The sequence below is a fragment of the Vigna umbellata genome, chromosome 1 (assembly GCF_029865625.1).
Source record: "Vigna umbellata cultivar VRB3 chromosome 1, Vumbellata_1.0, whole genome shotgun sequence".
NCBI lineage: Eukaryota > Viridiplantae > Streptophyta > Magnoliopsida > Fabales > Fabaceae > Vigna > Vigna umbellata.
Window position 1 is genome coordinate 18,451,716 of NC_142165.1, and position 71,773 is coordinate 18,523,488.

The 71,773-nt window shown below is 36.4% G+C and overlaps 6 protein-coding genes across 9 annotated transcripts in view; 2 read left to right on the plus strand and 4 right to left on the minus strand.

Annotated features, from left to right (window-relative positions):
- The window catches only part of LOC124848955 (putative nucleobase-ascorbate transporter 10), a 3,413-nt gene extending 1,392 nt beyond the window's left edge, over positions 1–2,021 (plus strand). Inside the window, exons 7-14 of the mRNA XM_047326781.2 lie at positions 1–152; positions 407–503; positions 621–707; positions 808–866; positions 948–1,039; positions 1,216–1,293; positions 1,392–1,543; positions 1,627–2,021. The exon at positions 1–152 is cut by the window's left edge and continues 33 nt beyond it. Coding sequence (XP_047182737.2) covers positions 1–152; positions 407–503; positions 621–707; positions 808–866; positions 948–1,039; positions 1,216–1,293; positions 1,392–1,543; positions 1,627–1,845 — 936 coding nt within the window. The 3' untranslated portion in view covers positions 1,846–2,021. The remainder of the gene's footprint in view (positions 153–406; positions 504–620; positions 708–807; positions 867–947; positions 1,040–1,215; positions 1,294–1,391; positions 1,544–1,626) is intronic.
- A 17,780-nt stretch (positions 2,022–19,801) lies between these two features.
- On the plus strand, positions 19,802–21,313 carry LOC148204850 (protein SOB FIVE-LIKE 5-like). Its single transcript, XM_088107272.1, has 4 exons — positions 19,802–20,457; positions 20,543–20,623; positions 20,748–20,823; positions 20,920–21,313. The coding sequence occupies exons 1-4, from the start codon at positions 20,089–20,091 to the stop codon at positions 20,943–20,945; spliced, it is 552 nt and encodes a 183-aa protein (XP_087963398.1). The 5' UTR covers positions 19,802–20,088; the 3' UTR covers positions 20,946–21,313.
- Positions 21,314–22,462: 1,149 nt separating this feature from the next.
- LOC124839795 (WD repeat-containing protein PCN-like) lies at positions 22,463–28,983 on the minus strand. Its single transcript, XM_088099177.1, has 11 exons — positions 28,691–28,983; positions 28,455–28,589; positions 27,851–28,151; positions 27,695–27,758; positions 27,398–27,511; positions 27,084–27,246; positions 25,843–25,996; positions 24,988–25,580; positions 24,108–24,289; positions 23,466–23,747; positions 22,463–23,001 (listed from the first exon to the last, which is right to left on the minus strand). Exons 1-11 carry the CDS (start codon positions 28,850–28,852, stop codon positions 22,695–22,697), a joined length of 2,457 nt encoding a protein of 818 aa, XP_087955303.1. The 5' UTR covers positions 28,853–28,983; the 3' UTR covers positions 22,463–22,694.
- A 3,018-nt stretch (positions 28,984–32,001) lies between these two features.
- Positions 32,002–41,416, minus strand: LOC124839796 (peptidyl-prolyl cis-trans isomerase FKBP62-like). Of its 4 annotated transcripts, none has more exons than XM_088099185.1 (13): positions 41,134–41,416; positions 40,728–41,060; positions 40,100–40,180; positions 39,913–39,993; positions 39,250–39,444; positions 38,617–38,706; positions 35,445–35,620; positions 35,091–35,213; positions 34,855–35,001; positions 33,819–33,920; positions 33,137–33,264; positions 32,910–33,030; positions 32,002–32,245 (listed from the first exon to the last, which is right to left on the minus strand). In XM_088099185.1, the coding sequence occupies exons 1-13, from the start codon at positions 41,300–41,302 to the stop codon at positions 32,159–32,161; spliced, it is 1,833 nt and encodes a 610-aa protein (XP_087955311.1). In that variant the 5' UTR covers positions 41,303–41,416; the 3' UTR covers positions 32,002–32,158. The 4 variants fall into 4 exon arrangements, with proteins under 4 accessions (XP_087955311.1, XP_087955307.1, XP_087955315.1 ...); XM_088099181.1 differs by having other exon boundaries at positions 33,819–33,929; XM_088099189.1 differs by lacking the exon at positions 33,819–33,920.
- A 6,785-nt stretch (positions 41,417–48,201) lies between these two features.
- LOC148204851 (uncharacterized) lies at positions 48,202–52,128 on the minus strand. The gene has a single exon (XM_088092331.1). It carries the CDS (start codon positions 52,126–52,128, stop codon positions 48,202–48,204), a length of 3,927 nt encoding a protein of 1,308 aa, XP_087948457.1.
- A 10,547-nt stretch (positions 52,129–62,675) lies between these two features.
- Positions 62,676–63,316, minus strand: LOC124839797 (uncharacterized). The gene has a single exon (XM_047315723.2). The coding sequence runs from the start codon at positions 63,237–63,239 to the stop codon at positions 62,793–62,795; it is 447 nt and encodes a 148-aa protein (XP_047171679.1). The 5' UTR covers positions 63,240–63,316; the 3' UTR covers positions 62,676–62,792.
- Between the last annotated feature and the right edge of the window lie 8,457 nt (positions 63,317–71,773).

Here is a 71,773-nt window from a genome sequence, read left to right on the forward strand (position 1 = left end):
ATATGTGACCGATATTCGGTGCTCTTCACTGTTACAATTGCATGGTTATTCGCACTGTTTCTAACTTCATGCACTGTGTATAACAACAAGTCAGAAAGTACACAGAATAATTGCCGCACTGATCGTGCTGGACTTATTACAGCCGCTCCATGGTAAGAGATTGAGTGCAGACATGTTTTCTCAATCAGTGATCAGTTATATAAACGAAAATTGTAGAAATGATGAGATTGAAAATGAGAAGATACTGCTACATAACAGCAACTCATGAGATAGGAGACACACGTGTTGTATGTATGAAAACTTAGTTCTTCAAAAATGCTTAATAATGTTTGAACATGTGAAATGTTTGAGTTACACCAGTTTCAGCCTTTTTAAGATGAGGTAAAAGTTTAGAATTTATACACAGGGTGTATTTTCCGGGTTTCTTCCAATGGGGGCCTCCTACATTCAATGCTGGGGAGGCTTTAGCAATGATCGCTGCTTCCTTCGTTTCTTTTTTTGAGGTAGTCACTTTACCCCTTAATTCATTCAGCGCTGAAAAATCATCTAATGTTCATCTTCTACTAACCATTTGTTTGCCTTGAAACTTCAATTTTTTTATATTCACCACTTGTATGCAGTATACAGGTACATGCTATGCTGCAGCAAGATATGGAAGTGCCACACCAGTGCCACCATCTGTTATCAGCCGTGGAGCTGGTTGGGTGGTAGGATTCACTAAATTTTGCAGTTTTCTCCCTTGACTACAGTTCATAAAACTTGTGGTGTGACCCATAGTAGTTTGTGTCATTGTTATTGTGATTTTAGGGAGTAAGTGCTTTGCTGAGTGGCGTGTTTGGTTCTATAACAGGGTCTACGGCATCAGTGTAAGGGTTGTAAACTTGTTATCTTACCTGGGGCCCCTTTTCCTCCTGTATTTTTCAGATTGTGCTTTACTTGTATTTCAGAGAAAATGCTGGTTTGTTAGCGTTGACAAAAGCAGGAAGCAGAAGAGTGGTTCAAATATCATCTGCTTTTATGATTTTCTTCTCTATATTCGGTATGGTAATCATGATTTCAGAGTCTTGGAGAAGATGTGGGACACTAGTATTTGAGATCCAAAATTGAATACTAACATAGCCAAAACTATAATTTTCTTTTATTGGCTATGTTTTCCTTAGTTTGTTATTCTCTTGGTTAAAGTATGATAACTCATGCTGTTTTCTCTTGAACTAGGAAAATTGGGAGCCTTTTTTGCTTCAGTACCCATGCCAATTATAGCAGCATTATACTGTGTGTTATTCGGCTACGTTTGTAAGTTATCTCTGATTAGTATTCATTCATTGTGGTGTTATGGTTGGTTTGCAAAAGGGAATTGGCAGTGTTAAATAGCATTTTGGAATATTACGCAGCTTCTGGGGGGCTTGGTTTTCTCCAATTCTGTAACCTGAACAATTTCAGAACGAAATTTGTGTTGGGATTCTCGTTCTTCCTGGGCCTCTCCATACCACAATATTTCACAGAATACTATCACGTGAAGGAGCATGGGGGAATTCCCTTATGGGTGAAATCTCTTTAACCGAAACCCCATCATTGAAATTTGTGATGATTCATTGATTTGATTTGATTTGAATGAATGTGGTGCAGTTGAATGATGTTGTGAGTGTCATATTCATGTCCCACACAACAGTTGCAGCTTTGGTTGGTTTCGTTTTGGATGTTACACTGTCTCGTGAAGATGATTCTGCACGTAAAGACATCAGTTTGCAGTGGTGGGAGAGGTTCAGCTTGTACAGCGCAGATGTTAAGAGTGATGAGTTCTACTCTTTACCATGCAGACTTGACAAGCTTTTTCCACCCTCTTAGCACCGCCGCCACCGCCGCCTCCACCACCACCACCACCACCACTTTATTTCCGTCCTTACTGCAAATGGGGTTCCTCATTTTTTTTCAACTTCCTGTCAAAACTGTGGTTTCACTGTCTTATGTTTCGATGACACACTTGTTCCAATGTTGTTCATCTCATTTACTTCATGTTCCAATCTTTGCTACTATTCAGTCAGTCAGTGTTATTGAAGGAAAATATCTCTTTAATAATTTTTTTTTATACTAGTTTTAATTGATCCATTTCAAATAGATTAATAAAATAGTCACGTTATGAAAAAATTGTTAAAATATTATGATCCATTCCTAAATTACATTCAACAATATCTCATACACACTTTTCATTCAATATGTTATCCTTTAATCTCTTTTTTCCTTTACAACTATAGAAAATAACTTTTTTTAATAGCTAAAATACCCTAAAAAGTGGATTGGTAAGTGGTGCATTGTCAGAAAATTATTTGTGTTACTAGTAATAGACTAACTGCCACACTTTTTTAGCTATTTTTGTTTAGGAAAAATATTCTTTAACACAAAAACACATTCATTTTACATTAATTAATTATAAGAGCAAAATAATAATCTAAAAAATAAATTATTGTATTTATAATGTTAAATGAGTCTAAAAATTTATTCTGTCATATTATAAATGTCCGTTTGTTTTAGAAGTGTTTTGGAAACACTGCCATATTAACCAAAATTAATTTCTCGATTAATAATTGATTGGGGTTTTTGTTTTTTTTTTTCTCTATTTCATAATCTTTTAAAAGTTTATATAAAATTAAAAATAAATGAGAAATTACAGAAAAATTTCACGATGCTCATTTGGGAGAATTAAAGTGTTGTGCAATTGGTTATCAAATTAAATGTATGATCAGATTGAGATTTCCTTTTTCATAGAAGTTATATATAATTTTATATCAATTGTTATGATGAAATATTTTTTTTCCTACGTTACATATATAAAAATTCATGTTAATAAAATTGTTTTGATATTTTTGTTTATATATAATAAAATAGGTATAATGCATTCTTCAAAATATATTAAAACAAATTTTATTATTGTTGCTTAATTTTGATAAGTTTTGACAGAAAAGATTACGAAATATATAAAAAAAGGTACAAGTAATAATAATTATAGAAACAGTGGCGAGACGAAATGGTAGTGAAAATTACCATTGACTGGCAGAACATAATTTTTATTGCCTTAAAATACAAATTATATATTTTAAAGATGACTTATGATTGAATTCATTTTTGTTAATAGGACATAATAGTCTACTGTGTCATTCGTAACATAATTATCCAGTTACCGTGAACAATTTTTATTTATTAACTAATTTTGTAAAAATAAGTTAATTTATTATTAGAAAATTAAATGTAAGTCTAAAATGTAACACTAAGAAAAAATAAACATATAGTATAAGAATAAAGACCAATAAAATTGTTGTTTGAAGTTTTGAATTAAAATTAATTTCAGTATTTTTTTATATTAGACTAATATTTACTTTTTTTCTTGGAAAGATTTATAATTTAACTTAAATTATAATCGAGAAATAAAATAATAGTTGGAAAATAAAAAAGATAATGAATAAATATATAAATTTTGTATGAACCGGAAAACATGGGCAGTGGAAACTGGATCTTCGTTTGAGAGTGAGATGCAGTGGAAGCAGGTAGTGCATGCTCTTCGTTGTGTTGCTATTGCTATTGTGATTGCTTTCTCTGATACAGCTACACCATTCTTAATTTATCTCTAACTCTCTGGCTATTACTCTTCTTTCATTTTCATAATAATGTAACTTTTTTTTTTCCAATAGTCATATAAATCATAATTTCAAACCCCTTTTTCCTGCTACAGCTGGCCCTACTAACTTCTTCCACCCTTTTTTCTGCACTCTCATTTTTCTTTATTGTTACATACATCAATTCAATTTTTATGCTTTCATCATCTAAACATGTCTCAAAATATATATACAAATACAATGCAACATTATCATTATTACTATTATTTATCATAAAATTGTCAACTAATAACAATCTTATTGATGATATTTTTTTAGGGAAGGAAAATCACCTTTAATTCAAAACATAGAGATATTAAGTTTATAAGTTATTTATCTTATGATATATAATTTAATTATCTTTATTTGATGTGTTGACATAGAACTTAGATTCACATTTAGTTTTTTCTAAGAGTTTATTAAGGAAGAAATTATATATATATATATATATATATATATATATATATATATATATATATATATATATATATATATATATATATATAAAAGGGTTTATTAACTTGTGTACGCCTGTTTTTCAGTTGCTATATTTTAACAATGTATACATTTTAATAACTTTCATTCTCAAAACTAAAAAAAAAACTCCAAACCTTTGCTCACATCTCTCATTCTTCTCAACCCTTTCTCTTCCATCTCTCTCACTCCAACATTTTCTCTATCATCTCTACGCTAGTCCCAATTGAAAAAAATCAGAAACACTCTACATTAGGATCTACCTTCCTGACTTATCCAATTTATTTCTCTCTCATCTCCATACTTTTCCTCACTCACACACAACAACCCGCGACACCGCAATTTGTTGCTCCCTCTCTGTTCGTTCATTTGTTTTCCAGTTTAATAACAAAATAATTTATGATGTTGATGTTGATTTTTGATTAGAAAACTGTGCTATATATTTTCCCTTCTGATTATTATTAAATTTCTTTTTTAAATTTTAGAATTTTGTTGTGTTACAAACTCCCCCTCTGCAGGCACACCATATATATATGGGGTTTGCTAACGCGCGTACGCCTGTTTTTCAGTTGATACATTTTAGCAATGTGTACCGGGTTTTAGTAGACAAAAATATCCTTATATACCATGGATTCTAAGTTTTAAGGTTAAGGGTATTTTAATAATTTTCATTCTCAAAACTAAAAAAAAAGAACCCTGAAACCCTTACTCACCTCTCTCATTCCCTTACTCACCTCTCTCATTCCTCTCAACCCTTTCTCTTTCATCTTTCTCACTCCAATCTTTTCTCTGTCATCCCTACTGTATCCCCAATTGAAAAAATCAGAAACACCCTACTCTAACCCCAATTGAAAAAATCAGAAACACTTGCCGTTAAACAATCTTACAAAAAAATGATTTTGTAATGAGTTTTGATCTTATAATTTTTGTCTTATCTAATTTTATCCAATTTTCACAAGCATAAAGGAATTGGTAATTGACCTGGAAAAAAATCAAAAATACTTGTTGTTAAACAATTTCTTACAAAAAATGATTTTATAATGAGTTTTTATTTTATAATTTTTGTCTTATCTAATTTTATCTAATTTTCATAAGCATAATGACATCAAAGGAATTGGTAATTGGCCTGAAAAAAATCAATCAGAAACACTCGTTGTTAAACAATTTCTTACAAAAAAAATGACTTTATAATGAATTTTCATTTTATAATTTTTGTCTTATATAATTTTATCTAATTTTCACAAGCATAATGACATCCGAAAGAATTGGTAATTGGCCTGGAGGGTTTTTTTAGAGATGATGATTCAACATATGCAGATGATGAAATTAGAAAAATTAGGAAAGATGGTGAAATTGAAGAGATCTTGAATGAACTTTTGCCTGAAGGTGAATATGTCAATGACTCAACTCTTTACAAAGGCAAATTGTTTAAAGGCAAGTGTTTCTGATTTTTTCAATTGGAACTGTTGGAGTGAGAGAGATGAAAGAGAAAGGATTGAGAGAAATGAGAGAGGTCTACTAAAATCCGGTATACATTGCTAAAATGTACCAACTGAAAAACAGGCGTACGCGCTAGCAAACCCCTATATATATATATATATATATATATGACTTTGAGTTTTATTTCACATCATCATTTAATATTATTTTTAACTCAAAATCTAAAAATATTGGATTTATAGATCTTTCACATATAATGTATAACTTTTTCATCTTTATCTTAGGTGAGACTCACACTTGTATTATTCTTAATACTTATATAAAATAGTTGAAATTTTTAAGGTATGGGTTACATATATAAAATTAAAAAAAAATTGAAATGTGTATGTAAGTTGACTAAATTATAAAAAAAAAATTAACATTATATAAAAGAACTCAGATTTTTTTTGCTTTGAATTAAAAATGGAATGAATCTCTTATATGAGTAAAATTCATGTTTTATTGATATTATATTTTTTCAATAATTTTAAAAAATTCATCAATAATATCAAAATTGAGGATTTTGCTCAATAAGGTATGGTTCTTGTATCAAATTCTTCAACTAATTAAACTTTCATAAATATAAAAATTAAAATTTCTTAACTATAAAAATTAAACTTTCTTAATGTATGGAATGTGAAACTTACTTTTAATTCATGGTTAAATTCTTAGAAGAAGTTTTATACAAAATTTATGTAAGTATTTACAGAATTTTATGATATTGTCATGTATAAGTCGTCATTGATTGGCACCTGACTGAAACGTCTATTTTCCCATTCTGTTGACAAGTGCGACACATTAATTTGGAATTTTTTTGGTTGTTGTTTCTGATTGTGATGTTTTCACAACAGCAAAATTGCTGTTCTTTTATTCTAATATAATTAAAAGTTAATATGAATGTACTTCATCCTTTGAAATGAACTTATATTTTAGGGGTGCATAATCCAAAGTTATACTATTGGCCTTTGACCATTATTCAACGTCTACAATAATTAAATGTGATGATAGAAAATTTTAAAACATCAAATAAACATTAAAGTAAATTACGAAGTTTATGGATAGGATCGACAAGCTTTTGGACATGTTAGTATGAAAACCTATTTTTATATAGCAGAACAACAATATTAGACCTAATGTTGCGCATTCTACTCATTTTTTGAGAATTTTTACCTTTGTGTTGTTATTGTTATTTCCTTTTAGTTATTAACGTGTATTATGAAGTTTGTGATAATTGTATCGTATGATGGATCGGTTATTTATTGACTATCTGGTCAATGTTTTTAAAAGAATGTTGAAAAGTTATTTTTCAATCTTAAGTTTTTATAATTTGGATGACTTCTTGTTAAGCTGATAAGTTACTTTACCCAATTTATAATTAAAAATAGGTAAAACACATTTATGAGTGATGCTCCCTCCACCACCTCATCTTCTTTCAACACCTTTCCAATTTTTTTAAAATTCTAAATTTATCCTTTTTACCTTTTACTTTTACTAATTTTACTTTTTATTTTTTAAAACTCTAATCTCAATCTCCTCTCACTTTCATTTTCCCTTTCACTCTCACAACGAGCTCCCACTCTCCCTCCACTGTCACTTTCTCTCTTTCTCTTAATTACCACTTTCGTTAATACAACATTTTCCATTTCCTTTCAAATTTCGCAAGATTCACTAAACACCCAGTGATCATCGAAGAGAAGTTCTGCTCATGCGGCCTAAACAGTTTGGTTTACAATGACAAGGGTTATCTCCTGGTGGTTCAGAGTTTCAAATTTAAGCATACATTTTCAAGTTTGGTTATTAAAAGACAAGGAAGTGGGGAAGAAATTTTTAGCATATTATATTATGGAATCATGATACTTCAAAACTCATCAGAAGTTATAAATGTTTTAAATTTATACCATGCATAATTTGCTTTTTCTGTCAAATTTTGTGTTAACGGAAGTGAAAATTAAGAGAAAGAGAGAAAGTGACAATAGGGGGTGGGGGCTTGCTAGTAAGAGTGAAAGGAAAAGTGAAAGTGAGAGGGGATTGGGATTAGGATTTTAAAAAATAAAAAGTAAAATTGGTAAAAATAAAAAGTAAAAAGGGTAAATTTAGAATTTAAAAAAAATTGGGGAGGTGGAAGGAGAAGATGGGGTGGTGGAGGGAGCATCACTCCATATTTATCTACTTTTGGGCCGTGATTAGGTCAGTAATAATTAAAAGCCCACTTTGATACCTATAAATATAGAGGTAAGGTAAAGAGTGTTTTGAGAGGTATCCACCCTAAGATAAATTAAGCTCCTGTTCACTTGAACGGATTTGAGGGAGAGTGATTGAATGAATTTGAGAGGATTTGAAGTTAAATTTTTTGTTGTTTATTTGAGTGAATTTTGGAAGTAAGTGAGAATGAATTTGGAAGTAAAGTTTGTGAAAATTAGTGTAGAATTTGATTGATGTGACAAATTAAAAAAATTTACTTCTAAATCCACTCTGACTTACCTCCAAAATCCACTCAAATAAACAACAAAAAATTTATCTTCAATTCCTCTCAAATTCATTCAATCACTCTTCACCAAATCCATTCAAGTGAACAAGGACTAAAAGATTGATAGAAAAGTATGAAGAAGTAGTTTTGGACCCTACATCCAAAACAATAATAATTATGAATATTTATAATTTTTTTTATGTTTAAAACGCTATCAATATATTTTGTATGTTTAATTATGTAAGATCTTTGTTTATTTTTTATAGATATAATATTTTTTTTTATTTTAATTATATTAATTAGATTTTAGATTTTCAAGATTTCAAAATGAACACACATTTGATGGAGTTATTTTGTTTATATCTTTCTATATTTATTTTATTTTATTTTAAATTGAGGTATATTTTGATAAAATTTTATATTTCTTTGTGATTTTTAACTATAATAGTGTCCAACGGTCCTTAATTGACATCTAGCGTCATGAATTACTATAGTGTTCTAATTTCAATTTTTAACATATTGTTTGGTGATTTTGAGGTACTGCTCAACGTCATACCAATACTCAAACCCTGATTAACTACAACATGCTACCTAATTTTCTCATCTAGACAGTTCTATCTCTTCTTTAGTTCCAAATATTGAGGTTAAGTTCAAATTAAACCTTAGATAGAGCAATTTGGACAATCCTGTTATAATTAATCAATTCAGCATATACCAATTTCCATTCAATCATAACAATCAATAATATCAATTCAATTCAGCATACCAACATACATATTAGAACATTATCACTTTCTCATCACAATTCATTCATTAAGTAGAATTCAAAGTATAATCAAACTAGTTTCCCTGGTTAGGTAAACTTAAATGGAATAAAATTAAATGTATTAGTTATTGTGGGTAGTTAATGTGTTAGCAGTTGGAGTCTTATAGGTAGTTAATGTATTAGTTGTTTTTGTCTATTTTGAGTACAACAGTAAAAAACATGCCAGTCTATAAATTGTAGCATTGGTTGCATGAATGGAACAACAACACATAAACATGAATCAAATTATTCATCAAAAGCTTTTATTTTTTGCAAACAAAGTGATATAAAAAACCAGTTAGCTCGAGTTTGAATGAGAAAGAGAAAGTGAAAGATGGTCAGTCTTACATGTGTCCCTATCCAAGTTGACAAAGTCGGTCAATTATGCCAATTGGAGTCTAAAAAAAGACTCTTCTTAGCTCCCATGAAAATTGTGAGGTGGTGGAAAATGGTTAAGGGAAGAAACTAAGAAATGTTACCACTAGACGAGTTATTGGAAAGATTCTAAGGTCGTTGATTGACAACGTTGAGAATGTAGTGTGTGCAATTGAGGAGTCCAAGGACTTGTCAACACTCTTGATTGAAGATCTTGTCGGATCTCTTGAGGTGCAGAAGCAATGAAAGAAGAAGAAGTGGAATCCATTTGAAAAATTACTCCAAATGAAAGGAGAGGATCAGAACACTCAAGGCAAAAGATGATACTTATTAGGTATAGGAAGCAGTTTTGGTGGTGGAAACCAAGGATAAGAAGAAGAAAAATAACAATCTGGTAAACAAAATTGGCTCGAAAGAGAACGAGATTCATGGAGAGGAGTTCAGTTGAGCAACTCAAATGTTGAGTGCTTTAAGTGTGGCAAGTATATGATAATGTTAATTTTTACCATTATATGAGTCTTATTCTATTGACAAAATTAGTTATTATATAGCTTATAACTTGCTTAAATCCTCAAAATTATCTTGCTTTTGCAAATATCTACATTTTGTGCACTTATGTATTTATATTTCTAATCCACTCTTTTTGTAGCTAATTTTGTGTTAGGAAGACCTTCTACCAAAGCAAAGAATCTTGGGAACCCAAAGAAGCAAGAAGAACATAAAAAAGATGAGTTCTTAAAGTCTAGGTGGTGTTAGGCACTACCTTCTTGATGTTGGGTGAGCTCATTCAAGAGCACCCATATCGAGCGCCCAAACTCCACCGATAAGCGAGCACTTTCCAGAGAGCAACTTTGGTGTTTATGAACACCTGAACTAAGCAGCAGGCCCTATGAGCTGAGTGGCTTGTGTGTTGATGTGGCAAGTGAAGCCTTATTTCTTTTTGAAACTCGAAAAGAATTGAGTCTTTGGTGGTTTGGAGGCACGACTTCACTACACGAGCTCATGGAGGCTGCTTAGGGCTTGTGGGAAGAACTTCTTCTTCCTCCTTGTGTTTTCTTCTTTTTCCATCTTCTATTTTGTAAGCTTGAGGCTCTCAATGGAAATGAAGAGTCAAACCCATCTTGTTAGGGTTATTTTGTAACCTTTGAACTTTTGTGTACCTTTAAATGTTTTAATTATATATATGCCTCTTCCTTTGAATGCTAGTTTCTTATTTTTATGCTTAATGATTGCTTGAAATGGAGACATGGATAGCTTGATTCGTGTGGTTCATTAGGTTTTAGGAAGAATCTTGTAAAACCTAGACAAGAAACAAGAGATCTAGTGGAGCTTGTATCTAGGAATGGAACTTAACCCATTAGTTGTCTTAAACTCTAGATCTTAATGCAGATTTGTTTGTTAAGTGATCAAGGGATTGCCGCTTAGTAAGGAAACCTAGGCTCTTTCACCTAATAGATTAGGGTTCGAGTGTTTTTGTGGGTTGACTTTAGTGTTTGATGGAGAGAAGATGATTTTGTGTGTGCATGAGAGTGAAGTTGGTGAAATCTACCCTTAGCAATGTCTTTTCATACCTTTTCTGATCTTTTTCCACTCCTAAGTGTCTCCAACTACCAAAGTCTACCCTCTATTCTTTGTAAATTTATCTTCTTGCACATAATGTAGATTCATGTTCTATTCTTTAGTCTCGATGAGTTATTAATAATACAATTATCTAGTATTACACAAGTCTTTTGGGAAACGATACTTGGTCTTACCATGTTTTATTACTTGAATGATCTGTACGCTTGCCAATGACTTAACAATATAGTCATTATGCAAAGGAGTGCTACTTATATAAGTGCTTCAATTGTGGTAAGGTCGAACATTTTGCTAAAAATTGTCAATATGATGGAAAAAGAAGAGATGAACAACCTCACAGAAGAAGTTGAAGAAGAAATGACGTTATTATGGTGGCACATAACATAGATTGAATAACTCAACAAGATAACCTTGTAGCCTAGAGAACTTGATATACAACCAAGTAGCATGGAGATTTCAGCATTACAACTGAAGAACTCAACAAAATAGTCGACTAGTATGGATAGGTAAGCAAGACAACCCAGTAGGTTAGAGAGGTCAATAAGATATGAAAATAGCCCAAACAATATAGTGGAGCGTGTAGATAGCCTGAATAGCTCAATAGGGTGCCTATATAGCTTAAAGAGTGCAATAGAAAGTGTGGAAAGCTCGGATAGTCTAGAAGGGGACATGAAGAGCACAAATAGCTTGGTATAGCATGTGGAGAGCTTGGTAGAACATGCAGAAAGCTTGATAGAGCATGTAGATAGCTCAATGAAGCAAGTGAACATCTCAGATAACTATGTAGGAAGTCTAGACAACTCGGTAGGGAATCCAAATAGTTTGATACCATAGTGGAACAAGTGGGCAATTCAAAAGGATCTCGATCTATTGTATGAAGTAGGTATGAGAATTTATTGGTGTGAAGTAGGTGTGAGAATTGTTTGATCTCTCAAAAAGAGGTCAATCTATTGACAATAATTCGACTATGAACACTTAGAATGCAAAGAACAAGTTGGCCACAATGAAATCAAAATACAAATCAGCAAAAGCATAGTACAAGTCAATCATAGACAAAGATAAGAGCAAGTTGGCTATGAAGATAGTGAAGAACCCAACTATTAATGGAAGGAGTAAGCACAACGTGCATTGCACATGACAAAGTTGGGATAAGGATAGAAGAATTGAGATGATGAAACACTTAAGTTTAAGAAGGAGTTTTATTAAATAAACTTAAATGGAATAAAAATTAAATGTATTTGTCATTGTGGGTAGTTAATGTGTTAGTTGTTGTGGTTAGTTAATGTATTAGACGTTGTGGGTAGTTAGTGTATTAGTTGTTGTGGGTAATCAATATATTAGTTGTTGAAGTCTTATGTGTAGTCGTTTTTAGCCATTTTTATCTATTTTGAATATAACGGTCAGAATTATGAGTCTATGTAAACAACATAAAAATGTGAATCAAATTATTCAATCAAAGCTTGTTTTGCTAACATCATTTACCTAAAAAGAGAAGTCATCTCTCACAAAGACTTCACATAAGACAATCCTCACAAGTAACTCAAACTACAAAAAAAAAACTCAGATTAATCATTTGAACACTCTGTTGTGACCACATAAGAGTAGATAATCAAATTGAGCTACCTAAAGTCACATGCAAACCTCTTAGAAAACACATACAAAAGGATTAAAATTGACTCAATAAAAAAGCAAAAAAAAGTATCTATTCTGATCACAAAACTGATTGGATATATGCATTGCTCTTAATATCAAGAGTCTTAATATAAGCTTAAATCTTCAAAAAGATGAGAGACGAAATCATAATCTTAGATAAATAATAAAGGTTTAGAGAGATAATTTTTTTTTATAAAATAAAACTCGTTTTAATAAAATCCTATGTATAGTTTAGTTTTTTTAATAATAAAATATTTGAATATTATTTATAAAATCATTTCTATGCTTTAAATAATTTTCTGAATCTAATGACACTAGGTTAATAAGATGAGTAGGTATAAATTGAATGTTATGATGAATATAAAAAATATTGTTATATGTTGTCATTAATTAACTAGGTGAGAAAGCTATCACAAATCAAAAAGTGAATAATAAATAATCTAAGAGGTATCATATGTAATTTTTATTCACAATTTTGTAACCTTTTTATTCTACTTGATTTTATAAAACTTTGTAGTTATTAAATAATCATAATAAACTTCACTATTTCTATCTTTTTCATATTACAACTAAAAACCTCTACAGCTTTAAAAGATGTTTAAATCTTTTTTATATTAAATCATAAAATTTTAATTTAAAATTAAAATAATAGAAGAAAATAAATCATAAAAAATATTATTATTAACAAGGATTATTTAAATTTCATTACAATAATTGAATAAAAATCCAATCATGTGAATTAGTTATTAATAAGAACATAATATTTTTTTAATTAATTCTTAAAAATTAGTTTAACTGTTTTATTGTTTCTTATTTATTATTTATGTGATTATGTTTTCATTAAATTCCATGTAACAAAAATTAAAATATGGAATGATAATTTAGTTTCTTATTTATTGTTAGAGTATAATTTTATTCTAAAACTTTCTTCATGTATATTATATTCATTTAAGATCTCAAATAATGTTAATAATTACTTTTGGCAAACGTGTTTATAATGGTTAAAAAGTTTACATAAAAAATTAAGAAGACTGAGTCCAATATCATGAGTTGTCAATCCATTAACAGAGAAAGTACTTACATGTTGTTACTATTGAAAGTTGTGAAATTACAGCATGGCAAAACAACAGTGAAACTATAATTAGGTTAAGTCCTTCGAAAAAGACAAACAAAATTCAAAGTTCACCTTTCCAAAAGTTAAATTTAGAGGGAGAGAAAAGTACCGTGATGGTGTTCAAAAATCAAATTCATCACTCAATACAAAACTTATTTATTTTCTGTTACTATATTGATTGCATATATTAAATTTCTTATATGGATTGATTCTATTCATTCTGATAAAATATCACTTTAACAAAGTTTATTAAGTATTTTTATTTAAAAATAATCTAAACTTTTAGGAATAATATTCATATATTATGATTAATATCATCAGTTTAATATTATAGTTATTATTTATAATAAAATATCAAGTATTATGTTATTATATATTTTAAATAAGTATTATTTCTAATTATAACATATGTTCATATTATAAATTAATCTTATAAATATAATTAATATTTTTTAAGTAATACTTATCTAATAATTACTTATATTCATTATATCTAATATCTTTTATAGATTTGAGTTCTAAAAAGTTTTTTACAAGTAAGTCTCTTAGCTCTAATAAAACTTTAATTTACAAAAAAGATAATACTTCAAACATACATATGATTAATCCTCATTAGAGCTATCAAAATGGATCATAACTAGCAGGCCAACTCGGTCCACCACGGGTTTAAGTTGGATTGGATTTGAAAAAATTATATTTTTTTTATGTGGGTCAGATTTCAACCCGGCTCATGCGGGTTAAACCCGTGGTGGGCCGAGTTGGCCCACCAACCTAATTTTATTTTATTAAAATTTAATTTTAATTTTATAAAAAATATTTATTATTTTGTTTTTGTTTGAAAAAATTATTTGAGTTCTTTATTTTCAAAATTAATTAAATACTCATGTTAGGAGTGAAATTTGCGAATGAAGTTTGTTTAGATTTGAATTATAGAAAGTTTGTAATTTTTTTATTTTAAAAAAATTGTAATTAAGTGAGTCAACCCGTTTACCCACCAACCTGTGGTGGGTCGAGCCGGATTCAAATTTTTCTGGCTCATTAATAAAGGAGTCGGATTGGATTGACTCACTAAGTGACCAATCCGTAGTGGTCCGGATCGAGTGACCCGTTTTGACAACTCTAATCCTAATAATATCATTACACAAACTTAGAATTAAAATAAATTTATGATTGCATTTATCTATAGTAATAATTCTTTACTATAAAGGTTAGAAGAGGACAAAATTATTGCTCATTTCATTCTCTACATTTTCCTTTTTACATATGTACATGAAAAGAATAAAATTAAGACTATATAAGGTACTTAGATATAATGCTCAAAAAATTATCCACGATAACCCAATAATTTAGGAAATTAAATGATAGAGAACAGGTCATAGAATGTAAGATTAGAGTTTATTAAAATGTGTAAAAAAGAAAAAGATCTAAGAAAAAGAGAGAAGTGATATGAAAATTGTAAATAGGTTGAAATGTTTAAGAGGAATGATTGAGATGATTAGGGTCGTTGGTGGTCCTGAGATAGCTGACAAGTACGTGTGTGAGTTTACCCCTTTCAGCCTTCCTTTCCATTTTACCGTCATCACTGTCATGCTTCAGAATTCAGATTCACTCAACTTTTTCTGTCACTTTCTCTCTCACTCACTCATTCATTCATTCATTCATTCATTAATGCAATAATTAATAATTAATAAATTAATCACCCACATGTTTTAGACTCTTCTTAATCATCTCAATAATTGAAGTGATTATGCAGATGTGAGAGACTGGTTATCACTTTTGGGTCATCCACAGGTTGAAGAATTCATCAGCTTATTATGACCCTTTTGCTTAGATTGGTGGAAAATGAAGCTTAATATTTGACTTTGATGGTTTGTGATTTGTACTATTGATGGGTGTGAAAGGGAAAGAAAGGTTGATAGTGGAAAAAGGGAGCAAGACTTTGAATTTGAAGACACTGTTGCAATAACCAATCTTTGACTTTGCCATATGAAAGGGGACCAAACTTCCTAAACTTTGTGCTGCTGGAAAAATCCCCATACTCATACTCTGTCATATTATGCTCTACTTGCATTTCCATATCAAAATCAAAACCTATCATCTACCTTTTCTCATCACTCTCATGTCTATTATATTATATTTTCTGACCCAGAAAATTTATCAGAATTCTCTCAAAATTTTAAACTTTTAAAAATATTTTTTTAATTTTATAAAATCAATTCGTACAATAAAATTTATATTTATTTATATATTACAAATTTTAGTACCGTCAAAATGGATTAGAACTCACATGTTAATCTGACCCACCACGAGTTTGGGTCGGGTTGGGTTGGGTTTGAAAAAAATATAATTTTTTTTTACATATTTATTTTCAACTAAACTTACTTAGAACTATTGTGATCCAAGTTTACTCACCAACCCACTTAATTTAATTATTAATACTTCAAGAGAGCAAAATATTATAAATTTATCTATTCAAGACTCTGATCGTTTAAATGGATAAGTGAGACAAAAATTATCAATATTAGAAACTTATTTGTTCGCTTTTTATGCTTGTTTTTAGATTATATTTTTGGATTGTATGATACTTTTTTAATTTTAAAATGTCTTTAGAGTTTAATATTATTTTAGAATAAAATTTATTTAAATTTAGATTACAAAAATTTTCTATTTTTTTATTTAAAAAAAGTTATAATTAAATAAGTCAGTAAATCAATTCATTTAACCCACGGTGGATCATATTGGATTTGAATTTTTTCAGTTTGTTAATGACTCACTAAATGACCAACCAATGATAATCAAGTCGAGTCGGATCAGGTTATCCATTTTGACACTACTTGATAAATTTATTTTAATTTTAATTTATATAAGATTTTTAACCATTGTAAATTATTTATAAATATTATTTTTCAGATTATTCATATTGTAAATACGAGTATGTTCTCTTTATCAACTTCAATCGAATTTTGCAGACATGTCATGAGTATTATTATTTTAGTGTCTTTTTCTATCTTTTCAATTTCTCTTTCTTTTGGTTGATAGTATATCACTATAACAGTAGAAATAACGTATGAGTCATACATCATGATTTGAACTGCTCGTATGTACGTGGACAGTATCTCATTGGTCACCCTTTATTATATCTTTTTCCAAATTTTGATGTTTTCGTTTTCATCTTTAATTATATCTCCATCAAAAACATTTTCGTTATTAAATATTTCTTTCATCAATTTATTTCTTATTCAATCATCTAAATATTATGAAAATATCATTTAGTATTCTGTTTTTAGAGCCTAATTAAGAAATTGGTAATGTTCAAGAAAGATTAGTCAAAAAACTCCAAAACATTTAGAAGTTGTTACCTGATTTATTGACATTTTGGTTTTGTTTAGATTTATTATACACTTTCTTTTTTTATCTCTTTTCTTATCACATCACATAACTTATAAACCTATTATTTTTATTATGGTATTAATGTACCTTTTTCATGTCCATAAATCACTATTCATCTATAAATATCACTACTCATCTATAAACTTTTTCCTTTGAGCAAATTTGGTTAAAACATTTTTTTTTATGTTTATATGCACACCGTTTAGGAAGACTAATGAGAAACTATATACATATTTAGAACAACTTAATAAATTTCCATAATACATAAAGATTGAAAGAAATATGTATCGGAATTAGAAAGGCTAAGTAAAAAACGAAAACTATACAGAATACCTATTTAGTGAAAAATATTGTTTTAAATAATAGAAATCAAATGCAGAAAATTGAAGATTTGGAAGACGAAATCCTCAATTAAAGCTTACAATATTGTCACTCGATTTTCAGATGGAACATGAGACTTTTCCAAAATAAGTACTTCGATTTGTAATCATTATTTTAGATTTGGTCTGTGGTATGTTTTATTGCAGCAATTTATGTTGATGTTTTTGTAACAACACATAGTAAGGTAGGGAGTAAGTAAAAATTAAATATCACAGATTTGGACAAAAAAGCACTGTACTTTTAGTTCTTACTTACACATCATGCTTGCTTTTGATTTAATTCCTACACTTTATAGTACACAGTCTTGTAATATTAACAAACATTCGGGACAAACTAGAAATGATTGCATAAGTAGAGAGCAAGTGAAGTTTAATTTTTTTGTATACCCAAATTAAAAATTAGTGGTCTCAAATGATAGACTTCAAACTTTGAACAGAAAGATTTGGAATTGAGTGTGTGAAGCAGTGAAACAGTAGATCTGTGATTGGTGAGAATGAAAGAAAAAAAAAGGTTTACTGCATCAAATTGCAGAATAAAAAAAAGGGCAGAAAAGAGCATTTAGATTTAGTGCATGATGATGTTTTGGTTGGTTGTGATTACATGAACATTTGGGTCCTAAGTCCTAAATTCCATGATGTTTTTGTTTGTTTATTTAAGATGGATTAGAGAGATGATTGAGATGGATAAGCGCAGTGGTTAACAGAGCAGAATGCATTAGAAAGCTGCAAAGGGACACATTGTATTAAAAGAGAGGGACCAATTGGAGTCAGACCAGAATCATGTAGTGGCCCTATGATCTTTACATAAAGTCACATTTCATTGTCAATCCACACAACAAAAAATAAAAAAGATACAGAGAGGTTCAATGGCTTATTGAAAAGTGGTAGGGTCACTCACTAATTTTCTTTAATTCATCAATTCTATATAGTAAATGGGCATGAAACCAGTGTAGGAAAGCAAGGTTTATTGATTGATTGATTCTAAACCACTGTTTGTTTGTTTTTTACTGTTGAATGGTTTGAATGATTTGAAGCCTTGCATTGCATAGTAGCAGTACATACAATAAGCTACATACATACACATCAGATTTGAAGGCTAATGTTACCCAAATGTGACAATATTTTCTCTACTGAGTGGGGTATAGTGTTGTCCTAAGTACTATATGGATTTTCTACCATTTGGACGAGGTGAGTTTTTGTCACTAAGAGCAAATTGTACCTGTGTGCCATTTCTGAATCTGAATTGTACTCCATCAACTCCCTTGCATCCTCATGCTTTATCTTTTCTACACTGTCCTCTCAACCCTTGAGTGGTTCACTTTCTGCATTAAATTTCACTCTCACGTAACTTTCAATTATCTTTATTGGGGAAACTCTGATACCACACGGGTAACATTATTTTTGCACTTCAATGTGTTTTTAGATCAAGGGTAATGATATCCTAATGTCACTAAAATGTTTGTTTAGTGAACAATGTTTTCTTTCCTTGACAAGTAGGGGTCAAAAGTGAGTATAGTATGGAACTATTCCTACAAAACATGACAAGGTAAAAGGTATTGTGACTAAAGAGAGAAAATAAGCATTAAGAGAAGACAGAATTCAAGTGAGCTGCTATATTTTATTGTAAGCACAGATGCTTGTCATTAGTGGCACATTCAAATCAGGTGGTCATTAGTGGTTTCTTTCAATGAAACGTGGGTCTGTCTAGCTCTATGAGGAGACTTACATTTATGGAAGTTGTAGTACGAGAGAAGAAACAGCTACTGAAGATGGTAATTTATGTCAAAATGAATAACCAAACTCAACTAAACAATCACTTGAGATAGTTCCAGAATGGCAATTATGCACATTAAAACTGTGAAATTGTAAAGCCTCGAACTTTATAGTGTGGCATGTCATGTTCTGGGTACTTTCTGAGCTCCCCAATTTCAGCTGGAAAAAGGGAAAGTTCAAAACTGCTGAACTTCACTTGAGAGTTAAATATTGATTGGTGGGTGACAGTCATATAAATGAAGTGAGAAACTGTAGTTTGTTGGTTGTTGCAAAGCAAGCAAGCACAATATTTGAGGGTGTGGAAGAAGATAAGCAAAGCCTAAGGAGAGGGAGCAGAGTGCATTTATTGTGGAGTCAAATTACAAGAGTAGTAACCATTAATAGAAACAAAAATCTAATCATTAAAGTATCATTAGTTGTGACTTGGCCAAATTAAGATTAACTTTTGTCCTGAAAGGACAGCACTATGTTTTTATGGGAGCAATGCAATGCAATGCAATGCTGCCATAAATCATAATCTCTCGCCTTATCACATTCTCTCACTCTTTCACTACCAGACACTCTCGTACACACACGTTCACAAGGCCAACTGGCAATATTGATTCATTCGCATAAAGATAAAATAAGAAGGCGAAAGGATTGTGCAAAAGGACAGAACCAGTTTACAATTCTTAGACAATTCCTCTCTCTTTCTACCTCTTTCTTATTTTATTTTTTTTATATCAATTCTCCTTTTACTCCTTTTCTTACTTGTGCTTAGAAGAAGAACTACATAAGAAGCACAAGGGGTAAGAGACACAGGGAAATCAAAGCAGCTGCTACCTCTAGCTCCTCTACCACTATATGATCTTTCATTTCATCCTTCGCCTTTTACTTGATCATATTTCATATCAGACATATTGAAAATCTATTAAAACAACACCAACCTTGGTGCCTGAAGAAAGAAGGGTCGAATGGATTATCAAATATCTTCTGCTTCACAATACAGTAATGGTAGTGAATCCGGTTGGACCCATTATTTGGACCAATCTTCTCTTTCTGAAAATTACTTCCGGAGGAGAAGTGGGGTGGTGGAGGATGAAGGAAAGGGAGCAAGAATGGAGGAGTCTGAGGAAGATTTATCCATGGTATCTGATGCTTCTTCTGGACCTCCACATTATGATAACGAATACTGTTGTCAGAATTGGTATCCTTGCCTTTCTTCTACAACCAAAGAATCCCAAAAGAAGAAGGTCAAAGAATATGGCAGAAGTCAACAGTCTTCACCTCTCGATGACACTGCAAGCTCTCCGTTTTTCAACTATCCCGTGGAGAGTCACAAGGTTAATCTCACTCACAAAAATATGTTTATGCTTAGCAGCCAAAAAGAAAAAATGCTAATGGGTTGGTTCTTTTGTTCTTGAGCAGAAGCAAGACAGTTTCCCCGGGAATGGAGAAGTTGAGAGTGCATTGGATTTTTCTCAATGCGTATCTGCGACAAGAATAAAGGTAAAACTCAAGTTCTAGTGCTTGATTATTTCATCAAATTTTTCTGTTATGTTATAAGTAAAAGCATTAAGCCTTTGCATGGAGAATTTTCATTGCGTTGAGCTAAATTTATTGATCTGTGCAGAAAAAGACAAAATTCAAGAAGCACTTGAGTTTCTTGGAGAGGTCTATAGCTGGAAAGCTTGCCACAGAGGAAGAAGGTGAAGATCCATTTGGGTTGAAAATTTAGTTTTATTACTGAGAGAAGAGTGATGGGAAAATATGCTAACAAGGGTTTTGTTATGTGTTCTGATCAGGTGGTTTTGATGAAGAAGGGAAATGAGTTATTTTGCTGTAGACCTTGTCACTGTTGTTGCTGCATTGCTGTGGAAAGAGAGACCAGAAGAATGGAGGTCAAAGGAGAGAAGCTACTCAATGTCTGGCAAAAGGAACTCCTTTTTCTTTTTCTTTTTCTTTTTTATTTTTTCAAAATATTTTAAAAAAGAAAAGCTCTTATGTTGTAATTTTACCTTTTTTTTTTTTTTTAATCTACTCGTATGCTACTGCCTATGGTATTGGGAGCAACCTAAGAGAATATAGGAAACTGAATAAGGTTTGTGTCCTCCATTTTCTTTTGTTGTCATTAGTGGCAGGCATCTCTGGGACCTCCCAGGTCGTGTTCTTTTGATACTATTCACAAACTCTTCCTCATATGGTATTCACTATTCCTCCTTTTTCTCCAGTAATAATAAACACAAAAGAAAACCGAATTAACTAATTCACCACTGAACACAGCTAGCTAGCAAGAGAGCCAGAGAAAAAGGAAAAGTCATTTCACCACTCACCAGCATGAAGCATATATCAAATCCAAAGGCCTAGTAATGAGTAGTGACCCACTTTAATAAGTTGAGGCAGTGCCAGCCTAGCTCACAACCACTTTGGGTGGGTAAATGTGGCAAGGTAACTTAGCTTCACACCCAAAATGGACAATGTATCCAAATCAAACCAAAAGCCAACCTTCATTTTAGGAGCAACCCCACCACCTTGTGAAAACTATTCCACTTCAATTCTCATCCATTCATAACACTCCCTACAATTATTGAACTTTTGTTTTGGTAGGATATATATCAAACAAAATCTTTTATTCGTAGTTTTTATATCCTCAGACTCCAACCAACTGCATGGATCTACTACAAAATAACTCAGATATTTGGAAACGGACAAACTCATTATTATTTCACCTGTCATTCTTACTTTATTGTGTACTATTTAATTAATATTTGTAATTGGAAATTACAGTGTTACAACTCCTCCAATGCCAACCATGGAACACGCGAGATTTAGAATGGAAGACTCGCGTAGCTTTCCAACATATACACCGAATTAGAAAACGCTTAATAAATAAAATTAAGTTGCTTCCAGATTCTCCCAAATACATTCCTACGCAATTTAAATATATTCTTTGATAGATGTAAACATTAAAATCATTCTTCTAACTTTAAGATGTGATAAACGAGAGGTTTAAATCAGACTGAGCGCTTGCTGCAACTATTGCATTGAAAGCTTTGGATACACGCTCTCTCCTTCCAATCAACGCCTCAACTTGAGTTTTCGGAAAATAGTTTCAGTTTACTCTATTTATTTACTCCATCCGATCAATACACTAGGCATGTGTAACAGTCTTTGTGCAATTTCCAAAATACTTCAGAGAAAATCAAGGAAAAGAAAATAACTTTCAAATTAAAAGGAAATAAATACAACTAAATCGCCAAAAATCTTGTTATGAAACGAACTGCTTTTATATGAAATTTTAATTACATATTAATCATGTAGTATGAGAAGTGTCAAGATTATAATACATAAAAGCAGCCAAAATTAATCTGGGGATTTGATTAAGAGTAAAAGTACAGAACTTGTGTAAATAAAAAAATGTAAATTGAAGCTATTACTAATGGAACAAAATTGATTATGATAACACAATACATGATTCTAGATCCTCCCAACCATGACGAGACAAAAAAGAAAAACAAGGGACTTTTATCCCCATCATATCCCCTCAAAGCTGAGAACAATTCTCTAAGCTGCTTAAAGCTCATGTCCCATATATATGTCTGTGGACTGGTGGGGCTTCTAAACTCTTGACCACTTGCAACCAGGGTTTGTCTACTATAAATAACGAATTTTTTGATGTATGAGCTAAAAATAAAACAGGATTCTCTAATGGTAGAACTTGAAAGTTCCTCCTAACAGGTTTATCTATTGGTAAAACTTCAAACTTCCTCTTAGTCCCCTTCTTAACACTAAAATATTGTAAATTCCCAGACCTTGAATCTTGTGTGTTAAGCATATCACCTTCATCTTGCTCCACAGGCAACCCAAAGTCAATCAAGCACATTGCCCTGAACATTGAATAATTTTCAAACATGAGAAAATGATTAAAAAATAAATAAATAGAAAAACAAAAATTATTTCGTAGTTCTAGTTTGAATCACAATTCTGAAACCAACTGACTTAAGGGTTAACTTTCCATGTATCATGTGTCTTAAAACAACAGGCATAGATATCACATTACTGTCTGATTGTTGAAGATACCAGGAAAAACAGAGAAAAACCTAGAAGCAAATCTTTCTTTCGATATTCTAAAAAACTATCACAGAAATATTAAGCTTCACAACAACAAAATTTAAAGAATACCTAAAACATTAAGGGGGCACGAGTAATAAAGTAATAGGGAGCTTATTATCACATGTATAAAAATACTATTTTTCATAAAACATGCTCATTTCATATTTGATTTTTATCATTCCACAAATGGAAGTTGTCAACTTCGTATTAACAAGGAAAAAGAAAAGGGCATATTTACCTAGAGCTGTAAACAACAACCGAAGATGATATTGCCGTTGGAGAAGATGAAGCTTCTGCTGGAGGGAATGAAAGCCCAATAACTTCACCAGGAAATTCCTGGTATCTCCTAGGAAGGGCAAAAGTATGTCGTTTGGACCATTCTCCTAACTGCTTGGCCTCTACGTCAAGTGCATACACTTGATTTGAGGATGTTGTAACTATCAGAACGTTGTCATTTTGGGGTGGAAATCCACCAGCTGTAACAGAGGCGCCATCTAATCTTGAAATGAACCAGTGCTGGCTGCAACACAAGCAAGTTTATTATATAAAATACAACAAAATATCAACATCAAATAATTCATGCAATCAATGCCAGCTTGTAAAGAAAAGCACACCATACAAAAGAGGGGAAAGAATAACACCCTTTGCTATTTTACAACACCTAATCAGAATACAACGTTATACTACAGAACTACCACGGCAAAAGCAACAAACATCCAATCAAAGCTCTATCAAGATTGTCCAACAACTATTTGTCTCCCCAAAAGTTTATTTTATTTTCAAATTTCTTATCAAAAACAAAATGACCAACTATCTTCAGAGAAGCAGTAATGGGTATCCAGAATTAAAAAGGAAAGATTAAGCAAATTAGAAATCTCACCTTTGTATCTCCAGGTTAAATACATATATATCCCCAAAACAGTTCACAGCTGCCAACCATTGCCCATCAGAACTAGAAAACAATCTCGTTATCGGTGGCTCAGTTGGAGGCAAATCCTCATCCTGAGACTCACAACGTGGTGTAAAAGTATGCACTAATTCAGACTTCCCAACATCCACAACCTACAGCATTTAAAACCATTATGTTTCAACAAATCAAACAGATTTTTACAGCCTAAGATCATATAATTTAAACAATTTGGAAATCACTGAAACAAATCAAACAATAGATAAACTTAGAAGTTAACTGAACAAACCAATATAGATTAGAAAACCTGATAGCAAACAAGAACAAGTGCTCATGCATTTGCAAGTGGAGAGGACACTGTTCAAAAGATAAAAGTATCAACAAAACATACATTTTTACAACTTAAGATCACAGTATTTTAACATATAATTTGGAAATTACTGATAAGTAATCAATAAATAAACTACATGCTATAAAAACCAGTGTACAGTAAAGAATAACGCTATTCAATAATTGATCATGCATTTGCAGGCAGGATGGAAACTGTTCAATAAATCACTAATAATAAAGAGTTCTGTAGATTTTTCTAGGAGGATGTGGCAGATTCACAGTTGGTTAGACTACAGATCCTATCTGTAGAGCAATAACAAACAAAGTACATTCCCTAAAAACAGTCTTCAGGTTTAGGTGCAAAAAGTAACCAGGGCCAACCAAAGAAGGGACCAGAATACAGAGCACAATCATCACAATAATAACAACCATATTGACAAGTTCAGGAATTCTGACAAGCAGAAAGAACTTCCATTATTAAAACAATTAACTATAACAGATTTGAAGCATGTCACTGGCTTACATATATCCTTCTGTCGCAACCTGCTACTATCAACTTGGAAGAGTCATGAGAAAAAACCATAGAGTGGGCAAATGGTAACCTTTGAGGAAGCTCCCTTCTATCAACATTCCATGTGATTTTGCCCATTTCACACCTTCTCAGTTCCAAAAGACTAGGCCTTTTATGATCAGAGTATGCAAAGAGCGCCCCTGAATTAGAAATGGTGCTGCAAATTATCTTACGAGATGCCTTACTCTTGACTCGAGCAACTATTTCGGTCTTCGTTAGGGCCCCAGGGGTGGAACCATTTTTAAGCGGTAGCAAATGAACATCTATGTGCTTTGATGATTGGACTAAAAGCATTTTAGATTGATTAAAAATAGAATTGAGTACTAGTTGAATGGGTGTCCTTTGGGGTGCAGGACAGATGTCATGAGGAGGGAACTGGGTGAATTCTTTGACTGGGTAGGCAAAAAGTTTTGTGTCATCCCCTGCTGATATAAGCATGGGAACCCCCAAATGAGCCCACTTATGGTAACTAAAATCAGCAGGCTTCCTTGCACCTCGACTGCTCTTAATCCTCTTCCCTGGGTTAATTTCAGGGTTAATGTCACCTACACAAAAAAGCACAGATAAGTAACAGAAAATGGAAAATATATAAACAAAAACTAAAGATACTGCTTATTTGGATAAACTTTTCAACAGCATAAAAACTTGTTTTTGGTATTCAAAAGAACTTCTGGTTGTACTGAAAGATTCACATTAAGAAAATAGAAGAAAAACAACGTTAATTTTTCTCATTAGAACAAAAAACTTAACAAGCTCATCCAAACAAGCTAATAAATACTTGAAGAATAAATAACAAAATATATAGACCTTCAGGACTTATCGGTACAGCAACAGAAAGGGCCCTGATGTCGTGTGTATGAGACCTTACATGGTGAATATAGATCCATCTCTTCGTCATAGCAGAATAGTTGATATCATCAGCTGATGCTACCTTACTATCAGAAAGCTTGTAAAGAATAACCTGCAAACAAAAATAAACTAAACCAACATTATTATACTTCACACCAGTAACAGACAAAATACAGGATAACACTAACTGAATCAAAAATTAATGAACAAACAATAACAGAACCATATGATATTACACATTACTCTTGAGAATATACAAAATTCAGTCAATAAATGAGACACCGTAAAAAATGACCAACAGTGGACCTTGACTACGAACAATTTGAGAAACAGCTACACATGCATTAGAAGATGCAGCAAATGTAACACATAACCAAACACCTATATATTTAGCAATTATATGACAGGAATATATAATAATTTGCCTGTAAAGTAATGACTTGCTTTTGAATAAAAATAGAAATACAAGACTAAGCTAAAGCTGTACGCTATTTTAACATGCTTATTTAATCTTCCTTTTAAACTGTCAAACTAAATCATGCTTATGTAATCTCCAAGAATAAATCCAATGCACGCAGTGCACATGACAAAAGTATACTAAAGGCTTGTAACGGTCATATCAAAAACCAAATGACTATAAATATCAGTGTTTTCAAAACATCATTGTTTTTTTAACTTCTATTGAGGAAAATACACAGCTACACATTAACCCAAAAAGGTCATGGCTATCATCTTCAATCCTTGGCAAGAAGTTCATCACTTCAAGTGCCAAACATCCTACACAACAAAAATGGAACTACCTCTCTAGTGGTTCAACTTCTGATTTTTGGTTTTCATTTATTCTTAATGACTATACTATTTAAACCATTTAACTCTACTATTATTTGCATTATGGCATTTGTGTATGCCGACAATGCCAACAACAAAACATCATATGCATTTCCATGTGGCAACACCACATATTAATGGACAAGATAAAAAGTGCAGAGGAAAATATACAGTCACTACTTGAATTTGACCTCATCAATGACAAGACAACAGTGAAAAATAACATAGTATAAATCTTGTGAAGAAAATAATGCGTGAGGTCAAAAATAAATTTCCAAATAAAATCAAATGCAAACATAAGCAGCGAATTTCAATTTCAAAGATGAATAACTATGGCTGCACAAGAATTGACAAATCATAAAACGCAGTACCTGACCATCAGAACCAGCAGAAAACACCCTATTGTGATTAGGAGCTGCTGCCAGAGCAAATACATGTCCCTTATGTAAAGAATGTGCTTGCAAGAGAGTTCCATGCTGGCTGTCCCAAAACTGAACACTACCACTGCTGTCCGCACTGACAAGTGTACCATTCCTAGAAAATGACTATCTAATGAGCGACAAGAGTTTGCAAATTGAAAGAAATCTACCATCAAAATTATAACAAGATGGTGTACGTGGATTGCAGATGTATGCATATTAGTCAAATTCAAAGACAATGCAACAAAGCATGTTTCCACTATCACCTTAGAGACAGTAATGACCATATGCAAAGTTCTTGCCCACTGCCCAACCCTCCAAGTCCAGCTGTAATCCTGTAGACTTCATTGCCCAATGTAGCATTCCAGCAACGTATCAAACTGTTAAGAATCAGACAAGAAAAATAAATAAGGGTACTCTCGGACACTACTATTGAAATGTAGATTATGTTGCTAGACAGATCTAGTGTTTTTTTTTAGAAAATGGAGCATACAATTTGGCTTTTATAAAGGGAAAATAAACGGTGCTAAGATTCAAGCAACATTAGCAGCACACATACATACCCATCACTGCTTCCTGAATATATGTAGTTAGCATCTGCACTCCAAGTCACACTTAAAACTCGTCCTGTAAAACGCAATAATAACAAACACTTAATGGCCATAACACATAACCAACGAGAAACTGTTACACGACAAATAACTCGAGGAAAATCTCACCTGTGACAGGGGGAAAAGATTTTACAAGAATAAATTCATCAGAGTCAGAGATTTCATAGACTTTCAATCGTCCATCATTAAAACCAATCGCCACGCGTGGAAGCTCCCTATATGATCGCTCAAGAGGACCAGGCGAATGAGAATCATCATCACTATCACTGTTCTCATGATCATCAAAATCATGGAAACCGTTCCCATTTTGGGTCACCATAGGTCCATCCTTACTTTCATCTTTTACCTGGTCATCAATAGGAAACCTCATTGCCATTTGCCATATTGAGACTTCAGATTTCAGCACCGTCTGCAAGCACCAAGTGTGCAATTGGTAAACCAAAACAACAAACTCAAATAATAATAAAAAACTAAGAAAACCAACCAACCATTCTTAACACCATAAACATTACCCAGACAAAGCCAAGAACATATTCACTAAAACAACCAAGAACCACACCTATACTAATCCTCTGAGGACTAGGACTGTCTATTAATTGGTGTTTCAGTTAGTAATGGTCCTCATTCTACAGCAAAAAAAAAAACACAGTAAAAAATGTTCCCACTTCGATCATATAATTGCCAAATAAAATAACTCCATTATATGTTATACCTCCTGCTTCAAGTTGAAAAGATCCCACCTAGAGACCGTGCCATCGACATTGGAGGAAAACAAACGACTTCCGTCGACACCGCCAGGGCACCAAATAAGCGATGTCACTCTTCCCTCAGGGCTTCCGTGAATAGTCTATAATTGCCAAACCAATGCATCAGAACTCATTCAAACACTCACAAGGAAGAGAATCGAGATAAAAAAGGATCGCCGTAAGTTATGAGTTAGGTAGTTACCAGCTGACAGTGCCAGCCGATGGCGCCGGGAGAAACGAGCCAGATTTCAAGAGAGCCATCTTGGCGAGCGGCGGCAACTCGTGCGCCATCGATGGTGGTGGCAAGCGCCAACACCGGCGAAGGTCTCCAATCGATGGACCTTACCCTGTAGGTTTCGACCATGGAGCCTCACCCCCCAAAACGGTGCGCAACACGCAATTTGGAGAGTGGTTGGTTAGTGAGAGAAGAAGAGGAAGCCAAAGAGAATGAGAAAGAGAAAGAAAAAGAGGTTTAGGGTAGAAGAGAAACCCAAGGCGGCCATAGTTATTAGTTAGGTTTTGTTTTGAGGTTTAAGCGCGGACTTGGATTGGATTGGACTGATCCGTATATGTTCCGGGTTTGGTATCTCAGGCCCATCAAGCTTCTCTCACTCTTTTTTTTGTTTCATCTTTTTATTTTTAAAGTTCAAATAATAAGATATACCTTGTTTCTTATATTTAAAGAGTAAATTACTTTTTTATGATAATTGTTGTGATTTAAGAGAGATTTTCTCAATTATTTGTCTAACAAAATTGTGCATTAAAAATATAGTTAATGATTATGATAATTTGTTAATAATTTGTTTGATAGCAATGAAATGATAAAATAAAATAATTATTAGATTATTGTTGTAGAATTATTATCATATTTGTCTTCTGATAGGATTAGTTTGTTTTATCTTATCTTTCTAAAGAAATTTAGTTAAATAACAAGATGATATAATCTTTTTGTATATATGATATTTATAACAGATAATATATTACATAATATGTAATCATTTTGACACTTAACATTTAAGTTTAATTTTATTTAATATGTTTTGAATTAATATGTTCAATATAATATCAAAACGTTCGGATAGTGTCCGTGTTTGATATTAGAAGAAAACATCTGTGATTATATTATACTTATATTATACTTGCCTTAGAATAAAAAATTTTAAAGCATTTGAAAATCATGTTCTTACAAAAATGATTAATATTTAATAATGCAAAATTAATTATAAAGTTTATTAGTTTCTTTCTGAACGGTAAATTTCTTTTCTATAAATTACAACCGGCCCCGTCACAGGGGTGGTAGACAGGCTGGTCTACCTCTCTTTTTATTTATTTTTTAAAAATTTATTTTTTAAAAAATTTAAAAAATAATATATTAAACTTTTTTTTGGATATATTTATAAATGAATATTTAAGGCTTGGTTATATAAATATTTTATAAATTTTAATTGATTAATTAATATTTTTAATTTAATAAATTAAAATAATTATTACATTTATATATTAAATTATTTTGATATACTAATAATTACAATGATAAATGTTAATGATTTAAACTATAACAGTATTATATATTTATATTTTTACAAAAATATAATAAAGAAAATTTAATATTTTTATTATTTTAATTCTAGCTTTTAAATTAAAAAATATAAAAATATAAACAAACCATCCAATAGGACAAAAGTCAGTTAGATTACCTTTAACCTGCCAGTGAACTAAGTTAAACATGCCAAAGTAAACACACAAATTGAAAATGGCAAACTAGCTCTTTGGTCCTTGACACTCTTAATTTAATTTAATTTCGAATGTCTTGAAACAATTTTCTAAATATCACATTTACTTCATTTTCTTAAAATTATTTCTATTTTGTTCAGTTGGTACTTTTTAAGAGAGAAAAAATGGATTCTCTCCAAATCTTGACTTGAAAGAAGGTAAAGAAAAAAAATCACTTTGACTTAATGGTTTTGTAAATAAAACTAATTATTATATGCTTAAATATTTTTTGAAGTATTTGCAAAAATATAGTGTATTATATAATCGTTCAGTCAACCATTAATAAGATAACCATTAATAAGATGTTTGAATATACCATCATTAGGACTGGACGGTCGCAGAGGTTGAATGATAGGTCAATTATTAATGTGATTAACTCTAATGTTAAACAACTTAAAAAGTAAAGTATGATTATCAATAATTGGGTTGTAATTAGGTTGTTGATAATAAAAAAAACTCACTCCAAAATCTATAAAGATAGGTTTGAAGTAAGGAGATGAGTGATTGCACTTATTGCGCTATTAATATCTTAATTATCAAACATTGAGTTAACTTTGACATCAGAATGTTTTCTACAAATGTTCCAAACGATGTGGACAAATGGCTACAAAAAAACTTGGAGTAGAACACAATTTTTGGATCCCTTAGACTACCTTTTAGATGTTGAATGTTGACATCGACCTTACACTTTGAAACATTTTGATACCCGTCATAAGGTCGAGTATTCAACAATCAACAAAAATCCTATGATGAGTACAAGGAACATGACGAGCAATGTCGTGGCGGAGGAGTTTGAGAATCACCCTAATCAATTACATAATATGAGAATCGACGATCCTCAAGGCTGAAAACGCAAGCGCTCAAGGGTCTATGCCCCCAAGCCTCAACACAACAACAACAATTCCAGCCTGCCCCAACCAGGCTCAAAGAAGACTTGTGCATAACAGTCACGAGGGCAGCACGAAAGCCAGAAGGGAGATCTCCTTAGTGCTAACGATGAATACAATCGGCTTGTTGCCTTTCATGGTAGCCATCATAGAGACTCATACGCCTTTAGTTCCCCAGTCTTTGAGATATACGACGAATTAACTGATCTAGATGAGAACCTGGAATGTTCATCAACTAAATGGCCTTCGACACCATCTGGTGTGGTGCAAGGCATTTTCCCTTTCCCTCAAGAGAGAAACGTTAGAGTGGTTAAACTCTTTATCATCCAACTCCATTGGCAACTTCGTGGTTATTCGTTTGTTGAAACATTACAAATATTTTGAAATCTTAAAATTTTCCATAATGCTTAGTACCATCTTGGAATTCCATGGAAGCAAATTAGAAATGATGAATAATAATATATATTCACCAACATCAACTTGAATAATAATGTTACTTTTATTTTAATATTTGAATGATTTTCTTGTAGATTGAATGAAATAAAATAAAATCTACTGATTTATATTATTCCTTCATTTTCTCTTATCTCTAATTTAAATAATTTTGTAATCAAATTTGACACAGATTCTATCTAACTCAACCTATTTATTCCCTCAGGGTAATTCTCGAGTTCAACCATGCAAAGGAAAAAGTCTTCTGCTGATCTATGCCAACCAAACCGATGTTACCACCAACCTTTACCAATAATAACCCTTGAGTTAGCCAACTAATGATATATAAGAATAAATTCTTCAACAAATAAACAAGATTTGGGTGCGAATTGGTATATTGTTCATCTAAAATATGGCAAGGTTAGAAATGATGGTATAAATTAATGTAGATTATTCTATTCGAGCATGTAGATTATCGTTCGAATTAAATTTGCAAGTCCCATCTTCTACAATGCAGTTTTTTCTAATGGCAGCTTTACACTATAATCTATACAGGTTCAACAACAGTAAACTAACTGTTAAATCACTGCGCTATCAGCAACTGTGTCCTCTTCCATTCTTGCTCCATCTTCGTTTTCCCTCTCGTCTTTCTCAACCTTCAATCTCTGTTTCAGAAGAGTGAGTTTTATCTACAAATATAATTTATGTGGAAGCAACAAGAAGCCACAAAGATTAAGAACTACAAAATGCAAAAGGGAAGAAATGATAAAGAAATCCTAAAGTGACAACATATAAATTGTTGAAATCTTTCTTTATAATGCATCAAGCCAGACTAGGAAATTGAATGTTTCGGTAGCACCGATGCTGCAATCATTGGATACAAAGAAACGTCCACAATAATAAATGTGAGCCTAGGGAACTAAAATAGATCCTCTCCTAGTTAAGCTTCGGCCATGGATGAAAAATCCACATACACTAGTCCATACGCATACAATCTGACCCTAGATCCACACAGCAGCAATTGGGACCTTCAACTGTCTCAAAATCAAGTTTTGATTTTAATAAAATACAAAAGGCGAGCATAAGTCGAACCTGTTATGATATTCTTATCACCATAGGTCCTTACATGAAATTCATGCTTAAATTAGTCTATTTTATCTCATTGTTTTAGCTTTTTTCTTTTTTCTAAAGAGTGTCTATTAATTCATTCAACCCTACTTCTACCCTATTTTCTCCAAAAAGAATAGTTGTGCGGGACTTTAAGGCAAGAGAATTCCTCAATTCAAATACACAACCAGAAACGAGGCATTTAGTCTAAACAATATTCACCTTTATAGCCGTAGACGAGTCCTTTGTTTTACACGCAAACATGTTTTCGTATAGCTTCGCATCTTTTTTGTCTTTGTCAGCTTGAAGTTGCTTCAATTTCTTTTGAATTATCTTTACCTCCCTAAAAAATGAAAATAAAAAAAAATGTTTCTGTAATGAGAACATGCATTTTTAATCTAGCAGTAAGTTCTCTTCAGGAGAATCAACCCCTTTAAGTTTTAAAGTACCTGTTTTGTGGGTCCGCCACAAGAGCTTTCTTGATGTCTACATCTGCTAATACGAAGTCTCCAGTTTCTATATATGCTTGTGCTCGTCTGTACAAAGCCTTCACGTTGCAAAATTCAACATCAAGCACCTGAGAAAAGAGTAAGGAATTCAATGTTATAGATACTCTTATAACCTAGGCCTACATCTTAGAAATTGAATGATGAGATGATACAAAACATTCCTTTCCTCGTTAGCGCTCTCTAGCATGCATCACCATACAATAAGCTTCCAATATATATTGAAAATTTTCACTTCTTGACTGTTTTATTACTTTAGAGGGCAAGCCTTGAAACAATGGTAAAGTTCTTGTGCTTTAGTGACCGATTGGTCAAGGATTCAAATATGGAAATAACATCGTTGCATATTTGCAAGGATTGTGTACAATGACCCTCTCCCATATTTTCACATAGTGAGAAGCTTCATGACACCGGAGTATGTTAGTTTAGCTTTTTGGCTGTTCTATAAGTTTGCCGGTATTTTTACATGGTAATGTAACAATTTTTTAAGCCAATACTGTGTTACATATAGAAATTGAAAAAGACATAGTGTGATTCTTCTCTTAATTGAAACATGTAAGCAAGTGATTTTAGCAGACAAAAATACTAAAATATTTGTTAAAACATGTCTCGAAAAATCTCAAACCTCAGCATAAGTGCTAAAAGACCCCTCCACTAGTACATTCATTACAAGCCATTCATGCACCGTCAGCAGATGAAACAATTGATGGATAGTCATACAGATACCCTGGTAATACTGAAGTGTGGGTCAGCAGCCATAATATGCTGTATTATTGACGCCGAGTGAGCAAGAGACAAGGAAAAAGGGGATGCAAGCAAGGCTCTACATTTAATTGTCCAGACATGTAACAGTAATGGAAAGAAGAGTGACAAAAATGTGAAGCCTGTTAAGGTGTTAAAAGCAAAGAGAGAGAACGAGGTGAAAGCAAGAATTCGGCAGGAAGAATGGAACTTAAGCAGAAGCTACACCCTAAAAACCAAGCCTAATTACAGAAAAAATCCATTTTTATTTCTCCAATATCCAGTAATTCACAGTTTTTTTGCAATGAATGAAAGAGTTTCTCTCTCCCTATTGCATACCAGCCAGAGACCTCAAGAAACTCAACATATAATTCAAGAAAAGCATATCATGATCCTGATGAGAACTATTTTTACTTATTTTATGTTGAAAGTCTCATATCAGCTAGAGATAAGGTTAATTCACAATATATAAGTGAGTACAAACCTCATATTATAAGCCGATTTTGTAAGGTTAAGTTAGACTTAAAATACACTTCTTAATTATGTATCAGAGTTAGAGTCTATCCCCGAATGAAATTTATGTTTATTAGGTGTATTGTTCCACTTGTTATGGAACTGCTATCGAACCACCCACTAATGTTTAGTCCCACACTCGATATGTATTTACCTCGACGTGGGAAGAGTGTGTTAGAAGTCTCACATCAACTAGAGATAAAGACCAATTTAGAGTATATATGTGGATGCAAACCTCATCTTATAAGCCGGTTTTGTAGAGTTGAATTAGGCTTAAAGTTTACTCCTTAACACTTTACATCCCAATTTGTTATCACTTCTCCCACCCATAGTTATTCTCTCCAATTAGCCAATCTGTTCTTAGAGTTGCTGGTTCAAATGTTATGCACGACTTGATTGACTATTACCTGCGAACATAGCTTGATTGCTCCACTAAAGTCATTAAGTTTAAGGCTACAAGCTGCACCATTCAACCAGCATGACACTCTCAGTGCATCGGCTTGCTTTTGCTCACTATACCCGAAGGATCCATCGTCACTAAGAAAATCAACCGCCTGAGAGAGAATAAGGTATCATGGATTTGGAACTAAAGGAATCTTTAACAAAACTTAAAACCCAAAACCAACGCAAGTCAAGGATTTACCTGTTCATACTTCTTCTGTGCTCGGAGGTAATTGCCACCTTTAAATAGTACATTTCCTTCTTCTTTCTTCCTCCCAGCCACCTCAATTTTCTCCTTACTATTCAATTCCCATGGTGCTTTCTCCTTTAAATCAGACAAAAGTTAGAAGTATTGAAAGCAATGCTGCACAGAAAAACATAAAGGCATGTATCTAACGAACAAAATATATAAAGCAAAACAAACCAAATCATACTGCAAGTCATTTTGGTTTTCTCCACTCTTCGTTAAATGGTACAAGTTTCCATCATAGTTATCGAAAAAACAAAGTTCTTCAAAATTTTCAATTTGACAAGGGGAATATTTTGTTCTATTTACCTTGATAAAATCCAGCATCTCAACGTCATAGACTACATTTGAGCCTGGTGGAACAATAGCAAGATCTCGTTTCACTTCAACATTTCCAAATGCATACTCAGGATGTATGGAAATAATGGCCCTCTCACCCTTCTTCATAGTTGCCACAGCTCGATCTAGACCAACAATCACTTGTTCTACATACAACAAAGTAAAAACACTATTATCATCACCACCTTGATGTCATATCACCTTGATGTCATAATATTAAAAATCCTCATGTCATCCCCAAGCAAGGGGAAAATGTATGTGTTGAAATTATGGAGATTTAGTTATAGGGCAAAAGAATCAATACTAATTGAGATAGTCTTATATTGACTTGATGTGTTTGATATTTTCAATAAAATTTGATCACTAACCCTTATGTGTACTACTTGTACTATATATGACCAAGTACCTCTTAGCCATACCAGTATAGGACCCATTCCTGGCCGAATACATGTCAGACTACTAAGTCGACATGTACTCGGCCTATCCCTATTCGACTAGAACAACATCACACAAAACACTTAATCACATTGACTCATGGTTGAATGCAATAATTTAGAAGCTAACAAGTATTTGGGCTTATGGGCCCAGGCCCATCCACAAAAAAAAACCATAAACAATAAGTATAAATAGCACATCCTATGAGGTATGCTAATTACATTCATTAATTACTGCATTTCTTGCTTGCTGATGCACTAGAATGACTTGGGTGTTGGAGTGTCTTCTACCAGCACAACCCCTACCCAGCTCAATGAGAACAAGTACTCAGGAGGAGGACGAGTACTCGAAAGATTGAAGGTTGGAAGTGTTTGAAGCGTTCTTGGAAGTCTTAACAGGATACACACTCGTGGAATGCATCTCATCTCAAATTTTATTTCAGTTAGAAACTTTATGTAAAGCATTGTGATGATTAATGAAATCAGAAGTTTCTAACCACTTCTTTGCACAAGTCATTTAACCCAGTGGCCATAATTGCATCAACGAAAAAGTCTAGGGAACGTTCTAAGTGAACTCCCAGCACTAACCAATCAGCGAGAAACGTTCTTCGTGAACGCTCATTGCATCAACATCGCGAGTCTAGGGAACGTTCTAAGTGAACTGCTAACACTGATGGATTGGCGGGGACATTATTCGTAAACTCTCGTCGCATCAAAATCGCAAGTCTATGGAACATTCTAAGTGAATTCCTAGCACTAACCGATCAGTGAGGAATGTTCTTCGTGAACTCTCATCGCGCAAAATCGCAAGTTTAGGGAACGTTCTAAGTGAGCTCTTAGCACTAACCGATCAGCGAGGAACATTCTTTGTGAACTCTCGTCCATCAAAATCGCAAGTCTAGGGAACGTTCTAAGTGAACTCCTAGCACTAACCGATCGGGAGGAACGTTCTTCGTGAACTCTCGTCGCATCAAAATTGCAAGTCTAGAGAACGTTCTAAGTGAACTCCTAGCACTAACCGATCGGCGAGAAACGTTCTTCGTGAACTCTCGCCGCATCAAAATCAAAAAGTCTAAGGGAATGTTCTAAGTGAACTCCTAGCACTAACCGATCGACGAGAAACGTTCTTCGTGAACTCTCGTCGCATCAAAATCACAAATCCAAAGAATGTTCTAAGTAAACTCCTAGCACTAACCAATTGGCGAGGAACGTTCTTCATGAACTCTCGTCGAGTCAAAAGAACGTGCCTATACACGACAATCTAAGTGAGCTCTTAGAACTCACGAGGCAGATGATCGGTTGACAATGACCAACTTAAGCAATGTAAACGCCTATTTGGCACAGTTAAAGAAAAACCGCATTGCAACAACATAAACGCCAAGTTAGACAACTGAAAGTTGTATTTGATCAAATTAATAATAATAATAATAAAAAATCAATTTATGAAAAGTGAAGTGTTCATTCAATTAATCATCAATTGTGTATGGAGGTATACAAAAGAAGGCCGAACGAAAAACAAGGCGGCCTAACTCAAAAGCTTCGTTTGACAAACGACCATGAATACAAAATAACTTTTGAAAAATATAAACACCTCAACACCCCAAGAGGTCCCTCATTCCTCCTCACCCATAGGGTCCCCCTCCCCCTCCTCCACTTTGGCCCCTTCAGCTTGAGCATAAACCTCGGTGCGTTGAGGCTCTTCCTGCTCGACCAATTGCTCTTCCTCGACCTGAGCGGGACGCACTAGTATGTCAACCAACTGCTCATCAACAATCTATTTCATGACATCGAAGCCTCCAAAATCAGTAGGGATGTTGAAGAAGACAATTGCTTGGGCGAGTGCCTTGTTGAAGCCGGCAATGTGCTCATCATAAATAGCATTGCCAAATATCTAGTTCTCCTTGGTCAGCTCAGCCTTTTGTGTCAGCAAGGCATCCCGCTCGGCTAACAAATCCTTGCATCGGCCACTCACTCTTTTATAATTCAGCTTGAGGTCATTGATATCCTACTAAAGTTGTCAATAAGTTGTTTGGGCCTCAGTAAGGGAAGAGGCAGCCATTTTCTTGCCTTCTTCATAGGTCGCACAAGCCTTCTTTGCCTCATCCAATTGGCGATTCAAATCTTCATTCGCTTTCAGGACAACCTCCAAATCCTGTTGGGCGATCTGTAACTCCTCGGCATAAGCGGTCTCCTTAGGAGTTCCTGTGGACAAGGCCATGCAAATCCCCGCCCGCACGTTCAGCTCAAAGGCCATGTCCTCAGCCTCCTCAGAAGTCATCCACTTGAAGAATGCGTTCTCTTCACTCGACAAGTTATTGCTCACTCGCTTGGCTACATGGACGTTAGGGTCGAGCGGTCCCGTTAGAAGAGGCCCTTCGGGAGAACTCCTCTTGCTTCTTTTTTGGGAGGAGGAAGACTTCTCCTTGGAAGATTTTCTTTTCCCCTTGTCTTTGGAGGTTGGGGGAACAACCATGATGGGGGCAGGCTGTGGCACCCGGGGGGAAGGGCGAGCGGTCCTCAGATCTTGGGCTAGATAAGGAACAAATCATCAATAGATAGGGAAAGTTGATAGTCAATCTTAAGAAATGATGAGGAAATTAAGAAACTAACACTAGAGCATAATCTAATATATTTATGATAAGATATTTTCATATTATAACAAACAATGTACAAAAGAGTGTAGCTAAAATAGATAAGAAAAACCTCACCCTCATCAGTTATGAATTCCAAGGGTTGTTCTTCACCAGTTTTCCTTTTCTCAAATACCGTGCCATCTTCTAGCATAGCTGTGAAGCTGACTGCAATAGGAATTTCATCAAAAGCAATTATTCAACCGAGCCTTCTTCCTTTCCTTTAAATTTGAAATTGAATGGGCAAATAACATGGTAAAAAGAACATTAACTCCTGTCCCCAATAACATCAAGCGACACTAGATGTGGGAATAACAACAGGAAACTAGCTAACAACAACTCATTATTTTAATATGGAAAGTGTATGTACAGAATTATTCTTTCATCACAATTTTCGGTAAATTATCGTATTTCAATTTTAAACTAGAATCAAAATTCAGTAACATTAGATTATGTGATTTACTACTTATATGTTAATAATTTTAACATTGAGGAGATGCACGAAATCGGAAATAGAAAAATTATAGTCACACAAGAGTCTAATAATATGAATACAGATTATAATATGACCATGACCATAGGTTTGAAATTTCTTCTCACATCATATAACAATAACTAGATTTGTTCTGATTCAAATCAACTACATTAATAACCCATCAACTAGTGGTTGAGCTTATTGAGCTTGATTATGTTGTTTTCTTAAATTTTTACCAGTAACATGTGCATCCTCATTGGCTGTGAAAGCACCCTCCCCTTCTTTCAATATCTTTTTAAGCACCTTGGAGTCACCAGTAACATTTATCACAGGCTTGAAGGACACCAATTCAATATTAGCATGCAGTACTGAATTTGGTGGGATTCGACAGAGCCCAGTTCCAGAATCTCTTCCTGTCTCCCCAAAGGCATCTGCAGTAACCATATAAAATAAATTCCAAATTAATCATCCAAGTCATCAAACTACAAGACCCCTCAAGATAATGAATATAAGCGTAATTCCAAGCAGAACTTGAAAGAAGCAGTAAAAACTAATAAGGTTAAACGGGAATGAACCCCACTTTATAGAAAAGAATTATGCCAAATGTTGGAAGTTGGCAGTTCCCTTACCTACATTGGTCTATTTAACAAGGAATATTATGGTAAAGTAACCAAAGTGCTAGCGAACAGAAACTGAATAGGAGAGAAGCATAAACGTTGCAATGGACTACAGGGATTGTTACACCAATCAGGCTCCTATTTTGAGACCACCAAAGTTTCATGTATCCCAACTCTCAACAAAATAAGGAAATTCGGCCAATACAAAAAGCCATTCATTTAATTACCAGAAAAGCCAAAAAATGTGGAAATTTAGGCAAGTGAGAGGCACAAAAAACATACACTGAGGTTGGACAATTAATTCGGCCTTTTCTCCCCTCGTCATAGTCATGATCACTTTTGGCAAAATCGGAAAAAGATGACCTTCAACCAGCACCATAATTAGTCATACAAACTGTGAGATGAAAAATGAAACTATACTCCCTATTACATGAAATCAATAAGAGATAGAGCTACGTGAACAGCATACCATCCTTCACGAAAAACTCAACTCCTCCTTCAGGTGTCTCTTCAACAACAGTACCATCAACTAGTGCCACGTGATACTTCACTGCAATGGCAAAATATCCAACACAAACTAATAAGCTGACAAAATCTTCACTGCGTGCCAAGAGCAATACAGCTACAGAAATCATCAAAATGTGCAACTATATGAACTAAATCAAAATGCTCTATTATTGTAAAGATTTTTAACACTGTCATCCGATCATGGATCGCCACGTGCGATAAGATTACTGCCTTTTTGAAATAACTACTTATCTAAGCCGATTATTACTACGTTAGTATTGTGAAAAATCTGTACAACAACAAAATATGGAAGTCAACTTATTCTTTTTGGTATCCTCCACAAGAAAAAATCATAACACCACAACCAAGAGCCAAATGACTCTTCCTGAAATATTTAAACCACAGTTACAAAGTCAAACCTAAACTCGAGACCACTAATTAAACTAACTGTGTCTCAGTTGATCGACATACTCAGAGGCTGTGAAAATCACATTCTAACATACAACCCTCTACTTAGTAATATGTTCAATTGATGCAAGGACAAAGAAAGAAGCATAAACAGGCACAACAAGGAAGTGGTAGAATACTACCAAGCACTTCATCGAGATCAGAAGGGCGGTCGTTCCCACTCCCCTGCTCCACAATTTTCTTGATAACGCCACCATCTTTGCACACATCCACCACTCTGATCCACGAAAGGAGTTCCACCTCAAACTGCACAACGGAGTCGGAATCACGCCAAACATCACCTTCACCATCTGCAGGTAATGTGAACAATGCCACCTCCCCTTTCTTCATACTCGTAATCCCACGGTCCAACCCAGGAACATCACCATTGCCAAGAGTAAACGTCAAGGGTTGATCCGTGTCCCAAGTGGAAGAACCCAACGCCGCTCCATCGAGCAATGTCTCAACACGGTGAACTGCATTGATAACTAATTTATATCGATAGAATGTAAAATATTAGAGCCACGGTGGTTGGTTGTGGTGACTAACCCGTTACGACGTCGTTGAAGTTGGGGGTTTCCCAGCCGTGTCCGTGTCTGAGAAGCTTCTTCTTGAGACCTCTGAGTTGCCTCTCTTCTCCCACCTTCTGCGGCGGCGCTGATTCAATAACCTCGCCGGGCTCCTCGTCGAATTCATCCTCCGATGACAGCACCACCATCTTTCCCTTTCTGGTCTTTTCTGGAACAATCTTTGATTATACAATTTATAACAACAAAAACCACAAAGCGTTCTTCCTCACCTGAGTTAGTGAGTGAGATGTTAGGAACACAACAATCCGTAAAAAAGTTGGCTACCAAAATAGGCAGATGCACAATAATTTATTGAAAAAAATTACAAAATTACTTTTAAAATATTTACCAAAAAAAAACAAATGTTTAAAAATTTTCCTTTCAAAATATCTTAATTACCTGTTTCTTCATTCTTCTTGCATCATCTATAATTCATTACATTGTGAAATTATGTATTGATTTTTTTTATTATGTAAAACTAAATTCACTTTTATTTTATAATTATAATGGTTAAAACAAGATCATTAACAATCATTGTTTTGAAATTTAATAATAGTGTATAACAAAATGGTGTCTAATGAAAAAAGAAACCTTACAGGATAACATGCTGAAAGCTATATATGTATTAAGATATCCTAAACACATAAGTTATGGTAAAACAAAATTCACTAAAGAGTATAGTACATGTATTAAATTATTGTAATTATTTTAAAGATTGATGAAATTCTTTTAAAAATACTTAAAGAAAAAAATAGGTGCAGCGAGAAAAGCCCATGTTTTGGAGATTATTTTGAGCAAAATAGGTAAACCAAACCACTTTTTAGCGTTATTTATAATTATCCAGACTATTCTTTTCTTTCTTTTATTTTTTTAACTTATGAAATAAAATAATATAATTGATGATGCAAGTCTCCTCTGCTTTCTGCCATTAATGCATCCACATATATACATTAATGTAATTAACTTGTAGTTAGTTGTTACAAATCATCAAAAGCCAACTGTTTCGGATGTGTAGGGCTGTGCGGTTCCAAGTCTTCCAAGTCCTCCCGCGGTCTCGTCTTCGTGACTGATCTTCTCCTGGCGCTTTGGCTCTCCTCTTGATCCGGAGGGGTGGAGACCTACAAAAGATTCTCCGATGCCAAAGTCAGTTTCAGAGCAGTGGCTATTTTCAGTAGTAGCAATAAATGTGCATTCAATGTAACCTATCTACCACTCACCGTGGACCTGTATTTATAGTTTTCGCTATGGGCCTGGGATTAGTGAAAAGTTAATCACGGCCCAAAACGGCCCGATAGCTTCTAATTTCTACTTACCTTTAAACCAGGCTACTTTTCCTTAAGTCATGTTGATTAGTGTTTTGGCGGGCGTGGACGTCCGCCCATGTGAAATGGGCGTCTGCCTCGCGCGCACGGAGATCCGCCCATGTGGGCTCTTTGGTACGGCGTCCGGTTTCGCTGGCCGTGTCCGCGAAGATCCGCCCATGTGGGATCCGCCCATGCGGGATCCGCCCATGTGGGCTCTTCCGTACGGCGTCCGGTTTTGCTCGTCGTGTCCGCCCATATGATATGGGCGTCCGCCTTGTCCGTATGGAGATCCGCCCAATTAGCTTGGGCGTCCACTCACATAGCTTGGGCGTCCGCTCACATGGATCCTTCCGTACGGCGTCCGGCCCTTGTAGATACACAAGCCCCCCAAGTCCTAGTGCTCGTAGTGAACGTGGGACTTTGGGTCACCTAACAGACAAGATTTGATGCAGTGGCTGTCGTGCCGGGCTGCTCTGTGATGGTAGGATTCCTTGTGAGTTCTTCAAAGTTTTTCTTATAAAGAGGTTCGGCCCGGTTGGTAGGTGTTCCTCCCTGCTACAAGAGGGTTAGGAGAGTTTATACCGGGTCTAGGTTCAATCTTTGGCCGGCTCTTCAACGCATGAGCCTCCGGTGTGCCTTCTACGATTGCGTACAGGCATTGTCGTAAGTCGCCGTAGCCTCCGGAGTGGACTCCGGTCCTTCCGCACGGCGCCCGGTATTTCGGGCGTCTTTCGTACGGCGCCTGGCACTTCGGCGCCCCTCGTACGGCGCCTGGTACTTCGGCGCCCTTCGTACGGCGCCCGGTATTTCGGGCGTCCTTCGTGCGGCGCCCGACACTCTGGTACACAAGCCCCCCAAGTCCTAGTACACGTAGTGAACGTAGGATTTTGAATACGGCGCGTGGGGATCGGGAACCCGTAATTGGGCTTTATTCAGTGGGCTTTTTGAATTTGGATTTTAGGCGGGAAAACACGTGGCGCGTCCCCAGTGAATAGAGCTGAAGCGTCGCCAAATCCGGAGCGTTGGTTGTACCGAATCTAACGGCCATGATATATCCAGCGGTTACTAATTTTTCCCTATAAATAGGGTGTTTAAACGGGGTCATTTTCACTTATCTTCTTTACTCAGGAGTTCGAGATTCTTTTTCCCTCAGGTAATAAATGGCATCTATGTCCATTGAGTCAGGTTCTGGGTCGTCGGGCAGAGTCCGGGAGGGGTCGGCGTAGGGCGACAGCGGCGATTCTCTAAGTTCGGCTTCTTCTCGTTTTTTGGAGGAGGCGGTTGGGTCTTCCGGAGGGGACCCTGGGTCACCGGTCTCGATGAACGACCGGATATTCAATGGTGTGCCTCTGTTCTTGCTCAAAGGCGGTATTCGTGTAGTCGGGTCGCCCTTCGAGCCGGATGGTGAAGGGACGGTGATATCGGAGTTGGCTCCCGTCGTTCCTAGTCGGTATGCTTCCTGCTATGCTTATCGCAAGGATTTAGAATGGCGGATCCGCCATACCCATATCGTACGGGATATGGAGGATTCGAGGTTAATTCGTGCGGGGGTGACTTTGTTGAACGAAAGGGTCTTTCATGATGGGCGATCTAGTCCTTACGATTTCTTCTTCATGTACGTGACCTTCTTCACTCATCTTTTCGTCCGGGTGCCCTTTACTAATTTTCAAACGGCCGTTCTTCGGGAAGCTAATGTGGCTCCGACGCAGCTGCATCCCAATTCGTGGGCGGCTGTGCAGGCGTTTACGGCGATGTGTTCAGCAGTGGGTGTCACTCCCACCATTCCAGTTTTCTTTCACTATTTCGAAGTCCGCCCTTCTTCTGGCGGTTGGGTATCTTTTAATTCGGTGCGGGACAGGACCCTTTTCCGCCCCTTCTCCGATTCCTTTAAAAATTTCAAGCAACATTACTTTAAAATAATCGTTGACAAGGCCGGCCTCCACGAGTTTTCCGATAGTGAAGGGAGGCCGCTGTTCCCATTCTATTGGACGAGGGACCCTCGACGAATACGGGCGACTTCAATCGGGGATTTGACAGCACCCGACCGAGAGGCCGTGCGCACCATTAACACCCTCCCTCGCCGGATCTCCGCCCGCCACCTGGTTGAATGCCTTAGTCTTGAGGATTGTGGACCAAAGGCGTTCGGTATGGTCTTGTCACATTAGGTGTGCTCGTTTTTCGCATACTGACGTTAATTTTTCTGAATTTCTTTGTTTTTTGCAGAACTAATGACGACTCCGGGCCCCCGCAAATCCAACTTCCTGACCGTCAGGAAGAAGTCCGGTGCCAGCTCGTCGACGGCCCGGCCAACCGGTGCTCCCGCAGTGCCGCGCCCCCTCCTGCCGGCGCTCCGACTGGACGGGTCCCCCCCACTGGTAAGGCCGGGGGTCCAGGCGTGAAGATTAGAATCCGGGAGCATCAACCGGAGATGGCGGCCGTCCAAGTAGGTCCAACGTCTGGGGCGGCCATGACTTCCGCGGATCCTACTCGAAAGAGAAAAGATCCTACTGCTGAGGGACGTCAAGACAAGGAGGGCTCTTCGTCTCGGTCAGCTTCGAAGAAAGCCCGTAAGGACAAGGGCAAAGAGAAAGAGCGGGAGAGGGTATTGGCCGTCCCCATTCCTGGCGGTGTTTTCAGCCCGGAGTTCAGCATGAGCGACCGGGCAAAATTCCATATGAGCTCCTCTCAGCGGGCGCTTATTGAACCCTTGTCCGAGCTGGAGCTAACCAACGCCATGCTAGAGATGTCTACCCGGACATCCGCTCTGGCCTGGTACTTAAGAAAGTTTGCTGACCGCCCCGGCGTGGCGGAGGTCCGGGCCGAGCTCGACAAGGAGAAGAAGAATGCAGCCTCCCTTCAGTTGACCTTGGAGCAGATGGTCCTTAACCAGGATGAATACGATAAGAAGATCGAACAGTTAGAAGCCGATCTTGAGGAGGCCAAGAGGGAGGCCGCCAAAAGTTTGGCAACCGCCCAGGCCGAACAGGAGCGCTTGGCGGAGGAAGGTCGCCAGCTGAAGGCGGAGGTAGCCCGCCTAAAAGAGGTCGAAACGGATCATGCTAAGACCAACGAGGAGCTCACTCTTGAAGTTACTAAGGCCAAGGAGCAGGTTGCCGAGTTGGAGTCGACCATTATGTTTGAACATGAGGAAGGGTTCAACAAAGCCCTTCGTCAGGTAACTCTGCTGGCGGGCATCCAGGATCCGTTTTCTTTGGGCGTGGATATAGAGAAGGACGTTTTCGACGGCGTCCTTATGGATTTGAATGTGGTTGAAGACGACGGGCCAACTGTAGAGGCGGCATCCGGGAAAAACGTTTAGGATTCTTTTTCTTTTAATTTTTTGGTGTATCTCGTGACCATCCGCCCAACATCTCGGATTGTCCAGAAGTTGGCCGGGCGGTCCTTTTGTAAATCGGCGCGTTTCAGCGTCCCTGATTAATACACAGTTGGTTTTTCCTGTTTCGTATATTTTGTGCACCTTTTATTCCTACAAAGGACTTGCTTTAGTACCGGTCCGGCCGGGGGGAATGACGCCTCCTTTTCCCGGGCGGGTGTCGACGTTTAGCTTTTAGATGTTTAACTTTCGCTTCATGGCCCACCCGATCAAACTGAGTCGTTCTCTTTGGATTCGCCTCGTCGCCCAACCAAGCTGAGAGTCGTTCTCTTTGGAACGCTCGTTCGCCAGCTTGGGTTTGGTAGGGCGGACGTCTCTTCGCTTCGTCGCCCAACCAAGCTGAGAGTCGTTCTCTTTGGAACGCTCGTTCGCCAGCTTGGGTTTGGTAGGGCGGACGTCTCTTCGCTTCGTCGCCCAACCAAGCTGAGAGTCGTTCTCTTTGGAACGCTCGTTCGCCAGCTTGGGTTTGGTAGGGCGGACGTCTCTTCGCTTCGTCGCCCAACCAAGCTGAGAGTCGTTCTCTTTGGAACGCTCGTTCGCCAGCTTGGGTTTGGTAGGGCGGACGTCTCTTCGCTTCGTCGCCCAACCAAGCTGAGAGTCGTTCTCTTTGGAACGCTCGTTCGCCAGCTTGGGTTTGGTAGGGCGGACGTCTCTTCGCTTCGTCGCCCAACCAAGCTGAGAGTCGTTCTCTTTGGAACGCTCGTTCGCCAGCTTGGGTTTGGTAGGGCGGACGTCTCTTCGCTTCGTCGCCCAACCAAGCTGAGAGTCGTTCTCTTTGGAACGCTCGTTCGCCAGCTTGGGTTTGGTAGGGCGGACGTCTCTTCGCTTCGTCGCCCAACCAAGCTGAGAGTCGTTCTCTTTGGAACGCTCGTTCGCCAGCTTGGGTTTGGTAGGGCGGACGTCTCTTCGCTTCGTCGCCCAACCAAGCTGAGAGTCGTTCTCTTTGGAACGCTCGTTCTGAATTAGATGTCTACAAAACAAAGTGAGTTTCATAGGAGAAAATAGAACTTGATTCATTAACCATGGGGGTACATTACATCAAGCCGTGGAAGTTAACTGAAATAAAACTTTAGATGCGTGGCGTTCCAAGTGTTAGGGATGGGACGTCCGTCCATGCGCTCCAGCCTATACGCTCCGTTTCCCAGGGCCTCCATTACTCGGAACGGCCCTTCCCACTTGGCGGCCAGCTTTCCATGAGTTGGGTTTCGGCGGGCGTCTCCCGCTTTTCTCCATACTAGGTCCCCCTCCTGGAAGCTTCTTGGCCGGACCTTGGAGTTGTATTTTCTTTCCACCATGCGCTTGCATGCTTCGGCCCTCAGCGCCGCTCGATCGCGCCGTTCGTCCAGGGAGTCCAACTCGATTCTCAACTCTTGGTCGTTGAGGTTCAGGTCCTCGACTTCTCGCCTCAAGGACGGTTCGCCCAGCTCAACCGGCAACATAGCATCAGTACCATAAGTTAAGTTGAAAGGGGTTTCGCCTGTGGTTCCATGAGGTGTGCATCTATAGGCCCATAGGACCTCGGGCAGTTCGTCCACCCACGCTCCCTTCCTTTCTCCCAAACGCCGCTTGAGTTCCGAAACTATGGTCTTGTTCATTGCTTCGGCTTGACCGTTCGTCTGGGGATGCTCCACGGAGCTGGTAATGTGCTTGATTCCCAATCCTTTGAAGAATTCGGCGAGTTTTTTATCTATAAACTGCCGGCCGTTGTCTGTGATGATGGATCGGGGGAGGCCGAAGCGACATATCAACTTCCAACAGAATTTCTGGACCTGGGCGGCCGTGATGGTCGCCAAGGGCTCGGCCTCTACCCACTTGGTGAAGTAATCCACCGCCACCAAGAGGAACTTCCTCTGCGCTTGCCCTACTGGGAATGGTCCTACGATGTCCATTCCCCATTGGGCGAATGGCCATGGGGAGGATATTGAACGTAAGGCATGTGGCGGAAGATGGGTGTTGTTGGAATGTTCCTGACAGCGAACGCAGCGCTGGACGAACGCTTTTGTGTCCGCCTCCATGGTAGGCCAATAATATCCGGCTCTCAGTAACCGGGCTTTTAACGTTCTCCAGCCTGTGTGGAAACCACAAACGCCGTTGTGTAGCTCGTCCATGACATAGCATGCCTCTTCGTTCCCCAAGCACTTAAGGAGGGGGGAGGAGAATCCTCTTCGGTATAAGTCATCCCCCACAATAAGGTAACGGGCGATTTTCTTGGCTTCGCCCGGACCTACCGTCCGCCCCTCGTCCTGGCGGGTCATGATCTCCCTGATTTCTGCACGCCAGTCCTGCCCTCCATCGGATACCGCCGAGCATTCTACCGAAGGCTGAAGTAGAACCTGCCGCACGACAGTAGTCAACTGTCCCTTTTCCTTTCCCGAACTGAGTTTAGACAGTACGTCCGCCCTCGTGTTTTGTTCTCTGGGAATGTGCTGTATGTCACTTTATCGAACGCCCTTGCGAGTTCCGCCGCTCGTTGGTAGTATCGTAAAAGGCGCTCCTCTCTGACTTGGAAGTTGCCGTTCATTTGGCCTACCACCAACTCAGAGTCCGTCCGGCAGGTTATCCTCCGCGCCCCCATGTCTTTTGCCAACTCGAGGCCGGCTATCAGGGCCTCATACTCGGCCTGGTTGTTGGATACTTTGAATTTGAATATCAAGGAATGCTCCAGTAAGAATCCGTTGGGGCCTTCAAGAACGATGCCGGCCCCGCTTATCGAACGCCCGGACGCTCCGTCCACGTACAGATTCCAGTCTTCTAGGCCGGATGGGGGTAATTCGGCCGCGAAATCTGCCAAATGTTGGCCTTTAACCGATCCCCTTGGTTCATAGCGCAAGCCGAACTCTGAGAGCTCTACTGCCCATGCCACCATCCGTCCGGCTAGGTCCGGCTTTCTGAGGATTTTGGAGATTGGGAAGTCCGTCCGGACTATCACTTGATAACTTTGAAAGTAAGGGCGAAGCCTTCGGGATGCGTGCAATAAAGCCAAGGCCACCTTCTCTACCCGCTGATACCGGGTTTCTGCATCTAGGAGCGTTCGACTCACGAAGTAAATTAATCTCGCTTGAGGCCGCTCTTGCATCAATACGGCGCTGACGGCCGTTTCAGATACTCCCAAGAAGATATGCAAATCTCCACCCGGAACCGGGCGGTTCATGACCGGTGGGTTACTTAGGATGGCTTTGACGTCTTGGAACGCTCGCTCGCATTCGTCGTCCCATGACGGGCCGGCCCCTTTCTTCAGCTTACGCAGGACCGGCCTCATCCGCTCTGCTAGCTTGGGGATAAATCGGGACAAGGCAGTGAGGCGTCCGACCAGTCTCTGGACTTCCTTAAGGGTGGCCGGACTCTGCATTTTCAGTACCGCGTCACACTTGTCTGGGTTAGCCTCAATCCCCCTTGATGTCAGCATAAAACCCAAGAACTTTCCGGCGGCTACCCCGAACGTACACTTTGCGGGGTTCAAGCGCATGCCGAATTTCCTTACTTGGCGAAAAACCTCCTCAAGGTCTTGGATGTGTCCCTCTCCATCTGCCGATCGGACCACCATGTCGTCCACATATACGTCCATGCACCGGCCTATCTGGTCCCGGAAGATTCGATCCATTAGGCGCTGGTATGTCGCCCCCGCATTCTTCAGGCCGAACGGCATAACCTCATAGCAGAAGTTAGCCTTCTCTGTGATGAATGCTGTCTTCTCGATGTCTGGTCCGTACATGGGTATCTGATTATACCCGGAATATGCATCCAGGAAACTCAGCACTCGGTGTCCGGAGGCGCCGTCCACCAGGGCGTCTATGCTGGGTAGGGGGTGCGAATCCTTTGGGCAGGCCTTGTTCAGATCCGTGTAGTCGGTACACATGCGCCACTTCCCGCTAGCCTTCTTCACCATGACCACGTTAGCTAGCCATGTGGTGTAGGTGACAGCCCGGACGAATCCGGCTCTCTTCAACTTCTCTACCTCCTCTTCGACCGCCTTGCGCTTCTCCTCGCCCATTCTTCGCTTTTTCTGGGCTATAGGTCGTGCATTCTGGAAAAGCGAGAGCTTGTGGCACATCACCGCAGGATGAATGCCTGGCATATCCGCTGCCGTCCATGCAAAGAGATCACGGTTCCTCCACAAGAGCGCTCTCAACTCCTTTTCCATCTCGAGGTTCAGCTCCCTGGCGATGCGAGTGGTTTGGGCAGGTTCCTTTCCTATCAGGATAGGTTGGGTTTCTCCCATAGGTTCCAGCCGGTCCTCGGTATTCGTCCTAGGATCAAGGTCGGCCATGGCCACCTCCGAGCCGGCCGCCCGCCTTTTTGCGGGACGGACGTGCAACTTCAACCCTGCTGCGTAACATTCTCGCGCCGTCTTCTGGTCCGCCCGGACTGTACAAATAATTCCCTTCTCGGAGGGGTATTTCATTGTGAGGTGGGGGGTAGAGACGATTGCTCCAAAAGCGTTTAAGCACGGCCTTCCGAGCAGCACGTTATATGAGGTGCTCGCCTCTACCAGCAGATACCGGACCCTCTTCTCCTCGCTAGATCGTCCGGTCCCCAACCTCGTCCTCAACTCCACATATCCCCTTGTGTCAACTCTTTCTCCTGCAAACCCTACTATCTGCCCATCGTAGGGGACAATCAGATCTTCTGAGATATCCATTTGCAGGAAGGTCTTCCAGTAAAGGATGTTGACCGAACTTCCTTGGTCAACCAGGACTTTGCTTATCCCATACCGTGCTATCTCTGCCGTTATGACCATTGGGTCGTCCTGGTCGGGATCAGGGGCGTGAAAGTCCTCGTCCGAGAAGGTAATTGGCGGCATGGAGCGACGCGGCTTGTCAACCAGATGGACGGATTGGAGGGCCCGAACGTGGCGTTTACGGGCGGCAGAAGATGATCCTCCTCCCGCGAATCCTCCGGAAATGGTATTAATGTGTCCTCTCAAGGGGCGTTCCCGGCTGCGGCTTCGACTTCGGCTCGGGCGCCTTTCGGAGCGGGGTCGTTCCGCTCGGGGATTCCGCGGCTTATCCTTTCGGTAGGCCGGTCTCTGGGCGGACCGTTCGGTTGACTGCGACGGGCGCTCGTCTCGGACGTACTTCTTAAGTTTTCCCGCCCGGATGAGTTCTTCTATTTTGTCCTTGAGGGTCCGGCATTCTTCGGTGCTGTGACCCATGTTTTTGTGGTAGGAGCAATGTTTGCTCCGGTCAGCGCCCTTCAAAGTTGGGAGTCCCTCATGCTCCACTATCAGTTCTGCACTTAGGGCCTCTCGGAGAATTTTCTCCCTTGAGGCGTTCAAGGGCGTATATTGTTGGAAGCGAGGTCCTTTCTTCTGCTCCCGGGGCCTAAGGCCGAACGTTTTTCCCGTAGCATTGGCGGGCTTATTACCGTCCGTCCTCTCTCCCCTGGCTTCTTGATTTTCTTTTTTATAGGAGAGCTTCATCTCCTCCACCCTTATTTCATCAGCTGCTCTTTCCCTCAACTCCTCCATTGTTTTGGGTGCTCGCCTGCAGACACTATCTTTGAACGGCCCCGGCTTAAGAGCCGGCAAGATGTAGTGAAGGGCGAGCTCCGGTGTCAGGCTTTTCACACGCCGGATGGTCTTCTGATATCTGTCCATGAACGTCCGCAAGGTCTCGTCCTTCTCCTGCTTGAGGGTCATTAATTCGAACACGGTCAGGTCTTGAGTGCTGCTGGCCGCAAATTGTTTGACGAACAGCTGTTTCAACCCGGCGAAATTTTCTATCGAATTAGGGGGGAGGGTGTTGAACCATTCCAACGCCTCGTCCTCCAATGAGAGCGAGAACGCTCGGCACCAGATGGCGTCATTGCCTGTTCGGAACGCCATCGCGTTCGAGAACGTCTGGATATGGGAAGCAGGGTCCGTCGTCCCGTTATACATTTTGAACTGCGGAGCCATGAATTGCTCCGAGATTTGGACATTCATTATGCTCTGGGTAAACGGGAGCAATAGGGTGGATGAAGGCTCCGGCTTGACAACCATCCGCCCGTCCTCGGCAGCGCTTTCCGCATGCACCGACTTAGCCTTGCTTTCTTCTGCCTCCGACTCGGAAGGCCTCCAAGTCCGATCGCCCTCGGTGTCCGGGGGCGGGCGTTCTCCTTCCACCCCCTTTCCTTTATCCCTCGTTCGTTCTTCCCCGTTCATCTGCCCGATCTCCCGAGCTATCCGGGCTTCGCAGTCGGCCTTCACGGCCGCCATCTCTTCTTCATGACGTTGCTGCATCTCGTCCATTTTTTGTTGTAGCACGCGCATCATCTCAGCGGGATCGTCTAAGCTCATGTTTCTCGTGGTCACCATTGGGTTTTTTAAATCACACGGCCCCACGGTGGGCGCCAAATGTTTCGGATGTGTAGGGCTGTGCGGTTCCAAGTCTTCCAAGTCCTCCCGCGGTCTCGTCTTCGTGACTGATCTTCTCCTGGCGCTTTGGCTCTCCTCTTGATCCGGAGGGGTGGAGACCTACAAAAGATTCTCCGATGCCAAAGTCAGTTTCAGAGCAGTGGCTATTTTCAGTAGTAGCAATAAATGTGCATTCAATGTAACCTATCTACCACTCACCGTGGACCTGTATTTATAGTTTTCGCTATGGGCCTGGGATTAGTGAAAAGTTAATCACGGCCCAAAACGGCCCGATAGCTTCTAATTTCTACTTACCTTTAAACCAGGCTACTTTTCCTTAAGTCATGTTGATTAGTGTTTTGGCGGGCGTGGACGTCCGCCCATGTGAAATGGGCGTCTGCCTCGCGCGCACGGAGATCCGCCCATGTGGGCTCTTTGGTACGGCGTCCGGTTTCGCTGGCCGTGTCCGCGAAGATCCGCCCATGTGGGATCCGCCCATGCGGGATCCGCCCATGTGGGCTCTTCCGTACGGCGTCCGGTTTTGCTCGTCGTGTCCGCCCATATGATATGGGCGTCCGCCTTGTCCGTATGGAGATCCGCCCAATTAGCTTGGGCGTCCGCTCACATAGCTTGGGCGTCCGCTCACATGGATCCTTCCGTACGGCGTCCGGCCCTTGTAGATACACCAACCCTTCTCCTCTCTTCTTTTTATCAATCTTAATATTTTTACTTTATTTTATTATTGTTTCTATTTTCTTAATTTATTTACACTGCCAAAATTAATTTCTGTAATGTTTTTAACAATGACAATTATAATTTAAAAAAAATGAAGTTCTAAAAAATAGTTTTTAAATAAAAGAGTGTTGTAAAATTAAAAGAATGAAAAAAAACATGTTGGATGTGAATATCAATCTCAGCAGTTTCGACTCAAGGAGCTTCTCCCTGTACCTCCACTCCCATGCATTTCTTTTTATGCCTCCAAATTTTTCAGAAATGCTCAAAGTGTTTCGCGATAACTTTGTTTTTATTGAAGTAAATGGTTTGACCATTTGATCACAATTTGAGGAAACAAAAGGGAAAGAAACCTTAGTCGCCACACACACTCTGCACCCCTTTCTTCTTTGATCTCTTCTTCTTGCATCTTTGTTCTTCTCCCTTTCTTCTTCATTCTTCATCTCAAATCGGTGCTTTCTTCTCCATTTTCGTCCATTGGTTCGTGACTGCTGCTTTCTTCTCCATTTACGGAACTTCATTACAGTTTCCTTCATCTCCATCACAATTTCTTTCATTTGTTTTCATTTCGTGCTTGGTTTTGTTTCGATGAATTAGGTATAATTGTATATATACATGTGTGTATTGGATTTGGGTTGGTTTGGATGCATATAACGGATTTCAAAATGCATTGAAGTGTTAAACAAAACTTGAAATACGATGGAGGCTGAAAAGATTTTGAAATTTGTTGAAAGCCTTTCGAAATTCATTTATTACGTAATTCTTTTAATTAATGTTTTTTAGTTTTAATGATTTAATAGGTTTTGATAAGTTTACAATTGATTTAATTTGTGGTGTTAATTAATCTTTTACTTCAATTTTATTAATTTTTGACAGATATAGCTAAAACTCGAGGTGTATTTATGTATAGGAAATAAAGTTTTTCATAAAATGAAGGAGGAGAAAAATTACGGCTTCCATTCGTAAAAGGCGTGAAGAAGTTGATATTAATGTTCATGTTGATGAGCATTTAATTGAGCAACATTTGAGGAGGAAAAACACGAGGATGTTCCTAAAATAAAAGAGAAAGTTGGTGGATTTTTAGGAGGTTCACAAGATTTATGGTAGGCAAGGTTAGTGCAAAACTTAAATTTTAATGGTTATTGTTTGGTTTCAATAAATTTTATATTAATTATTGTTGTGTAGGATTGAGGGGAGATCCCATGATAAAAAGTTAAATAAATTTGGACCATGTAATGAAGGTATTCAACAATTTTGTGTTAAATTCTAGTTAAATAAAGTTTATTGTTAGTGTTCGCTGAGAGAGAGATAGCACTTTGAGACCAACATTTTTCATCCCCCGATGGGTGAGATATTGGTGACATGATGTGTCTTCGCTGCTGCAACTTTCAGTTATAAATAAATTTAAAATAATAAAACTTCAAGTTAAAATGAATCAACTAACTAACTAGTAAAAAATTTAAAATAATAAATTTTGTGCAACAAATTAATTATAAATTAAAAGTAAAAGCATTTGCATATTCAAACGAATTTCGAAATTTGTTAAAGGTTTCGACGAATTTCAAAATATGTTTAAGATATGAACGAATTTCGAAATCCGTTTGAATATAACTCCTTTGCTAACTCTCTCTCCCACGTAGAACAATGTAATTTAGATGCCAAAAAAGATGTCTCACTAAAACTCAAGTTCCCTTTATAACTTATTTTACACGTTGAGAAACAATGATAATCAACCTTGAAAAACCTACAATACATTCACTCTTGCAACTGCCTCATAATTTCCTTAACAAAAATCTTTATTTCTTGTGCTTATATGTTTTTAGAGAGAAAGCTTGTACGGATGAGCAAACATAAAGAACTTGAAGAAACATTCCTAGAATGTCTTCCTATCTCATAATGTTCTTCTGATCCAACACAAATCATTTGGAAAAGCTTTGTACTTTTGTGACCTACACAAATAAAGAGAACGCAATACAACATAGAAAAGAGTACAAATCGTACAAGCATTTAATACGTTAGACGTTATTAAGTGTTTAAGCAAAGTACTTAACATGAGTTATTAGACATTCTTGTATTAGTAGATGATCTTGTCTGAACATTATTGAAAATATGACATTTAAAAGCGAAAAAAATAATTAAAAACAATGTTATGTATCAAAAGTGTATCTTATAAATTGTTTATTTCACTGAAAATTTATTTTTCGTTAATTACAATACATTATTTGAACGAAATAACATAAAAGAACTAAATGTATAATGAAAGTTAACACTTTAAAAATCTAAGTGAACTTTGTGTACATATTGAATAAGTAGAATAAAGAAAATAAAAAAATTGTGTAGCAAAATAAAAAAAAAAGGATTTCTTAACTAAAACAAACACTAACCAAAGAGAACCATAAAAATAAATTTTCAAATTACCTAATAAATTATAAGTGTTTTGATAATTGAAAATGTAAACAAATATGAGATAGAGCCGAGATATATATGTACACATTTTTTTTTGTCTCCAAAACCAACTTAAAAATTCACCATATATTGTTCAAAATTGTATCTGGTCTTCGTCAAAACTCTGTCGAGTTTGAACAGTATGCGTGCAAAATTTATCTTATATGTCAAAAATATCTTTTATATTACTAATTATTAATATTAAAAAAACATATTTTTTTAAAAAATAGGCTTTTAAATAAATATTTAGTTATCTAATTTTATGATCACGTAAGATTATTAATATCTTATAGTTATCTAAGTTATCATGTAGTTTGAAGTACATCATTTATAATATCCAACGTCAACTTCTAAATAATTACACATAATCTTATTAATGAGACATTGTGATATATTTCATTTTATCGTTAGATATCTATATTATTATAATTTATTATTATAATAGGATATTGTGATATATTTTATTTTATCGTTAGATATCTATATTATTATAATTTATTTTATTTTGCATTTAGTATAAGTATATCTTTTATATACTTTTGATTATCAATATTTAAATAAAAGCCCAATGAAAAATTGGGCTTTTAAATATATATTCTCTTCTTATCTAATTTTAATGAACACATAATATAATTAATATCTAGTTTAAACTATATCATTTATAATCTCAAGCATCAATTAGTTTTTTTAAAAATCACGCATAGAACTATTCAATTCGAATATATTTCTTTATAATTTTGTTAGTTATTTTAGTTAAGGAGGTTAGTTAATCTTAATATATACAACACCATATATATATATATATATATATATATATATATATATATATATATATATATATATATTTCTATTTTATAACTTGTATAATGAATTTTCAAAAAAAGATATTCGTGTAGATATTAATATCTTAACATTATTTATCATTATTTTGATAGATCTTATCTATAAATAAGAAAGAGATCCAGAGAAAAGTAAGGAAAGATAGAAAGCATTCAAAGTGAATATCTGTAATAGTGAGTTGGAAAAGAAAAAAGCAATGGCAGAAGAGAGTGTGGATTGGTGGAAGGAGTTGAGTATGGATTGGGATGACTTGAATGGTGTGTCATCGGACACCTCTAATGTTCCGACCGCCTTCCACGACCATCCTTTTCCGATCGTTGTCGAAGCTCCTCGGATGTTGCTACCATCTCAAACATCCGAGCACATACAGTTTCACTCCAACAAAGGAAGAAGGATAACATGGACGAAAGTGGAGCACAGGTGATTTTAGTGTCAATATTTTTGTTTATTTACTTTTTCGATAAATATATTTTTAGTTTTTAAATTTAAATTCGAAATTGTAATTAAGATTTTATATTTATTTACCATAACATTATATTAATTCTTAAATTTTTTTTCACAGGCGATTTTTAGAAGGACTTGATATATATGGAAAAGGAAATTGGAAAAAGATTTCAGCCTACATTCAAACCAAGAGTGCAAGTCAAGTGGCAAGCCATGCACAAAAGTATTTTATCCGCCAAAGTAAATCAAAAGAGCAAAAGAAGAGAAAAAGTATTCATGACATGGTTATAGAGAATACCACTCATACTAATATTCATATTCAAAATTCATCATCAAACAGAAATCTTTCAGGTTCACAATTTTTCGAAATGCAACCACAACAAGGGCTACCCTTCAATCCTCACATGAACATGCCTCATCCACAAGAGCTAAATCATATCAACATGACTTATCAACAGTTAGAAGAAATGATCAACCAAAATCATATGAATTCCAACAACATAATTGATCATCATGCAAACTTTAATCAAATGATACCCTTCAATCCTTACATCAACATGCTTCATCCACCAGAGCTAAATCATATCGATACCTTAAATCAGCACTCACAAAATTATGGAATACATTCAATACATCCCACAGAGCTTAATCAAATGCAATTAACATTTTAAAAATTGTTCATGTAATTTTTTCTATCAATTTTATATTTCTTCTTGTAATAATTCATTTCAAGGATTTCAATGATTTAATACTTGTTTCAAAGAACGCATGGGACAATTATATTTCAGGATATGTTTTATTCCAGAGAAATTAATCTCTTTATTTTATTTATCTAACTTTTATTCTCACGCACCATTATATTTTCATCAGAACTTTTTTTTTTTATAAATTGAAATTTATGAAGTTTGGAATATCAAAAGCTAACCAAACATATTTTTGTTTTATTATTATCGATGGTTCAAAATTGGATGTAAGAGAATCCATGGACCGTATATTTTCAATCAATTCTGTGTCCCCAAAACATAGACCGAAAATATGTATATATTCATTTCCGTTCTCAAAGATCAATTTAAAAATTAAACATTAGTCGTGGCCATACCTGATTGATGTGAATAATCAATCGTGAATAACATTTTGATCTTTAAAAAAAGTTAAAAAATCAATTTACATAATTAAAAATAATAAATAATTATAATAAACTTGTTACGAAAAAAAATGACAAAAAAATAATAAAGAATTAATGTAAACTACGAATTAATAAACTTTAAATCTAATTTGAACCTATTTAACACTTATATCAAGTGAGTCATATTCAATTTAATTCAAATTTAAAACAATTACAATGTTTTTTCCTACTGAAGCCAACGACAAGCTCATGGATTTAAACCTAATTTTACAACACGCTAATTTAATTTAATTTAATTTAATTAGTTGATCAATTTTAATTTTATTTCACACTGATGGGTCGAGCTCTGGCCAAGATAGCAAGCTCATCCCGTTATCGGAAAACCACCCTGTTTTCTGGCATACATTAAAATAATTTGTTTTAAAAGTTGATTTTGAATAATCTAATAATTTAATTTCAAACGTAGTATCATTATTTAATTTGTTATCTTGCATTTAGTATAAATGATATCTTTTATACTGTTCATTATTAATCTTAAAAAACAAATAATTTTTAAGAAAAAGTAGGCTTTTAAATATATATTATTTAGTTATCTAATTTTATGAACACGTATTATTAGTTATCTAATATTATTAATATCTCATAGTTTTCAAATTTATCATCTACTTTAAAATACATCATTTATAATCTCCAATATCAACTTCTAAATTACACATAATCTTATTAATTGGATATTGTGATATATTTTATTTTATCGTTAGATATCTATATTATTATAAGAATATCTTTTATATACTTTTCTTTATCAAATTTTAATAAAAACCCATAACTTTGATGAAAAATTAGGCTTTTAAATATATATTATCTAGTTATTTAATTTTAATGAACACATAATATAATTAATATTTAGTTTAGACCGTATCAATTAAAATCTCAAGCATCGATTAATTTTTTTTAGAATCACACATATAGAACTATTCAATTCTAATATATATATATATATATATATATATATATATATATATATATATATATATATATATATATATATATATATATATATATATATATATATATATATAATTTTGTTAGTTATTTTAGTTAAGGAGCTGAGTTAAGCTGGATACATATCTCTCTTCACACACATATAATTAAAATATTTAAAATTAAGTTATAATAATAATAACAATTAAACTTATTACATAAATTCATGTTTTATAATAATAACAAAATATTCAAACATAGTTTAAAGAATAATAAAATAGCTTATATAACTTGTTTACAATTGAATGCATAAATAAGATAAATTAAATGTTACCTTTTAATGTCTTATATTTTAGTGTTTCGTACTTTAAGTTTAAAAGTCTGTTATGTATTTTATTTTAACCCGTTTATAAAGAAAAACAATAAATAGAATAAAGCATCCTATTCACATAATATTATCGATTCGATTATTGTATAATCAATTTAAATAATATCTTCTATAACTTGTATTATCCATTTTCAAAGAATTACACATAATTTAAGTGAAAAAGATATTATTTTTTAAACATGATCTCATTAATATCTTCAACATTATTTTCATAGATAAATTCAGTGTATCATGTTATCTTATGTCTATAAATAAGATATAGGTTGAAGAGAAAAGTAAGAAAGCATTCAGAGTGAATTTATCTAATAGTGAGTTGGAAAGAAAGAAAGCAAAGAAGAAAGAATGGCAGAGCAAAGTGCGAATTGGTGGAAGGAGTTGAGTGTTGAATGGTATGACTTGATTGATGTGCCATTGGACACCTTCAATGATCCAGCCGCCTTCCAGCACCACCCTCTTCCGATCGCTGTCGAAGCTCTTTTAATGTTGTCGTCGTCGTCGTCTCAAATATCACAGACCATGCAGTTTCAATCAAAGAAAAGGAAAAGGATAATATGGACTGCAGAGGAACATAGGTGATTTTAGTGTCAATATTTTTTCTATCATATACTTTTAAGATAAATATATTTTTAATTTTTAAACTTGAACGCAAAATTAGAATTAGAATTTGATTCAAATTTTAATATATTTTGATTTTCAAATTTTAGATATATATATGAAAATAACATTTTTAATATAATCATAATGTTTATAATTTATTTTATACCATAACATTATATTAATTTTTATATTTGTTTATTGAGTACAGGCGATTTTTAGAAGGACTTGATATATATGGAAAAGGAGATTGGAAAAACATTTCAGCCTACATTCAAACAAAAAGTTCAAGTCAAGTGACCAACCATGCAAAAAATTATTTTATCCGTCAAAATAAATCACAAGAGCAAAAGAGGAGAAAAAAGTATTCATGACATGTTATAGACCCTTCAATCCTTACATCAACATGCCTCATCCACGAGAATCAAATACGTCAATACCTTAAATCATCGTCCACAATATAATAGAAGCAACCAACATGTTAAAAATTGTTCGTATAATTTTTTCATGAATAATATAAGGAAAACAATTTTATCATGTGTAACTAGCCATAACTCTTTTCATTAATTTTCTATCGAATGATTTCAATTTTTATTTTAATTTATGTTAATTTAATATCTTATCATTTCCAAATAGTTGTTTATTGAAAAAGAAATGTGATTGTCAAAACTTTTCTTTTTATATTGCTTATGATTAAGATGACAAGACTAATAACTTCAAATCGAACATGCTTTAAGATAATATGAAACTATAAATAATTCAATTTTATTTTAAAAGAAATTGAAAATAAAATATTTGCACGTGATAAAAAAGTAAATATTAAATAAAACTAATAAAGTATATACTTTAAAAATAATTTAATTCAGTAAAATTAAAAATTACATTTCTTGAAATATAGTTGATTGTTTAAACTAACTTATACAAAGAAAAAAAATGTAAGAAACGTTAAGAGAGAAAATTTTCAAAGAAAAAAACATTCTTCAAATTAAACGAAACTAAGATGAAAGATAATGGAGAAAATCATTTATATTACCTAATAAACTAAATTTTATATTAGTTTCGTCCATCATATTCATCTCGAACTCTTCTTGCATCATAATCGAGAAGTCTCGGAATAATTTTTCATCAGTAGCACTAAAGGTAATGTCATTAACATATATCTGAAAGATGATGAAGTCTTGATTGGCATTTTTCTTGAAGAGCGTGGTGTCTACTAGACCTTTAGTGAAACCATTTTTTATAAGGAAGAGACTTAAGTGTTCATACCAAGCTCTAGGAGTTTGCTTTAAACCATATAAGGTTTTGTTACGTCTAAAGACGTGTGTGGGATTCGTTTGGCACTCAAAGCCTGGAGATTGTTCCACGTACAGTTCTTCCTTAATATCACCATTTAGAAATGCATTATTGACGTCCATTTGATATAACTTGATTTTGTTGAACGCGACAAATGATAGAAGAATACAAATGCCTTCCAACCTTGCTATTGGAGCATAGGTGTCTGTGTAGTCGATTCCATGACCTTTGGGGAGAGGTTACATGGTGGTGCCCTGTAATGTTGTTATGAATGTAGGGAATCAATCTTGGAGGTTATCCTGACGCTCAAATAATCGTTCTATCTCAGATAGAGAAGGAGATTATGTGTGAGAAGTAGTAGGATGTCTTAGTCTATGGTCTGGTGTTCTTTGTCTATAGGTAGTTTACGGGCTAACCTTATGTGGTATAGCTCGAGGGACCAGTTGTTCCACCACCACAAGTGCATGACTCGTCATAGCTCGACATTCATACCTTATCCGAATAGTCAGTCTAAAACTATATTTTTGGGATTGTGTGATTTATTTGTGGTGTATAATGTTTAGCTTTAAATTATATGTATGTTTTCTGATATACTAGCTTATTCTTACTTTTGTGTTGTCTACTTCCATGTTTGTTTCACCTAAATGATGTGAACTTAAGGAGACGTCTTTTCAATTGCTCGAGTGAGAGGTAAGGGTGTAGTTAGATGATTCTATAGATGTAGATCTCTTATTTTTTATAGGTTTGTTTTACCTAATAATGTTTTATTTTAGTAGCTTTATACTATTAAAATTAGATGTTACAAAATTAAAATTACACCTTAATAAAAATATTAAATAAATTAATTAATTTATGTCTAAAAGGAAACAAATGAAGAAAAAATAAGATTAAAGAAAAAAGATAAATTAATCAGTACTTTTTATTCGATTAAATATAGACTATAATTTCTTAAATACATCTCACATTGAAGTTCTATGAAAATTTGATCGAAACTCCGTCAAAACAGCTAATAACAATGTATTAAAAGGATTTAATTCCAAAAGAAAGAAGTTAATTAGATAAGTAAAGAAAAGAAATAGAAAGCTCCTTCTTCACATACTTGCTAAACGAGTTGAACGAATAATTTAATTTGCTTAGATAATAAAATTAAAAAAAAAAAATTATGTAAAAAATATAATTTATTTTCAATTTAAATCTAGTTAATAATACATGCCAGAGAGCTCCTCTTTGCATAAAGAGTAAAAAGGTAATGACGGAATTTCTCCGGCTTCGACGTGACAAATGGGTGTGTATATATATAAATATATATATATATATATGAACATTTTCTCTCTATAAACTCTGACGCCAGTTTCTACATCATGTAATAATGTATTTGCTTTTTATTATTTATTCAGTAAATATTAGATTCTCAAATTATTTTAATTCAAAACAATAAATATATAAAATGTATGTGTTATCCAATTGGAATCCTTAAAGTAGATAATTGTGATAAAAATTAGATACGATTACTCCAATTAAAAAAATGATTAAAAACATGCGAATGCCTAAATGTATAAGTTCTAATTCTAACAGTCCTTAAACAAAGCCAAAAAGTCTTAATTACAAGAAAATCTTTCAGATCATCAATAAAATCAATACACATAAACTCAAACAGAATGCGTTTAATTCTCCAAAACAGGAACCACAAACAGAGAAGAAGAAGAAGAAAGATTCTTACAAATTCAATTGAAATCTCTGCTCTAATTAACCTAAGCGATTCTACTTCCTAGCCTGAACCTTCACAACGGTTTCAAACGCAGGTTTGCTCTTGGCCACAGCGTAGCTTCTACTCCTCGGATACAGATCGGCGGCGAAAGCCACGCCTCCTTCCGACTCCACCGCTTTATCCTCGTCGATCCTCGCCATCCCGACGCTGCTAGACTTCGGCAACACTTTCGAAACGTGGATTCGGTTGGCCAAGGTTGTTCTCGCCGACGCGGCTCTCACGAGCTCCGCGTAATCCTCGTCGCTCACCTCGGACCTCACCGACGCGGCGGCGACGCTGTGGCTCCTGGAGAACCTTCCGGCACCTTCCATGGGATCGCCGTAGTAGCTGACGTGCTGGCCGCAGTTGGTTATGCTCCGCACGTACATGTCCCTCGCCTTCCCCAGCGCTCTTATCGGCGATCCAATGATCCTCATCAGCTTGCTCTCACTGCTCTTCATTTTGGAATGAGTTGAATTGTAACTGTTGGTAAAGAAATAAAAAGGTTGGAATATGAAACGAACAGCAGTGTGGATATAGATATTTATATTGTTGTGTGAGAAACTGTGAGCAGGAAGTGATGTGGACCTTTTTGTAGCACACCGGATTCTGAAGACTAATGGATTTTTATTGAGATAAGAACGAAACCGTGGAACTTATACTATGACTGTTATGTTATGTGGTATGCTATTATTATCTCAAAGAGTTGAATTCAATGAAAATTAAAATAGAGATAAGCTAGTTTACAAGGGCATTGACAGTTTTCAATTCAACAATAGTTCTTGACTTACCTTCGTTTTTAAATTTATTTCTCTTACAAATGTTTATTTTATTTTATTTTAAATAAATAGTTGCATGTTTAATCTTATTGTTTCTGCTTAATGGGATCGGAGAAAACTCCTGCTGCCTTCGTCCGGAAACACTCTTCCTCAACCGATCGGTCTTTCACCTTCCGCCTTCCTTACGCTCACTCTTAATCTAGATGGGATGACCTGCAGGAGACACTCTGACGCTTAAGTCAGAATTGGTCTTTGCAAGTCTATCGAATTATAGAAAAACAGAGTTTACCTTCTCCATTGATTGTTATTTATATGATTTCAGAGAATATTACCCATTAATTTACCTCTTAATGGCGTTCAATGTTGACCGTAACTACTCGACAATGACCGTTACCTCATTAATCACGCATTCATGAGCATTCAAACGATGTCTTCCAGCAAATAGCTGGAAAGGCCCGATCGGTCATACTAGACTCGTTCCACCCTGCTCGGTATTATCTGAACATGACTGGTCGGTCAATCCTACTTGGTAGTAACACAAGTCTCCCAAGCCCTAGCAAAAATATTTTTTGCGTAGGGTTTTAAAGTGGTCTCCGATCGGTGCTCCTCTTACTTTATCCAAGCCTTCAATCTGCTTATATCTACTAGGGCGGGAGTCGTAAAGTCACGACTGTAAACTTTAGGCGGGAAAGGTAAAAAACGAAACGTCAGATCGCCTGAGCCGTCAGATCCTTCTACGATTGAACCGTCAAGTCGCTTGGACCGTCAGATCTTTTGGCGTTTGACGCTTCAGATGTGCCAGTTGAATCGGTTTTTATCTTGTATAAATACCCATACTTTTACCCTAACTTTTTACTTCTGTCTTCTCACCGTCGCCCTTGCCTTCTACCTGGCTTCCTCGTTCCCGCTCTCCTCAACTTCATCTTCTCAGGTAACCATGTCCTCCGATTTCTCCGGCAAAGAGGGTAGGGGGTACGCCGCCGACGTCAACAGTCCTTCCTCCTCCTTGGGTGCTATCTCGGGTCACGGTGCGGGGGCTTCTCCTTCAGGGAACTCCTCCGATCTCCTCGTGGATAGCGACGCTCCTGAAGAAGTTGTCATCCATGTGGACTCCACCGGCGCTTGGGATGGGAAACCCAGAGTTTGGCCAGTTGTCCCCAGCTACGACTGGACTCCTCATGAGGTTAGGCAAATTTCCTCCTCCTTCCACCATCGCCGCCCTTTTAAGGATTTGATCGGCCACATCTCCTTGGTCAAGGCGGCTGAAGATGCTCGGCATTTTAAACTGGCCATCTGCCAGATGACCGAGTGCGTCTGCCACGATCGGGGTAATTACCCCACCGACTTCTTTTACGTGTATGCTACTATGTTCAAAGACTTGAAGGTTCTTCTCCCCTTCTCTGATTTCCAAATGGACGTACTGAGAACGCTCAACGTGGCTCCCACGCAGCTTCACCCGAACGGTTGGGCTTTCATGCAAGCATTCTCCGCCATCTACTCCGGCCTAGCTCTTAACCCTACTCCGACAGCTTTCCTTTATTTCTTTCATCTACAGCCTCATCAGTCCAAGCCTTGGGTTTCCCTTTGGACGATCGGGAACATGCACCTACTGACCCTTTACAATAGCTCGTACAAAGACTTTAAAGGGCATTTCTTTAAAGTCGTGCCCACGGAAACTGGGTACCAGAGCTTCTGCTCCCGACCAGAGAGGCTAAGTTCCCCTTCTACTGGACCAGAGACCCTCAGAAGGTTATTTCCTGGCCCAAGCCCCGGATGACTCCCGAGGATCTGGACTTAATAAACCAGCTTTGTCAGCTACCCCCTAAGTCCTCTTGTCGTGTTCTGATCGGTTTTCTGGGCAACAAGAACCTTCCATCTAATGTGTTCGGTAAGCTATTTTTTACTGTCTTTTGTTGAGCAGCCATTTGGGACTTATCTAAATTTTCTTTCACCTTGCAGATTATCTGTCCAAAATGGATCCATTAAAGAACAACACATTTGTCCGCCTGTTCGCTCAGAGGGGGGGCGAAGTAAGGAAACCAGGAGGGAGCTCGTCTCGCGCCCCTCCCACTGTCGTCGCTCTAGCAACATCCCTTCAAGTCCAACAGGTATCCATTCCCCCGCCCCCGGTCGAGATCGTTACCGACCGGGCTCCCCCATTGGAGTCCGTTCCAAAGAAAAAGGGGAAACGTAAGGCCGTTCGGGAAACTTCCGTGGAGTCCAAGCATGCTAAGAGGAGTCTGCCCGACGGGCCTCCTCTATCTGGGCTATTGAGTCTAGACTCATGGGTGGCGAAACACATCCATTTTGACCTTTTCACTGAGGAAAAAGCTTTGGTCAGTAGGATGACCGAGAAGGAGGCCTCCAACATGGCTCTGGAGTTGACCGCTCGGTCGGCCATGTGCTTAGCCTACGCCGCCCGGAAGAGAGCTTCAGCTTACACGAAGCTTCAAACTCTTTAGGAGAAGTTCGATGCCGCCTTCAAGGCCAATCAGGACCTGACCCTTCACCTGGCTGTTAACTTTTTGGCAAGTATACCAAATCGTTCCAAGTAATACAGTGAATAAGTAAAAGTATCGTCTCCCAAGGGACTTGTGCAACACATGACAATTCTTCCTTTTATAACTCAATTAGACATCAAAATGCACAAAACAACACAAGAAACTATTTTTGGTATTTTATCAAACAGTTGGTGTGCAAGAAATTTATATTTAAAATGAAACTTCGTTGGAATTGGGTTTCATGAATCATATGAATATAAAACTCTGTTCAAGATTTCATTACTTCATTCAAACATTCACATCAAGGCATACTAGTCCTAATCCCTTAGCAACTAGTTCTAAATTAATATATTAAAATGCTAATCCCTTAGTCAATTTAATATACAATTTGCATTAAGTCCGATGTTAGGAATGATCAAGTTATTGAGTCTATTCCTAGATCCCAAATCACTTAAGTGCTCTATCTACGTCGTCATGTTCAAAGTTACTTTCCAGTAATCAGAAACATTCAAATAACATTATATTTCCATACAATGATAGTAAATTCAAGAAAGAGCATATGAACGAAGAACAATATATTGAACAGGAAAATTACATCAGAGTAAGTTCATTACATCCAATTCCAACTGAAAGAGAAATTAACTACTCCTAGTCATCTAAACGTACACATTTGAAGCAATCCCTTGCAAAAATGGTGTCTTGATGCCTTGAAGTAGTCTCCGGAAGTTCCTGAGATGTTTTCCGTTTCTTGCTTTTGTCTGGAACTTCTGTTCTGAAGAGAATGTTTCTGTCGCTCTGTCACGTCTTTTAAAGCCACTTAAATTCATTAATTCGCTTAGCGCACATGTACTGGTGCGCTATGCGAATTTTCTTAACTGCTGTATTTTAACTGATGTTATTCGCTCAGCGCACAGGTACTGGTGCGCTATGCGAATTTTCTTTTTCTGGCAGTGCGAATTTTGGCTTTCGCTTTGCGAAAATTGGCTGACAGAGTCTAAATAATATATCATTTCCTGTACAATATTTTACATAACAATCTACTACCTATTACAACTTTTCAACTAGGAACAACATGAAAAATTACAAGATTGAGTTCATTTATAAGTATAAAAACAACTCTTTTTAGCGACAGAGGACAAGAAGAAAGCCAGCACTCTGTTGACCGAGGCCCGTGCTACTCAGCGCCGTTTGCAACGGTCTTTGGATGATACCCAACTCGACCTCCAAAAAGCCACCACTTCCCTCATGAAGGTGATAGCCGAGCGGGATTTCCTCCAACAGCAGGTAACGAAATTGGAGGCAGAAAACAAGTTTTTGGGCGATGAGGTGGTATACGAGCATTTGCTCGGGTTTGACAAAGCTCTCGCCCAGTGTAATCTCCTCTTCCAAGTGCCCACCGACAATCCCCGCCTTGATGTGAGTATGATGGTGGTGGATAACAAACTAGTTTTGATCCATGTTCCTCCCTCCTCTCCTCCGGTCGTCCAAAATGTCGACACTGCTGTCGAAATGATTGAAGAGACCGATGGAGTTGATGTCCAACCCTAGTCCATAGACATAGGATTTTACTGCTTTTTCAACTTCAACTTTATCCTGTAACAAACTTTGGTTTTAATGAATATACGCCTGTTGAGGCTTTGTTTTCTACACATCTCTTGTACTTTCCTGTTTTACGTATCAAATTTTCGTGCATAGCCTTTCGCTTCATGCTCGGTTTACTTCCTAGGAGCTCTGTAGAAGCAACCCGCTCGATTTAGATCTTAGGAGCTTTCTAGAAGCGTGCCCTAAGACCAAGGTGAGAGTTCACAAAAGAAATCTGCCTCACCCGCTCGATTTATGTCTTAGAAGCTCTCTAGAAGCATGCCCTAAGACCAAGGTGAGAGTTCACAAAAGAAATTTGCCTCACCCACTCGGTTTAGGTCTTATGAGCTCTCTAGAAGCGTGCCCTAAGACCAAGGTGAGAGTTCACAAAAAGAAATTTGTCTCACCTGCTCGGTTTAGGCCTTAGGAGCTCTCTAGAAGCGTTTCCTAAGACCAAGGTGAGAGTTCACGAAAGAAATCTGCCTCACCTGCTCAGTTTAGGCCTTAGGAGCTCTCTAGAAGCGTGTCCTAAGACCAAGGTAAGAGTTCACAAAAGAAATCTGCCTCACCCGCTCGGTTTAGGTCTTAGGAGCTCTCTAGAAGCGTGCCCTAAGACTAAGGTGAGAGTTCACAAAAAGAAATCTGCCTCACTTGTTCGGTTTAGGCCTTAGGAACTCTCTAGAAGCGTGCCCTAAAACCAAGGTGAGAGTTCACGAAAGAAATCTGTCTCACCTGCTCGGTTTAGACCTTAAGAGCTCTCTAGAAGCGTGCCCTAAGACCAAGGTAAGAGTTCACAAAATAAATCTGCCTCACTCGCTCGGTTTAGGCCTTAGGAGCTGTCTAGAAGCGTGCCCTAAGACCAAGGTGAGAGTTCACAAAAGAAATCTGCCTCACCTGCTCGGCTGTTAAGACATGATGAAGATTTCGTGTGATAAACATAATAATATTATTGATATGGAATAACAAGTACAAAGCTCTTAGCTGAAATAAAATTTTAAATGGGATGCGTTCCATGTATTGGATATAGCCTTTCCCGTCGGATGCTCCAGACGGTATGCTCCATTTTGTAAGTTTTCCACCACCCTAAAGGGGCCTTCCCAATTCGCGGCCAATTTTCCCGCCGATCGGTTTCGTCGGGCTTCAGCCGTTTTTCTCCACACGAGGTCTCCTTCAACAAATTGTCGAGGTCTGACCTTGGTGTTGTAACGTCTCACAAGAAGCCTTTTTCGCGCCTCCGCTCGGATCATTGCCACCTCTCTTCGTTCATCCAAGGTGTCTAGCTCCACTCGAAGCTCATCATTGTTATCTTGCAGACTTTGCATTCCCCTTCGCATGGTAGGTTCCCCTACTTCTACTGGTAACATGGCGTCCATTCCATATGTAAGGTTCAACGGGGTTTCCCTAGTTGTACCGTGCAGTGTGCAACGGTATCCCCAAAGGACTTCTCGAAGTTCATCCACCCAGGCTCCTTTGGCATCTCCCAATCTTTTCTTCAGCTCTGCAACAATGACTTTGTTGGCCGCTTCCACTTGGTCGTTCGTCTGTGGGTGCTCTACCGAGCCTGTGACATGATTAATTCCCAGCTTTTTATAGAAACCTCCTAATCGTTTGTCAACGAACTACCGCTCGTTGTCCATAACTACGGTCTTGGGAATTCCAAATTGGCATATGAGCGTCCATACAAACTTTTGAACCCCTTCCGCCATGATTGTTGCGAGCGGCTCCGCTTCTATCCACTTGGTGAAATAATCAATTGCTACTAACAAGAATTTCTTCTGAGCTCGACCCACTGGAAAGGATCCCACAATATCCATCCCCCATTGTGCGAACGGCCAAGGAGACATCAAACTGTGTAATTCTACCGATGGTAGGTTGAGGTTGTTGTCGTGCTCCTGATATTTCAAACAGCTCTGTACGAACATCCTGCAGTCTTTTTCCACCGTCGGCCAGAAATAGCCCGCTCTTATCACCTTGGCGCGCAAAGCTCGTTGCCTTGTATGCATTCCACACGCCCCTCCGTGCAACTCTCTCATCACATACTCAACTTCCTCCGCAGATACACATTTTAATAAAAGTGAGGAGAATCCTACTTGATAGTAACACAAGTTCCCCAAGCCCTAACAAAAGTAAAATATATTTAAAACTAAAAACATAAATAATATATATTTTTACAATTTTGAAACATCCATCAATTTAACAACCAAATCACGCGACACACATGCTCCTTGTCGTGATTGAGAAAAATAAGAATACTTTAGAAAAATGAAATGAAAGAGAAAACATTAGCCAAATAAGCAAAGTCGTACCGTGTTAACATTCTCCTGTTTGGGGTTTCCATTTGTCATTTTGATTTGGACGACTATATCAAAAGTATTTTTATATATATGTTAAAAAAAATTATACGGTTCAGGAATAGAAGTATAAAAAATATTAATTCTTTTATACTAATTTCAAAATTAATATAAAAAATGTCATTATACAAATTAAAAGTATCGTCGGTATAAAACATCTCATTTAAATCATTTCAAAATTTCAAAAGTTTACATTTTCTAATCAAATCAATATAATAATAACTTAAACATTTTGTAAGATTGCTTTATTAAAAAATTTTAAGTGTCGAAATAAATAAATGAATAAAACACTAACACGAGAAGTCGACCCCACGATTCTAGACTGAATTTATGAACTTTGTCAGATTTTATTGAGTTTGGAAAAGATGATGTTAAGCTTGGCAATATGTCATTGAGCTCAGTGAGACATTGTTGAGTCCAAAGTGTACGAACAGGTTACTTTTCACGTATGAATGCAAGCTCCATCACGCCTGAAGTAGATATGCTACCACGAAAAACATACAAAACTAAATATAAAACAAACAAAAAATAAGGGTTAGGGATCTAGAAACGCTGTATTTAGAAAATAAATAAATAAATAAGAAATTACTATCTATACTTATTATAATTAAAATTGATATAGAATTTTTTTTTATTACTACAAAAGTGTCACCGCAATTACTTTCTATACCTATTTACAATAAATATAAAAGATATTATTTTATTTACAGTTATAGTGCTGCACTATTTTTTATACTTGATTATAACCTATATAAATAATTGCTATAAGAAATATTTTTTACATTAATGATTTACTAATATATCACCTTTTAGAAAAACAAAATATTTATTAGTCTAGATTTTCCAATCTCTTTCCATTGTTTTTTAAAATTACCGTTTAGATATACTGAAAAGGGGTTACTAAAGATTTAAGATTAACAATATTTTTAATCAAATTTTTCAGCAAAAATAGAAAAAAAAAACATAATTTAACAAACTAAAAAGTCAATCAAATTTGTTATCATTTACGGTTATTATGAAGTTGTGTAAACTCACTTAAAAGAAATCTTAATACAAAATTAAGTGATAAGCTTTTTTTTAGAAAGCAAAAGTAAACTAATTTATAAATAATTAATTATTACTCTTAATTTACGAAATAGATTTTAATAGTAGAATGGCGAGAATAATGAAGAGTTTAGTTATGGTTGTAAGGTCATTTTCAGGAAGAGGAGGGGGAAAAATGTGTATTAAGGCATTGATATGGAGGCGCCAATGGAAACTACACTCTCTTACTTCTACCACTATTCCACTCACAAGAAAGAAACAACACGCATCTGTGTTTCATAAGCCAAACAAAACAACAACATTCGGAAAAAATAAAAAACACGGAGGCTTTATGTTTCCAGAAGAAAGAAAAGGTTTCTCACATTGGCAACTCAATTAAAATATAAAATAAAAGTTGTTGAATTATGATTGACCTTCTTTTCCCACTTTCCTTCTTTTCTCGTAACTCAAATCACCGACAAATATAACTTACCATCAATTTTATATTTGTTTTTGTTTATTATTTTGCTTAAAAATTAATGTTTAAAATAATTTAAATATTTTTTCATAAATATATGTTTCAACCATGGTTCTGATATCATATTAAAAAATAAATTTTAAGTCTAGTTCAACACTACAAAACCGACTTCTGAGATGAAATATACATTATATATTATGATTTAGTCTTATCTTTAGTCGATGTGGAACTTCCAATCACTATTTTCAAAAATATCATTTCGATGAACTTGAGATTCGAATA

Coding starts and splice junctions, on each gene's coding strand:
- LOC148204850 (XM_088107272.1), top strand. CDS start 20,089: ATGGATTATCAAATATCTTCTGCTTCACAATACAGTAATGGTAGTGAA. Junction 20,624..20,747: donor TATCTGCGACAAGAATAAAG/GTAAAACTCAAG, acceptor TGATCTGTGCAG/AAAAAGACAAAATTCAAGAA. Junction 20,824..20,919: donor GCTTGCCACAGAGGAAGAAG/GTGAAGATCCAT, acceptor TGTTCTGATCAG/GTGGTTTTGATGAAGAAGGG.
- LOC124839795 (XM_088099177.1), bottom strand. CDS start 28,852: ATGGTCGAAACCTACAGGGTAAGGTCCATCGATTGGAGACCTTCGCCG. Junction 28,590..28,690: donor TCGGCTGGCACTGTCAGCTG/GTAACTACCTAA, acceptor TGGCAATTATAG/ACTATTCACGGAAGCCCTGA. Junction 23,002..23,465: donor GTTGTTGTTTACAGCTCTAG/GTAAATATGCCC, acceptor TTCAATGTTCAG/GGCAATGTGCTTGATTGACT.
- LOC124839796 (XM_088099181.1), bottom strand. CDS start 41,302: ATGGTGGTGCTGTCATCGGAGGATGAATTCGACGAGGAGCCCGGCGAG. Junction 41,061..41,133: donor CTTCAACGACGTCGTAACGG/GTTAGTCACCAC, acceptor TTATCAATGCAG/TTCACCGTGTTGAGACATTG. Junction 33,031..33,136: donor GTGGCGGACCCACAAAACAG/GTACTTTAAAAC, acceptor TTCATTTTTTAG/GGAGGTAAAGATAATTCAAA.
- LOC148204851 (XM_088092331.1), bottom strand. CDS start 52,128: ATGAGCTTAGACGATCCCGCTGAGATGATGCGCGTGCTACAACAAAAA.
- LOC124839797 (XM_047315723.2), bottom strand. CDS start 63,239: ATGAAGAGCAGTGAGAGCAAGCTGATGAGGATCATTGGATCGCCGATA.